The sequence below is a fragment of the Populus trichocarpa genome, chromosome 18, assembly GCF_000002775.5.
Source record: "Populus trichocarpa isolate Nisqually-1 chromosome 18, P.trichocarpa_v4.1, whole genome shotgun sequence".
NCBI lineage: Eukaryota > Viridiplantae > Streptophyta > Magnoliopsida > Malpighiales > Salicaceae > Populus > Populus trichocarpa.
In genome coordinates this window covers 9,204,228-9,276,316 of record NC_037302.2, presented here as the reverse complement: position 1 = coordinate 9,276,316, position 72,089 = coordinate 9,204,228, and the positions used below count along the sequence as shown (strand labels likewise).

General features: G+C 33.6%; 4 protein-coding genes across 7 annotated transcripts; all 4 read left to right on the top strand.

The window, feature by feature from the left end:
• The first annotated feature begins 5,970 nt into the window (after positions 1–5,970).
• On the top strand, positions 5,971–8,030 carry LOC7476261 (protein SODIUM POTASSIUM ROOT DEFECTIVE 2). Its single transcript, XM_002324936.4, has 3 exons — positions 5,971–6,938; positions 7,095–7,170; positions 7,654–8,030. The coding sequence occupies exons 1-3, from the start codon at positions 6,729–6,731 to the stop codon at positions 7,782–7,784; spliced, it is 417 nt and encodes a 138-aa protein (XP_002324972.3). The 5' UTR covers positions 5,971–6,728; the 3' UTR covers positions 7,785–8,030.
• Positions 8,031–39,805: 31,775 nt separating this feature from the next.
• Positions 39,806–44,938, top strand: LOC7476260 (VIN3-like protein 1). Of its 2 annotated transcripts, XM_024590293.2 has the most exons (5): positions 39,806–40,024; positions 40,561–40,628; positions 41,880–42,519; positions 42,925–43,235; positions 43,336–44,938. In XM_024590293.2, the coding sequence occupies exons 2-5, from the start codon at positions 40,598–40,600 to the stop codon at positions 44,526–44,528; spliced, it is 2,175 nt and encodes a 724-aa protein (XP_024446061.1). In that variant the 5' UTR covers positions 39,806–40,024; positions 40,561–40,597; the 3' UTR covers positions 44,529–44,938. The 2 variants fall into 2 exon arrangements, with proteins under 2 accessions (XP_024446061.1, XP_052304954.1); XM_052448994.1 differs by lacking the exon at positions 40,561–40,628 and having other exon boundaries at positions 39,807–40,024.
• A 1,533-nt stretch (positions 44,939–46,471) lies between these two features.
• LOC7476259 (fe-S cluster assembly factor HCF101, chloroplastic) lies at positions 46,472–53,183 on the top strand. Its single transcript, XM_006371853.3, has 16 exons — positions 46,472–46,651; positions 46,765–46,884; positions 47,120–47,262; positions 47,349–47,399; positions 47,680–47,835; positions 48,252–48,395; positions 48,472–48,614; positions 48,837–48,906; positions 49,167–49,262; positions 49,458–49,547; positions 49,671–49,724; positions 50,179–50,302; positions 50,452–50,576; positions 51,915–52,037; positions 52,557–52,625; positions 52,718–53,183. Exons 1-16 carry the CDS (start codon positions 46,582–46,584, stop codon positions 52,721–52,723), a joined length of 1,584 nt encoding a protein of 527 aa, XP_006371915.2. The 5' UTR covers positions 46,472–46,581; the 3' UTR covers positions 52,724–53,183.
• Positions 53,184–53,851: 668 nt separating this feature from the next.
• LOC7476258 (uncharacterized) lies at positions 53,852–67,256 on the top strand. 3 transcript variants are annotated; one of them, XM_052448990.1, is made up of 16 exons: positions 53,855–54,231; positions 54,314–54,391; positions 54,635–54,684; positions 54,811–54,864; positions 55,246–55,298; positions 55,455–55,527; positions 55,822–55,883; positions 56,636–56,704; positions 57,328–57,433; positions 58,232–58,302; positions 58,589–58,689; positions 59,451–59,546; positions 60,612–60,679; positions 61,077–61,122; positions 62,682–63,024; positions 63,720–67,256. In XM_052448990.1, the coding sequence occupies exons 1-15, from the start codon at positions 54,007–54,009 to the stop codon at positions 62,760–62,762; spliced, it is 1,233 nt and encodes a 410-aa protein (XP_052304950.1). In that variant the 5' UTR covers positions 53,855–54,006; the 3' UTR covers positions 62,763–63,024; positions 63,720–67,256. The 3 variants fall into 3 exon arrangements, with proteins under 3 accessions (XP_052304951.1, XP_052304950.1, XP_002324969.3); XM_002324933.4 differs by having other exon boundaries at positions 63,551–67,256; XM_052448991.1 differs by lacking the exon at positions 56,636–56,704 and having other exon boundaries at positions 53,852–54,231; positions 63,551–67,256.
• Positions 67,257–72,089: the final 4,833 nt, after the last annotated feature.

Here is a 72,089-nt window from a genome sequence, read left to right as displayed (position 1 = left end):
GGGTTTTTCAAATAGGTCCTTATTCGAAATCAAAGTCATGAGTCTATGGCCAAAATTGGATTCTATTCCATATCCATTTCACCATATCTTTCCTTTCTTTAGCTATATTCACAAGTATTGACTCTAACATAAATATGAATACAAGGTCTATTATCAATTGAGAAGAGTATAGGCATGTAACACCTACCTACCATCGATGTTTGATTTGCGCTCCTTTGTTGTTGTTGTACTCCCCCACGGTTCCTCCTGAATTCACAAGTATACCACATTAGTTCATGTCCAGTTTTCATTTCGTAAATAACAAAGCATCAACAACAATTATTTACTCTTTATGTTTCATTGTTTTAAATCATTACACACATCATCAACTTCATTTTTAAATGTGGTTTATCCCCTACCGGTGTCAAGATTCAATGTTTCAAAAATATTGGTGGGAAGGAAACCGATTTTTTGCCCATTTTGCGGCTAAATCCCTTGTTTTAATAATTCTTGTCAAATTTGCCATAAGGGCGACAATTTGACCTTTCCTCATATATTCGCCTATATCTGGAGCTCTGAAGCTCCAAATCGAGGGAGGTTGGATTCATTAAAAAACTAACATCTCAGGCTATAATTTCTACACTGAGGTGTTTCCCAAAGTTTATCGTTCTGAGGCCCGAATATCCTCTAGAACATGCGTGATGAATCTACCCAGAATTCATCGGCGATTCCTAAGTGAGTTTTCTGCCAACATCACTTCTCTTTTCTTCTACACTATTTATTTTCTACATATTCCTACATCTTATGATTCTTCCCATGCAGAAATTATGAGCTATACTCATGGTCAATAATTCTGTTTTTTTGCATTATACAACACGCATCACAATCATGAAGTTCCTTATTATCAATTTTTCCCACACTTTTATTGTTAGTGAGCTTCCTACTATAATTGATTCATACATAAAAATACATAACACACCAGAATTTTTCTTCTTTCCCTTTATTTGGCTCTTGGCCAAGCTTAATCCAAGGGGGATTAAGGATCCCCTCTATTTTTTTCTAGCTGATTTTTCTTACCACATTCACTCATTGTCCATATTCTACACATATCATAAGTGTCCATCAACCCCAAATTTCATAATTCCCCCCCCCCCGCAATTCCATCCTCACATGGCCGACCACATTAAGTTTTTGAGTCAATGATTGTTCTTTAATAATTTTATGTGTTTTTCATGTTCAGAACATCCTATGTTAGCTTAACTAACCTCATTCTTATAATTTTTGCATTTCCCCCAAATTTCCTTCAAGAACTCTAATTTATACAATCTAAAATTGATGCATAACTCCTACTTAATTGTTAATTTGTTTTACACAATTAAGTCTAGTGTTCATACCTCCTGAAATTTCAGAATTTCTACTCAAGTTAGTTGAAGTTTTTAGCCCCTCCTCTCAAGCTTGCAGCCGACCCTTCTCACTCTTTTTCTTCAATTTCTGCACTTTTTTCCCTTATTAGAACCCTTGTTATTGGTTGTCCTCTTTACTTAGAGGTCCTAGGTTTGTATAGTTCTAGGTGTTTTGGTGTTTTTCCCTCTCTTTTGAAGAAGAAAATCTGCACTCTCCCCCCCCCCCTTTTCTTCAAGCCTCTAGTCAGCTATGAAAGAGGAATGAATGGAGTATTTATAGCCCCCATTCTTCCTAATTATACATTGGCCCCTAATCTTTCATTTTCTTAACAAATTGAGTCATATTCCTTATGTCCCTCATAGTTTCTTATTAAATTTATTAATTATTACTTTTATTTATTATTTTTCTCCTTCTTTTTTTTTTATTTTACAGTCGGTATAAATAAAGCCATAATTAAACGTGTAAGGCACGCAATTCAGATTAATAAAACTTCGTTGCTACATCTTATTGTGTGAGTTAGTGAGATATTATTCCTTTCTTGGTTCTCTAAAGAACTGAAAATGACTTATTGAAGAACAACTGACTTCGTGACATCATCCTTATACTTCTTATTAACGAATGAATATTCGTTGGGTGGAGGTTTTTCATTTCCAATAGTGTTGGTGCCTAGATACAAGTTATATTTGTGTCATACTCCTATTAAACCTAATTTACTTGGCTTTTCCAAGAATTTATATCTTTACGTGTGGGTTGCTTGACCGCGTGTTCAAGAGGTTCGCATCACTTTCAAACCACCACCTCCTTCTAGCCTGTAAGTTATCTTTCTTTCAAATATTGTTTGGCTTTCTTTTGTGCATCATACTAAAAATCACGCAACCTATAGGGTACAAATGAATTATCTGTTAGTAAATGAATGATAAAATTGAAAAAAAAAATTAAATATTTTTATCTTAATTTTAATCTTACCTGGATGAAGCATGATTCTCTCAAAATCTCCTTGCAAAATCATTGATAATCTATCCCATTCAAATTTTTCCTTACAGTTAAAATCTTTACATGAAAATTTTCATTAATATTAATAAACTAATCGGATTAACATAATTAAAAAATATATTTAAATTAATATTAACCTTAAATCTTCCAAATCATGCATCAATCATAGGTTTTCATACAATATGTTTGGAAACCTAACTTAATTGAAATAATAAAATTTCTATCGACGATTTCATCGCCGATGTTAAAATTTTAGCAGCCTCAATATTTGTAAACCTGAAATTGACGATGTTGCTTTAAATTAGTTTTTCAAAAATTATTAACATGTCGATGTGAAGGGAAAACAAACTTACATGGAAAGGTTGTTCTTCCACTAAGCCTGGTACTTCCAAGTAAATAGATCTTTTTGTGAAGGGACTCCCTCTTGATGCAGCGGCATCGCACTCAACAAGCCTGCATCGAGCGTGGCTGTCAATATCTTAGGTGTTTGTTCTTGGTTGACACCTAATGACTCATGGTCTTCAGAAGTGTTGTTAGAAGAACTAGCAGTGATCTTGTCTGTACGATGTGCTATTGACTTTTTCCTAGGAATCTAAACAAATTAAAGGATTAAGGTGTCGTAAATCATTCCTTTTTAAAAGCAATTGGGCAACACCTTCCTATACGGGAGATACCTAAAATTTTAAAACCTACAAATACACAACAATTTAAATTGAACTGTAACAAATCAATTGATTTTATTTCAATCTATGTAAATCGAATAATTTCAATCATGTTAATTTAATTAGATTTTCATTTAACTTTGCTACGGCCATTTGCGAAATGATCATAGGAGGTTAATATAAACACATTAAAGGAACTATAGTATCAATATTTCAAATTAAAACTATTCATTTATCCTAACTATTATCTTAGCTATTTTTTATTTTTTATTTTTTCAAATATAAACACATTATGCTTATTTTTTATTATTTTTAAATAATTTTTATTTTTCATGAAATTAGAAATCGTTTGTTAACACCAAAAAATCAATTAGCTAACCAAATTAACAACAAAAAATTAAAAAAATCCCAACAATCTATATACAATCATTAAAAAACATAAAAATTTAAAAACAATTTAAAAATCCAACAACATTTATATAATCATTAAATTTAATGAAAAGTTAAAGAAAAAAATCCATCAATCTATATACTATCATTAAATAACAAAAAATTAAAAAACAAATTAAAACAATTCCGACAATCTATATACAATCTATATACAATCATTAACAAATAGAAAAACAAAAAACAAATTCCATCAACATTTATGCAATTATTTATAACATAAAAATTAAAAGATTGACATCAATATTTATACAATTATATATAAAAGAAAAAAATAAAAAATTTCCATTAAAATTTATGCAATTATTTATAGCATAAAAAATAAAAAAACTTCCATTAACATTTATACAATTATTAGTATAAAAAATATTAAAAATATTAAAAAAAATGCAAAAAAGAAAACATAAAAGAATAGAAGGAAAAAGAATAATCTTACCTGAATGTTGAGTTTTCTCGAGCTTGAGAAGAGAAAAAAATCCAAACATTAAATAAATAGATAAGAGGAGAAGAAGATGGGAGGAGAAGACATATCTACGCATGGAGGAGAAGAGAAGATAAGATAATGGGTTGAGGAGAGAAGGAGAAGAGAAAGAAAGATGAAGATTTGAGGGGAGGGGAGGAGAGAAGAAGGTGCAGAGGAAGAGAGAAAAGATGTGCTTGTCTGTTTTGATTTTAGGGATTCTAGTCTTTTAATTTGGAGTTTTTTTACTGACGGTTTAATCGACATTCAATTAAATATATTGATATTTTTAATTTTTTTCATCGATGTTTCTATTTGCAAAGTCTTAAAAATTTTTATTTGATTATTTTTTTCAGAAACATGCCAAGTAGTACCAACGTCTTTACCAGTCAGAATATTTTAATTGGTCTGTTGGCATTTTTGTCTGTCAATGCTATTTTAAATTTTCAATTTAATCTAATTTTTTTTAGAAACCCACCAAGCATCACCGATGTCATTACTGATGATAAATTAAAAATTAATATTTTAACTTTTTCATCAGTGTTTCTGTCTATCAAGTCTAATTGAAATTTTCAATTTAATCTAAAATTTTCAAGAACCCGCCAACTATCACCAAATATTTTTCTGTCCATTGGTGACTCCGTCTATAAAGAATAGTAATAAAAATCTCTTCTACAACTTCATGCACGTTGCTAGAATTAGAAGTTGACCCAACCATATTCCTTTCTATCATGATCTCGTGAGAAACATATTGTTCTTCGTGTGCAAACTAACACATGTATCTTTCCATGAACCATTTTTGTAAAAGATGCACTGTTACAACATCTGGATTGAGAAAAATTTTTATTCTTACACCTCATACATGGATATCTAATATTGCCTCCACTAATATTTCTTGAATTAGATAGTGCGTAATTAATAAAATCTTGAACCTCATTACAATAATCTATCTCTCGCAACCTTTCGGGTGAATCTCGATACAATATCAATGAACGATCATTCATTACTTATGTCAAACATATATAGAATATTGATGACAAAATGCATTAATGAATTCTAATGAGGTACTTGATCCCATTATAATGATTTAGAAATATCAACAATTGAATGTTGAGTATTAGCCTTTATAATTAGTATAGTTTCATTTTTAGGAGTCTTCTTTAGTGAATGACCTTTTGCATTAGATAGCATAGCTCATAGAGATAAATTCATTAGATAATTGTGACTGAAAGTAGAGGCTGTTGTCTTTATCTTCTAGAATAACAACTAAGTGAGTTCCCCTGTCAAGACAAGATGACTAAAGACGATAGTGCTCATCATCATGCTAAAATATACAGAAAGAGGGAATCTAATGCTATCTGCACTACTACACTGTGATGTGGCCACTACAGTTAGACGCCAAGGACAACATTGAGGGGCCCTGATCCAGCCACACTAGGGACACGCCTTCTCAATTTTCGCTGGGATTTTCATGCTTTTCTCGAAAGCTCCCACATGAAACTCTTGGTTAAGCCATCCTTTTCCTTGATTGCAAAGGTCATGTGATCAACACGTGCCCAGCATGAATTCAGTCGAATCTCTTTCAAAATTAGCCTCCTTTATTAAAATCAGCCAACAATATCACATGGACGAACCTGTAGAGCGTATCCCAATGATCTAGCCAGCAGAAAAAATTTTCAATCGTCCAATAATTCCACACCATTCTGAGCTCATGGGCACCAATAATTCACAGCCGACTGTCGGGAGGCCATGACAAGGTGTCAACAGCTTCGACCCTTATTCGTGTCTTGGAAATAATACTCTATTCGCACCATTAGGAAGAGAAATATTGACTGCTCGGCCCCTCGAGCTAAAGCCTATCGGCCGAATTAAAGAGCTATATGGTCAAACATTAAGCATGTAGGGATTTTCTTCATCAATCTCAATATAAATTATTTATAATAAGTGTTTGGGAACATTGACCAAAATAAATGCACAATTACTCATAGTATATAAAGTCTAATCGCGTAATTCATGCAATCAGAGTTATTCATGAAAATTCGAGTGGTACATGTATTGTTGGGTTTCTAATTAAACTCTCGAGTCTTGATCTCTTGTTTATTTTATCTTTAAAATAATGTGTATTTAACTTATGACCATGCATGACAAAGAAAGTTTGATGTTGATATACATATCTACTTCCAGTCTTGGTGCCTGTGGCCATTGTTTCCTACTTTCTACATCTTTTGGTCATATGAACGAGGCCTCTTCACTTCCTTTTTGTATGTTGGGTTTCTTTCTTCTCTGGAACTGTGCAAAAGACCTATCTACTCTCTTGTGCTCCTTCGCTAATCTCACATGAAATTCGCTCCTCTCAAACCCCTTTTAGAATCTAGGGTTGTCCTGTCTTATGGTGCATCACATGATCGTAAAATCTAGCTGGCTGAGTAATTATAACTACGAGAGTGCCTTTCTTGGATTATATATTGAATCCATTCCTGGATTTTGCTTTGCTTACCATTGATCTCTACGAAAAATAGGTTCTTGTCATCTTCAACACTTTTATATTCAGCTTTTGGCCTCTCCAACAAAAACTTACCTCTATCTCCTCCTCTCTTTATTTCCATTTTTTTCTTTTCTTTATCTTTTTATTTTAATGTCAAGTGCACATTAGCTAGCTAGTTTGCCACAGATTGGCTTTCACGGTCTCAGTGGATGGTCATGTGGGTATGCCGTGGACTACGTGAATAGGGTGGGTCAGATTACGTACTTTTATTTTTTGTAGAGGAGAAGCTTTGGCAGACATGGGCAAGCTCAGTCTTGGCAAGGTGTTGGACTGCCTTTGTTTTACTACTCCAGGCTCAAGTTGCTCTTGTTTCTGCATCAATTCATTGGATAGTCAAGACGATGACTTTGAGAAAAAACCGTTGATACCTAGTGACAAGGGCAGGTTGGTGAGGTTGAAAGATGTTGTTGCTGATAACCAAACATTGGCCTTTCAACTGAAGCCCAAGGTAATTAACTAAGTTCCTATCTCGTTGATCTCTACTGTGTTCACGTTTCCTTTTTTATACATCAAAAGAAGGAAAAAAAACTTCACACTGGCTTCAAGAACAGTAGATATATAGCTTGGTGACATGTTAACTAGCTTTGTCCCATGGATGATGCAGATGGTAGTGCTAAGGGTGTCCATGCACTGCAATGGCTGTGCAAGGAAAGTTAAGAAACATGTTTCAAAGATGGAAGGTACGTCAAATAATTATTTCAGGACCAGCTCTTCTGCAAGGATATGATTTCTAATCACCGAGTTGCAGATTAAGCTGTCTAACAACAAGAATGACTCAAATCCTAAAAAATAACAATTAATTTCTTATAAATACATTAATAGCAACTTGAATGACCTGCTTGAAAGTAAGATCCAGTCAAGATTGGGGTTTAGATAGTCTTTTAATACACAAAAGTTGGTTTAATAAGATATACTCACACCATTAAATTTTTTCCATATTTTCTGCTTCGTTATTTCTTTTTGGATTGTCTTCATGATCCCTATTTTAATTGCTCAAAAATTATTTTATAACAAATTAAATAATATGTGTGGGAACTCGAAAAATACCTATACCAGAACCCTTAAATGCAACAGGTGAGTTGAATTTTCCCTATGCCATGACAGACACAGCAGAACTGGAGTAAATCTTGAGTTTATTTCATTGCCTCTCTCTTGTTGTACAGGAGTGAGCTCATACAAAGTAGACCTGGAAAGCAAGATGGTAGTCGTTATTGGAGACATAATTCCCTTTGAAGTGCTGGAGAGTGTCTCAAGGGTAAAAAATGCTGAGCTCTGGAATTCTCCATCCTCATGATCGATGCATAACGTTTTGGTCCCTTTTCTACCATCCTCACAGAGGCCTGAAAAATACAAAGGAACACAACTCTTTTTCAGTAATATATAGTTTTTAATTAAGATCTCGTTTTATGTACTATAAGTTCATACGCATGTCAAGCTTCCATCTATTGTCTTGTTCTCTTCAGTTGAGAGAGGAAACTGTAATATATATTTGAACTCTGAAACTGTTATCTTTTTTATGTACTACTAGATAGTTTCCCCATCGGATTTTGATACTCAAGTTATAAGAATTAGAATCAACTCCGAATAATTTGTTTAATTTGTGATATAAAATATAAAATTAGAATAATTTTATAAAAAAATATAAAATTTTTAATTTAAAAAAAAATTAAATCAATCCAAATTAACTCGACTAACTCATTACATGTGAAATGAAATTGGGTTAAAAAAATTAAGATAAAATATAGACATAAAAAAAAAGATCGAGGTTAAATATAAAACACTGAAAAAAAAAATTGAATTTACCAAGGTTAACTTCATTAATCTGAGCCCGGAATCACCCCAAAGAAAAGAAAGCGGAAAAATCACAAAACTTTAGGGTCAATAATTTAATGTCAAATGATAAAAAATAATTCAAGAAACAATATTAAGAAAAAAAAACCCAAGTAGTTAAACCCAAGTTAAATTGAATAACCCACTACTCGCGGTATGAGATTAGGATAACCTCATAGAAAAACAAAATAAAACCCCAATGTAAAATGATAAAATAGTAAAAAAAAAACCTAAAAAATGACCGAACTTAAATCGAACTAATATTCGAAATCAATGACTTGAATCATGAGATCATAATAAACTCGTAGAAGACAAACACAAAAAAATAACAAAGCAAAATCCCTACTCATAAAAAACAAAAAAAAAACAAATAAGGTTAGTTTAGGTTACCAAATCTCCTCTAATTGAAATTGATAATAACATAAAAAATAGGTTTAGAAGGTTTGCCTAGGTTTTTTTATTTTTTAAAGTTGTTGTTATTGTTATATCCTTTTTTTTTTTAGTTTTGCTTTGCTATTTTAACGGTTTTTCTTCTATAAGGTTAGTCTCAAATTCATGTCCAGAGTCACCAGTTTTAAAGGTTAATGTGGGTTGATTTTTTATTTTTTGGGTTCTTTTTCAAAATTAATTTATTTAAATTTCATCATTCAACATTTGGTGTGATGAAATTTGTTTTTTTGTCTTTTTTCCTTTTCTTTCAATTCCCGATCATATACCTATGATTGTGGAGTTAGCGGGTTAACCCGGGTTGACTTAGATTTTTTTTCATAGATTTTTTTAATTAAATTTATTTTTTGGTTTTCTTCCTTTAAAATTGGATTGTTCGATAATTGAGCTTTATGATTTTATTCAGTTTGTTTTCAAACATAGTTACCCTGGTATCACGAGTAGGTTAGAGAATTTGCATCTTGATTTGGGTAGGCACATATTGACATTTTTCAACCTTTTTTTGAATTATATTTTTTTTTCATCTTTCCATCAAAATTTTATTTGCTAGGCAATGAGCTTCAATTTTTTTTTCTTTTCATTTTTCTTTCTATAGAGTTATCACATTCCCGTTTGATTTATTAGGAATTGGTCTTTGAACTTTTTTTCCTACTTTTATTTCACAGGTTGCAAGATTTAGAGATTAGACCAAGTTTAGAAAGTTTGTCTAGGTTTGCTTAGTTTATTTTTCTTTTTAAGCTGATGTTTTGTTTTTATTTTTTATCCTTTCTCTAGAGTTTTTCTTTGTTATTTGTTACGGTATGCCTCCTATAGGGTTATTCTCGGGTTTATGGCCAGATCCACTGGTTTTAAAAGTTAATAGGGGTTGACTTTTGTTAATTTTTTTTCTTTTTTTTAAATTGATTTATTTTAATTTTAGACTTCAACATTTGATGTAAACTACCAGCCAAAAAACAAATGGGTTAAATTAAGATTTAGAAAAATTAAAATTTTATATCAAAATGTGAGACTAGAAAAGACATATAAGGGAAAATTTATATTATACTCAAGGAGGGGCGAAAGGATAATTAATTACCCTAGAAAAGAGTATAAAAAGAGGGAGATTTTCTTCTCTTCAAGCCAGCAACTGCAAACAAAAGGAGAAGAGAGGAAATTTTCAATTTTCTCACCAAAAGTCTTAAAGAAACAAAGAGAACATCAAGGGATTTATGGAGGAATTGAGGGAAACACATACGCACACCTCTAAATAATCAAGGAGAGGGGTTGCACAGTCACAACAATTAGAAACAAAAAAAAGATTCAAATTTTTTTTACTATTTAAGATTCGAAGACTTGAATAACATCTGGTAAGGGGTTCTAAACCTATTCTAGCAATTTCACCCAATTCAAATAATATTTAAAGTAGAAATAATGAATTTTAGGTTAAGGTTTATAAAATAATTTTAGCGGAAATGCAAATTGACTATGAATTAATCAAACTTAATTAGATTAGATTGTATTGGATGTTAAATTTAGTGAAATTGATGAAGAAAAATATACTTTAAAACCCAAGTGGCCGGCCAAAGAGGACTTAGGATCATAATGTATATTTGTATATAATTAAGTAAAATTGTTGTGAACTAATGTATTTTATATGGGGAAATGATTCCAAAAGAATTAAATTATAATTTGACTTTTTGATTGAAATGTTGTAGCATAGTCAGAGATATCGTTAACATGAATATTGCGTAAATTGACTTTAGATCTTGAATAAAATGTAAATGAGCAGAAAGGGTTATAGAATTAAAATTAATGATATCGCAATACATGTATAAAAAAAGGTTGTCGTAAAAGATAAACGCGTGTAGGATATTTTATTTATTATAAAATTCAAGGATGAAACACGTGACAATTTCATCCCTTGATTTCTAGGGAAATTTTAGGCATGAAAATGATGAAATTTGAAATTTGTCTCTTCATAGAAGTTATAGCTAGAGATGTTAACTTTCCAATTATAGCTAGAGATGTTAACTTTCTAATGAAACTGATCTTATATAAATTGGAGTTATTAAACTCCAGATATGGAATAAAAATAGAAGATAGGTCTAAACCGACAATAGGACAAATTTCACATGTTATTGTAATTAATGATTTTAGACCTCTAGATGGTAGAACTGGGTTTTGTGTATTTTTTTTAACTTATAAAAAAACTGTTTAGCTTTCCAAATAAATAAACTATGCAAAATCGAGTTCTAGAACTCTAATTATGATTAAAATACTAAATAGTGTTCAGAGTTGATTATGACGAACCATCTGAAATCAGTTAGTTTTCAACCCATATTTGAAATTACTCTTAATTTAAAATTCCTAAAATTTTTGATGTAATGGGAGTGAAAAAATAGTGTAAGAAATGGTTGCATGTGCGAGATTATATGGGATTTCCTTTGTTAATGGAATCGGGAAAATGTGGAAATGGATGAAAGTTTTAATTTGAAATGAACTAAACAAAATATGATAGTTTTGATTGAATAAGCCAAGCTGGTTGAGAGTTGTTAGTTTAAATTATTAGATTAATATTTGGAAATGAGAATTTATTTGGTAATGAAATTAAGAAGGAAATTTTATATGCCTATTGATATAGGAGAGGCTTCAAGAGTTGTGTTATAATAAGGAGGCAATCCGAAATCTTTGACCACAGGAAGGTGTTCAACACCTTAACATTTTTTTTTGTAAGATTATCGTTATAATGGATATGTTATGTTATTTTATATTTAATTTTTAAAACATATATTGGAAGAAAGTGATTTCTCGTTGAAAGGATTAATACCTGGTAAGGGGCAATGAAATTAATTTTAGTGATGGGATTAATGCTTGATAAGGGACAAAAGAAATTAGTTCTGATGATGAGAATAAAATCCGGTAACGGACATAAGGAATTAATCTTTTCTAGTATTGGGATTAATGTTCAGTAGGAAGGAATGGAAATTGGATTTTCAAATGTAGGAGTTTTACTCGGTAATGTGTAGAGAATTTAGATTGTTTGTAAATGGAAATAACACATAAACTTAGGCGAACAAAGAATTACCCAGTGTTGGATATTAGTTGAAAAGAGTTTAATATGGATATTACAGTTTAGAAAACAAGATGTGTATTAGAAATAATGATTAATGAGAAATATTGACATATAAAATAAATCATGTAAATTAAAGATGGAATGTGTAAATGGTATTAGAATAAGACCTTATGATAAATTATGTTCAAACATGCCATTGTATTTATTTTAATTGTTTAAGTAAATTATTATTACATACTTAATTGTTACAGGTACCTCTCAGCTTTGAGCAACATAATAGATATTTAAAGATCTTTGTTAATTATATAAAGGATTATAATAATTATCCTTTTGTAACTAAATTTTGATTTCCTTTAAATTATGTAATTATAAATTCAACTTTATTATACTAGTGTATGATATTGTACTTATACTTCTTGTTGTAACTTATACTAATACTATAAAATAATTTATGGTTATAGATCTTGATTTGAGTCTTGAATATTATAATTAAATGCATGATGTGACATTAAAATGAATTACAATGATTGTGATGGGTTGTATTGCGAAATGATGAGTTCATGATGGTTAGACAATAATTGGGCTTTGTGTGATGGATATATTGAAGTGTTACAGGTATTTGTTGATAACTTGGGATCTCCCAGTATAAGAGAAACTCTGCTGAAATTTCAGTAAATTCCTATAAAGCTAAGTTTTTATATAAAAACAAATCACCCCAAAAATAATTATTATTTATAGGAAATAAAGTTCAAAATGTTGTTACATTTGATGCACCGAGAATTGGTCTTTGTGCTCTTTCCTTTTTTTTCTTTCATTTCTAATAGGTTATCATGATCTTATACTCATGGTCGCGAAGTTAATGGGTTAACTACAGTTGATTTAGATTTTTTTACTGCCTTTTAAATTAAAATTTATTTCTTTGTTTTCACCTTTTAATATTGAATTATTTGATAATTGAGTTTTATAATTTTATTTAGTTTTCTTTCAAACACGGTTACTCTGGCATGACAACTAGGTTAGAAATTTTGTTTCTTGACCTAGGTGTGCTTGGATCAAGTTTTTTAAACATTTTATTTATAATTATATTATTTTTATTAATTTTCATCCTTTAACATTTTATTTGCTATAAATTGTGTTTTTACTTTTTTTATTTTCATTTTGCTTTTTATAGAGTTATCACATTCTCATTTGAATTATTAGGAATTGCCCTTCAGACTTTTTCTTTAGCCATCTTTTATATGGGATTATCTCAATCTTATACTCATAGTTGCAGAGTTTGCTAGTTAACTAAATTTAATTGTGGTCTCTTGTTTTTTGCTTTTTTTAAATTAATTTTTGTTGTAGTTTTGTCCTTCAATACTGTATTGTTTAGTAATATCGATAAGCTCAGATAAGGTTCTTTTTACCTTTTTTTGTTAATTTTTTTTGTTCGTTTATTTATTATCATCCTATTTTTTTATTCATATTATTTAAATTACCAATTAAACCAATAACTTAAGTCTCCCCTTTTTTTATTTAGCATTTTTTATGTCAAAAAAAGATTTTATATATTGCAGCGTATCCCATGCTACAAATCTAATTACAAAAATAAAATAAAAAACTAAAAGCCCTCACTCTTTTACTGTTCACCAAGATACAAATTATTGTGGATTGGAATAGTATAAAGATGGATTTGCCCTCGCTAAAGAAACTAACTAAGCATGCAATTAGGGGTAGAATTATCTTTTCTATGAGATACATTTGTCATTGAAACAATAATTAGGGTACAAAATGGTTCATTTATTTTGTGTTTTTTTGTTTTTTTGCTATAGTATAACTATTAATTTGCCTTTCAAGGTATGGAATTTATATCTTTGAGTGGGGGCTTCTTTTGACTTTAAAAAAAAACAGTCAAGTTACGAACATGCCCTTAAGATGGAAAAAAAATATACATGTATTGAAGAGCTTCTCGATCTTTTTCTTTTTTTGAACAATAAAAATACAAAATTACCTTGAGTTTCGAAAAAAAACTAAGGCTTCATACAAGGGTGTTTTTGTCTTTTTCATATGGTTTTGTTGTAAATCTCAATTGGGGTTAGGGGTAATTGAGTGTGTGGGTATGTGTGTGTTATATTAAAAAATAGTTGGTGCATGCCTGGCATGTACTAGCAAGTAGGTGTTGCCCGCACCCTTCAGATGGAGTGTGCGGCGCTTAAACAGCACCAAACTCCGCCTTTCAGGGTAGCATTTGATGCGCCTCACCACCCCCATAACGGTGGTTTGGTGTATTGACACGACCAAAAGATTGATGTCTTCTCCCAAGTGCAGGAGTGTCGAAGTAATAAATAACCCGGCAAGACCGGGGTCGAACCACAGGGAGGTTAATTGTATAAATTATAGATAACAATAATACAACAACAACAATAATAATAATAGTGAAGAAGAAGAGGAAGAAGTTGATGAGGACTTTGAGATGGAAGATTAACGTAAGGATTAAACAATGATAACAACAAATGTCAAGGTTAGAGGATCCACTAATGGTATTTCAAACAAGTATAGTATAAACTCTTATTGTTCAATTGGAAACCACACACAAAGGAGGTTCCAATCAGATTATAAATTGTTAACATGATTACATTAGTTATCTTATTCGAATAATGCTAATACTTGTAAATGTTGTCAGGCATTCATGATTATAACTTATGTTAACAACAAATCAAGTTCCTTTCATAGCTCAGGTGTCGGTTATACCATACAGTATGGGCTATGAAAGTGCCAAGTATTTGTTGTACCAAGTGTTATACAACATAAATCTAGATTAACCATTTCACAAGCAAAGTATTAAAAGTGAACAAGATAACAAATATAAAGCATGTTAGTATCCAACATTAAGGTCCATGTTAAGTTTATATTATACTTATTCTTACACCATTAGTGTACCCTTTTCACCTTGACATAATTAACTTAGCAACACATAATGAAAGAAAGAAACATAAATAAACAAGGAAAGGAAATGAAAAGCATAAGCAAGAAATTAATATAAGCAAAACTTAAGCATTACAAAATATAAAGAGAGAGCAAGAGCATGATCTTGATCTGAACACCAAGATGCCTAAATACATGGCAAATGCCTCCTTTTATAGGCCAAAATTCGGAACTATTGATTTGTTGACTAATTGATGAGTGGGTGGCCACATCTTGACTTGGTGACAATTCTTATCTTCTTGTCTGCCAAAAACGTCATTGATGACGTCATAATTTGAACAAACTTAAATCATGAAAGTTCTAGGGAATTGTCTCATCTTTCCAGGATAAAAATTTGAGATCATTTGGACTTCTAGAACTCGAGATATGGGCTGAACACTGAACAGTGTCTGGGTTGCAGGACAGATTCGGGCTTCTTCATTGTTGCTACAATTTGGACTCGAAAACGGCCTTATTAAATCTTGGGCTCCGCATGAAAGTTGTAGGCCTATGTCTTACCTTTCCATCCATATAAAGTAGACCTAAATCCGAGATCTACAGCTCCAGATATAGCCCGATTACCGAACAATGTTCCAGTTTGGACTGCACCAACATCTCTTTTCTAAGTTTGGCCATCTCTTTGTCCTTTCAATTTCAGTACTTCAACTCATCAATCAATTCTTTCATTTATGTGATAGGCCTGCATTTAAGATGAACATTTACCATAAATTAAAGGTATCTTATATTATTAGATACGTTATTATAAAACATGCTTTAGTTAAGGAGTTATTGATACTTCAAGTGCAAAATAATGATATAAAACCTTGATAAAAATGCACTTTTAAGTACTAATCACACCCCCCAACCAGCTTATTACTAGTCCCTAGTAATCAAAGCGTTAAAATAGAAAAACTATTTGCAAATTTCACAAAGCAAGGCATTCATCATTCAACTTCCATTAATCTATCCAGATAAACAAACTCTCATTAAATTTTATATATCTGCTCAATACCTCTTAAACAAAATATTATTAAACCTTCCTTTTTATGTGCTCAATGTATGAAAACATAGATGATGGGGCTTTTATTGGAAGAAAACAATATTTTGTTCTAATGTTTAAGGTTAACTTCCTTGGGTTGGGATTATTATCTTCTTTTTTTTTTTTTCTCTTTTTTTTTTTTTTTGGTATTTTTTTTTTTCAATATATATATACATATACTTAAAACACAATGCATCTTTAACCCATGTAACGAGCTTTCGGCTAATGACTCCCAGACCAGTTGGTCTTAGGGCATTAGGTGTTGAGACACCCCTACGAGCTTAGTAACTCGGGTTGCAGATACTGATACGTAGATAGTGCAATGTTTGATTCCCTTAAGCTTTTCTCCTTAACCCATGTAACAAGCTTTGGGCCAATAGCTCCCAAGTCAGTTGACTTTAGGGTATTAGGTGTTAAAACACCCCTTCGGGCTTAATTGCTTAGGTTAGGGAGGCTACGAAACCAAACTTATCTACGCTTTTATTATCATCAATTTTTGTTGTTGTTTTTTTTTATTTATTATTATAGACTATCCCTATCCCTTAGTTGTTACCTTTAACAAAAGAACATAAATAATGTAATAATCCAATGTGCAACCCACAATCATATGTTAAAATGTGTGTGTGAAAATGAAGGTTTAAGAATACTTGTTAAATGAGTATATGAGCAGAATCAAGTGATAATAATGCGAGAGTTTGTAAACCTGAATATTTCAAGAAGTATTCTAATAGGCCTTGTTATGAATATTGCAAATAACCATTGGAAAATGTTTACTAAGATGCGTCTCAAGAGTCAATAAAATTCCCCCTTACTCTGCCATCCTAGTAAGAACAGTTTAGCCAAATGGTTTTTTTTTTTTTTTTTTTTTTTTTTTTAAATACTACTACCCTCTCCCCCCAACCAAAACGAGACATTGTCCTCAATGTCCTAAGGTAGAAAGATAGAGTATAGAAGACATCACCTGAAACAACGAACACTGACAAACCTGAAACACACTTAAACAAATATAAGAAATAACAAAACAAAATAATATGCTATTAATAAAACCAAAAGACACAAGGATTCACAAACGAATGCTCAAATCCAATCTAAGCTTTTTACGGCTTTCCTTAGTTGACCAATTTATGCGACTCATGGAAGGATCAATTACAGGGGTGAAATATTGTAGTTGGTCGATCAATTGTTCAGCAGTAGCAGCAAAGATTATGATTTGTCGTGCCGAAGATGTTAGAAATTCCTGTTCCACAGCTTGATCAAGAAAAGACAACAAATTATCATAAAAACCATTAACATTGAGCAAACCTATAGGTTTATGGTGAATGTGAAGTTGGGCCCAAGAGGAAATATGAAAGATCTCTTCCAATGTGCCCAAACCACCTGGTAAGGCAATGAAGGCATCAGCATGGTTAAACATTGCATTCAATCGATCAGACATTGTGGAGACCTGTAGTTCCTCTCCAATTGTTCTTCCAATGATGTCCCCTTTTCTTAAAGCTTCGGGGACGACCCCCAAAACTTGACTACCTCCTAAAAATGCAGTTATTGCCACACACCCCATTAACCCAAGGCTGCCTCCCCCATACACTAAATGAATCTTTTTCTCAGCTAGTACCTGACCAAGATGATTTGCTGCTTCCAAAAAAGTTATTTCCTTCCCAGGACTGGATCCACCGAAAACACAAATATTTTTTATGTGATAACTTGAGGGACCTGCCATTTCTACACACTTCTATATCTGTCTAATGTAAGGGTTGAGTAGAAATGAGGGGAAGGAAGAGAAGATTTTATAGATGAGGATTTGAAAATGCAATCATATCACCTAGATATAGGCCAGCTGGAGTCTCACACTCTCTCTCTCTCTCTTTATGTATTTATTTATTTATTTATTTTGAAAAGCATGTGTATGTACAGGTAGTTGTGATTGTGGCTCACATCTTCCCTTGGTTTTACGTCCAAGAACGGCTTAAACGCCCTCTATGGGTCGGGGATAGGCTTCCCATCCAGTTTTCTTAAAAACTAGCAAACAGGGTCTTTTTTAGTCAGATTCCCAAGACTAAGTCGATCATGTTCTTTATGGAATTGTGGCCATAAATCATGAATAGCACGATGCACATCTCCACTAGGATGCGTCTCAAGGGTTAATAGAAGATTATCTAAAGACCCCTTACTCAGGCCATCCTTAATGAATTGTATTTTATCTTCACGATTTATAGATACCATTCCTAAAGAACGACATGTTGCATTACAAGTCCATCTGGCACATCGGTGACAGACTTTCAGTCGTTTTGCACGACGTTTCTTTGCAAAAGTGCTTTTACCTGTTCCAGGCATGTGTGAAATGAAAGAATTAGAGGACTCACCTGATAATCGGACCTTTGCTTCAATCAGCCAACGAATATCTTCAGGAATTCCATGATTCATTAACAACCTTAATCTTGCACACCTAGCAAGGTAAATTTTTGTAATCGCATTCTGAGGCAGAGCGGGAAAGTACTTTTTCAATTTTTCAAGAGTGGTGTCCATTTTCAATGAGAATTGGAGAAGAGAGTCAAAGAAGAGAGAAAGAGCCAAGAATTGCACAATATATACAAATATCAGTTATTATGGGAAACTGAAAGAACCGACTGAAGTCACGGAGTACCGTTATCCGCCATTTGACCGGGGTGAGAGAGACTAACAAAACAAAATTCACACCAAAAAGAAACACAAAACAATGTGAGAAAAACAAAATAATCAACCTTTATCTATAGGATCATTCAAACCAATGGATTCATTTTCACTAGGAAAATTATCAAAGTAAGGTTTCAAACGATGTCCATTTCCCTTAGAAACATTGTCATTCTTTGGATTCTCAATATCAAAGGCCCCATAAGGATACACATGTTTCTCAATAAATGGACCGCTCCATCTTGATCTTAGCTTTCCAGGACATAAATGGAGTTGAGAATTATAAAGCAAAACTTTTTGACCAGAATCAACTTTTTGACAATTTTCACAAGTTTTGCAGAATGCATGTGTGTCCTTGAACATGGTGGGCCAATAAAATCCATTTTGTAAAATTTTCTCAGCTGTCTTTTTTGACGAGAAATGACTCCCACATGCTTCAGAATGACAAAGTTTAATGACATTACTTACCTCATTATCAGGAATGCATCTTCGAAATATTTGATCAGGACAATATTCGAATAAGTAAGGGTCATCCCAATAAAATTTCTTCACTTCGTTCAAAAACTTACCTTTGTCTTCGGTACTCCAATGAGTTGGCAAATCTCCTGTAGCAAGAAAATTGATATTTTTAGCAAACCAAGACATTGAACTAAGAGAAGGTAAGGATTCATCAGGAAAGTAATCATCGATTGGTGTGATGTCGGATGTCGAATCTGTTGTCACTTTTGACAAAAGATCCGCATCAACATTTTCGGTGTCTTTTTCATCCGTGATTTCTTCCTGAGAATAAATCACTTGCAAATCTTCAGATTCATCCAATTCAATTTTACTCAAAGTAGATTCAAGTTGATCATAAACTAATTCTTCAATAGAATCTACTTCTTGTAAATCATTATCATCTCCAGGTTGCTTGCAAATGTTGAAAATATTCATCTCCAATGTCATGTTTCCAAAAGATAGCTTCATCAGTCCATTCCTACAATTAATCAATGCATTAGAAGTTGCAAGAAACGGACGTCCTAAAATAACAGGAAATGAATTACATGCTTCAACAGGTTGTGTGTCCAAGACAATAAAATCCACAGGGTAAATGAATTTATCGACTTGTACTAACACATCCTCAACTATTCCTCTAGGCACTTTTACAGATCTATCAGCAAGTAAAAGAGTTACAGAAGTTGGTTTTAACTCACCTAGATTGAGACTTTGAAAAACTGAATATGGAAGTAAATTCACACTAGCTCCAAGATCAAGTAAGGCTCTTTCAATTTTATGTTCTCCAATAAAGCATGAAATTGTAGGACAACCAGGGTCTTTATATTTCAAAGCATTATTGTTTTGAAGAATAGCACTTACTTGTTCGGCTAAAAAGGCTTTCTTTTTCACATTCAGTTTTCTCTTCACAGTGCACAGATCTTTTAAAAATTTAGCATAAGAAGGAACCTGTTTAATAGCATCCAACAAAGGTATATTGATCCTTACCTGTTTGAAAGTTTCAAAGATTTCAGAGTTGTGATTAACTTTCCTTTGTTTGGTCATGGCATGAGGAAATGGAAGTGCTGGCGGAGAATCAGTCTTTTCTTTGCAATGATCAGATTCAACCCCTTCCTTACCTTCAGAGATTGACTCATCATCATTCTCACAAGGTTCAAGACTGGGTTTTTCAATAATCTTACCACTGCAAAGAGTGATGACTGATTTGGCTTGATCCATGTGTTGGCTTCCAGAACTACTTGCATTTGCATGGTACTGCCCCTTGGGATTTTGTTGTGGTTGAGATGGAAACTTACCTTTCTCTTGGAAACTGAGAGCAGATGTGAACTTTGCAAGAGTATCTTTAAAATCTGTCATGCTTTGAGCAAGTTGAGTGTTAATTGCCTCTTGCTTTTCCATAAATGCATGCAATGTTTCCTCAAGATTTCTTCTAGGAGGTGGAGCATAAGGAGGTGCATATCCATGAGAATTTTGAAAATTATGGTGTGCTTGAAACGGTGGCTGTGAAGTTTGTGCATTATTGTTATCACTCTTCCAATTGAAATTTGGGTGATTTCTCCAACCAGGGTTGTATGTTTGCGAGTATGGGTTGGGCCTTTGGAAACTGTTTAATGCGTGGGCTTGTTCATGGAGACATTCTTTAAAAGAAGGCAAGGTTGGACAGTCATTGGTTGAATGTTCGTTGGTTTCACAGATTTGACACGCAATCTCTTGAACAGATTTTAATTGACCACTCTTTTTCAATTCTAGTGCCTCGACTTTTCTAGCTAAGGATGCAAACTTGGCTTGGAGGTCATGATCTTCCCTAAGGTTGTACATACCCCCACTAGATGTATGAGGTTGGGTTTTACTTGGTGCCTCATAAGTACCTGTGGTGTCCCAATTTTGTGCATTTTCAGCTAGCAAATCTAAGTACTCCATTGCTTCATTAGGGTCTTTATCTTCAAAAGTTCCATTGCACATCAATTCAACCATTTGCCTATCTCTAGGAGTTAACCCTTCATAAAAATGTGAAACTAATCTCCATGTTTCAAAACCATGATGAGGGCAAGTATTAAGCAAGTCTCGATACCTGTCCCAACATTGGTAAAATGTTTCTCCTGGTGTTTGAGTGAAAGTGATTATTTGTCTTTTGAAAGAGTTTGTTCTGTGAGATGGAAAAAACTTCTTTAAAAATTGTTGTTGCATTTCATCCCAAGCACGAATGGATCCAGGTCTCAAATTTTGTAGCCATGTTTTAGCTTTATCTTTTAGTGAAAAAGGAAAAAGCTTTAACCTAATGGTGTTCATGCTACAATTTGAGTCATTATAGGTGTTACAGACCTCCTCAAATTCCCTTAAATGCAAGTATGGATTTTCTAAATCTAAGCCATGAAAAGAAGGTAAAAGTTGAATAATGCCTGTCTTAAAATTAAAATGAGATGCATCAGGAGGAAAAACTATGCATGAGGGTGCACTTGTTCTTGTGGGATTCATGTGGTCTCTAAGAGTTCTAACCCGAATATTCTCATTATTCTCATTATGAAGCGATTGGTTATCTTCTTCGGCCATATTTTCTGAAAATGATGAGGATACCCTACAAAGTCTACCACTTAATGTACATGACCACACTCTCATGCACGTGCAGGAAGAGAATAAAAGAAAGAAAAGAAAAACAATAGAAAAGGAAACAAAACAAAAGAAACAAAGTTAGATACAAGAAAAGAGAAAAGAGAAAAGAGAAAATAAAATAAATACTATAATTTGTACAAGAATTTACCTCCCCGGCAACGGCGCCAAAAACTTGACACGACCAAAAGATTGATGTCTTCTCCCAAGTGCAGGAGTGTCGAAGTAATAAATAACCCGGCAAGACCGGGGTCGAACCACAGGGAGGTTAATTGTATAAATTATAGATAACAATAATACAACAACAACAATAATAATAATAGTGAAGAAGAAGAGGAAGAAGTTGATGAGGACTTTGAGATGGAAGATTAACGTAAGGATTAAACAATGATAACAACAAATGTCAAGGTTAGAGGATCCACTAATGGTATTTCAAACAAGTATAGTATAAACTCTTATTGTTCAATTGGAAACCACACACAAAGGAGGTTCCAATCAGATTATAAATTGTTAACATGATTACATTAGTTATCTTATTCGAATAATGCTAATACTTGTAAATGTTGTCAGGCATTCATGATTATAACTTATGTTAACAACAAATCAAGTTCCTTTCATAGCTCAGGTGTCGGTTATACCATACAGTATGGGCTATGAAAGTGCCAAGTATTTGTTGTACCAAGTGTTATACAACATAAATCTAGATTAACCATTTCACAAGCAAAGTATTAAAAGTGAACAAGATAATAAATATAAAGCATGTTAGTATCCAACATTAAGGTCCATGTTAAGTTTATATTATACTTATTCTTACACCATTAGTGTACCCTTTTCACCTTGACATAATTAACTTAGCAACACATAATGAAAGAAAGAAACATAAATAAACAAGGAAAGGAAATGAAAAGCATAAGCAAGAAATTAATATAAACAAAACTTAAGCATTACAAAATATAAAGAGAGAGCAAGAGCATGATCTTGATCTGAACACCAAGATGCCTAAATACATGGCAAATGCCTCCTTTTATAGGCCAAAATTCGGAACTATTGATTTGTTGACTAATTGATGAGTGGGTGGCCACATCTTGACTTGGTGACAATTCTTATCTTCTTGTCTGCCAAAAACGTCATTGATGACGTCATAATTTGAACAAACTTAAATCATGAAAGTTCTAGGGAATTGTCTCATATTTCCAGGATAAAAATTTGAGATCATTTGGACTTCTAGAACTCGAGATATGGGCTGAACACTGAACAGTGTCTGGGTTGCAGGACAGATTCGGGCTTCTTCATTGTTGCTACAATTTGGACTCGAAAACGGCCTTATTAAATCTTGGGCTCCGCATGAAAGTTGTAGGCCTATGTCTTACCTTTCCATCCATATAAAGTAGACCTAAATCTGAGATCTACAGCTCTAGATATAGCCCGATTACCGAACAATGTTCCAGTTTGGACTGCACCAACATCTCTTTTCTAAGTTTGGCCATCTCTTTGTCCTTTCAATTTCAGTACTTCAACTCATCAATCAATTCTTTCATTTATGTGATAGGCCTGCATTTAAGATGAACATTTACCATAAATTAAAGGTATCTTATATTATTAGATACGTTATTATAAAACATGCTTTAGTTAAGGAGTTATTGATACTTCAAGTGCAAAATAATGATATAAAACCTTGATAAAAATGCACTTTTAAGTACTAATCATGTATGTGCCGAGAAGGCACGCAATGGAGCTCTGGCCTAGGGTTTTCCCTTCCCCCCTCTTTCTCCTCTCCTCCTAGAAAACTGTACTGACCATTACAGAAAAAAAACAAGGCAGTCTATCTGTTTGTTTGTGAAGTCAAATTAGGTTCTCATTCTTTGATTGTTATTTATTGATTTAAATTTGTTTTTTCAATTTCATCCATTCATACTTGATTTTTATATCAAATTTTGTCCTCATTTTTTTAATTGCAATATATTTGGTCTTAAATCATTTATCAAGTTATTTTTGTTTTTCAAATTCATCCATTTACACTTGATTTTTATATTAGATTTAGTATTCATTCTTTTAATTGTGATGTATTTGGTCTTCAATCCTTTATTGAATTAATTTGTCTTTGAATTTCATCCTTTGACATTTTATTTTTATATCAAATATGATATTCATTCTTTTGATTGATATTTGTAGTTGTTCTTATCCTTTTCTTGATTGAAATTGTTTTTTAACTTCATCCTTTATGATTTGGATTTGTTTTGTTTTTGTATCAAATTTGATTCTCTTTCTTTTTAAATCTATATTTTTTAAATCACTTTTTTTTTTCAAGTTTATCTATAATTATTTTGTTTGGTTAGGAATTTTACATTGTTATTTTTTTGGGTTTGACTTTCATGTTGTGATCTAACCTCATGATATGTGTCACAAGTTTTGAAGGTTAGGTCAAGTTAGTTTCAATCATTTTTAATTATTTTTAAAAAATTTCATTCATCATCATTGAATTCATTGTAAATTGTTATTCTTTGATTTTTTTTTATTTGTTTTGGATTCATTTGTTAATTTGATTTTTCTTCAATTTTTCCCTTTAATTCAAAATTTTTGTTTGTCCTCTCAATTTTTTTTTTCAAATGAGGTCCATATTTTTTTAATTGTTATTTTTTTATCCTTTAATTTTTTTTATTTCATCATTCAACATTTTATTTATTGAGATTTGGTCTCTTTGGTTTTTCCCATTGTTTATAGGCCCTACTCAGAAGTCAATCTGGGACAATTGTCGGGTCACGGGTTGAGTGGGTTGACTTGAGTTAACCTAAGTTAACTAAACCCTTTTGTTTTATAAAAAAAATCAAAATGATACAATTTTGAAAGAAAAAAAATAGTCAATGGATTATTACCCTGTTTTGACTTGATTTTCCCTGGGTTAACCGAAACATAGGTCAGCCCGGGTTTTTAATCGTCTTATACTTGATCAATTCTCCCCTAATTTCTTTTGAAACCTGGTCTGGTCTTAGTTGAGGGTCACGGGCTAATCCGTCAGGTCGAGCCAAGTTATAAAATAGTTGTTATCCAGGTACGATGCTTTCAATTTAATCAGTACCTAAGGTCATGGGTTTGAAAAGTTTACACGGATTGATGTCATTTTCTTTCTCGATTATATCCTTTGAAGTTGTTAGTTTTAAAAAAAGAGCTTTGTTATTTTCTTTATTTTTCTTTTCAATAAGGTTATCTCTATCTCATGATCTAAGTAAGAGGTTTATTTGGGTGGTCTAGGTTTTTTTTTAAGTTGTTTTTTATCCTTTTTTATTTTGTCTCTGAAAATTCAATTCTTTTTAAAATTAAACTTTTTTTTTACCTTTTATTGGATCATCTTGTCCACATGATTCTACTCGTGGGTTTTGACAATCTCACTTGGTTTTGCTGGTTCTTTGATTTTTAGTACTTTTTTTCATTTATTATTTTTTCTCTATTTCATCCTTTTGCATTTTTATTCCTGAGAATTAATAATCATTATTTTTTTAGTTTTTTTCTATGATATCAAATCATAAAAAAAATTTAAAAATACAATAATAACACTTGAACTTCTTTTTTTACATTAAAAAAATTGATGCGACCAATCTACTTTGCGATTAAAGACGGTCACAAATGATATTTTTATTGATATCAATAGCCTCGTTTTTTAACACGCATTGAAAGCAGTGCGATGGTTGATTTGCAGCCATTTGTTTAGCAAAATATACGCTTTTGTTTTCTTTTTTTCTCTCTTTCCTGGCATTTATTCCATAACAATTCCCATGCTGCTATTTATAAATATTCCTTGTAGCAAATGCAAGGCGAGAATAAAAAATAAAAAAAATAGCAGTTTCATTAAACATAAAATATTACATAATATATAGCTATTTTCAAAATCTAGTGGCTATGTATAAAAGATTATTTTTGACTATTTAATCTCCTCATGCTATTTATATAGTTAAAATTAGCTTGATAAGTTGTTCTTATTAGCAAGAGATATCTTCTCTTTTTACAACAAAAATTTGAATCTCATACCTAATTCTAAAAAGTAAAAGTAAATTTCAAGGGGCCTTATACTTTATACACCATCCCTGTTATTCAAGAAATCATATGAACAAAGAACTCTTGTTGTGAATTTTGCAACAACAGCGCTTCTATATTGTCGGTTCTCAATATATGATTATATTATGCTCTAGACATAGGGCTTATGTTATGTATAAATATAAGTATTATGACCTAACCTACTATTTTGTTAGCCCACTTTATTAGTTTGTCCTTAGAACACCCCCACAAGTAGAAGTAGAGTAGGGAAAGAAGACATATTCAATTTCGACCGATAATACAAGAAGCAAGCGGGCATTAATGGCTTAGTAGGAATATCAGAACATATAAACTGAGCATGCAGTTCTTTGTGAGTAACCATGTCGCGAATAAAATGACAAACAACTTTAACATGTTTCATTTACACATGGAAAACTGGATTGTTTGTCAAGTATACAACATGTATGTTATCGCACTGTAATATAAAAGAAATAGGGACTAAAACTCTTATATTAGTAAGAAGGGATCACATCCATTTTAACTCAGCAGTGAAGGATTATAACCAAGATATATTGCATATAGATAAGAGTGCTACGATGTCCATTCAAAAAGTATTGTGCATAAAAGTCTAATGCTCAACATTACCCAAATAGTGTTTGGTTTAACAATTGCACTAAAAGTCTCCTTAAAATTAACACCCTTTTATTGGCGATACCCCTTTAGCTATAAGATAAGCTTTATAATGCTCAATAGAACTATTTGCCTAATGTTCAATGTGATAGATCCATTTACAACCCATAATATTCATGCAAGGAGAAGTAGGAACCATGCACGTGTGTTATGACGAGTAAATGCTGAAATATCAACAACCGGATAATCATCATATTTGTTTACCTCAATAAAAGAAGTTGGTTTAAGGATGGACTCAGGATTAATGGTGGTGACAAAAGCTAGATGAAACTTAGATGGATGAGAAGTGGGGTGAGGATGTCAAGTCATGGGATAATTAAACGGGATCGAACATTATGTAGGAGAATATGGTGAAGAGGAAAGAGAGGATGAACTAGGATCGACTACTAAGTTAAGAACAGGGGAGGAGGAAGAGGATAAAGATGAGAAAGGAGTACGAGAGAGTATATGAGAATTAAGTTGATGAGGATTTAGAGGAAGATTAGGGGAAGGAGAAGCCAATAGTGGTGAGGATAAGGAATTGATCGACCAAGTAGGGAGGTTAAGAAGAGTTTGCGTAAGGGTAGAGACACCCAAAAGTCTAATAAGGAGTTGGAGGTCACAATATAGGAAACAAAAGTGCTCAATAAAACTAACAGAGAGGACTTAAAAAGAAAGGTTGACTCATGACAAGTGTAATATAAATATGAAGGAAATGTAAATCCATACAATAATTGTTAAAAGAGAAGGATAGGGTGTGGTAGCTAATTTATAAGAACAAAGCTAAAGAACAAGAACAAGAACAAGAATGAGAGAAATGATATTTTTATTAAGAGTTTTCTCAAAAGATACACCTTTATAACTCTTCTCTATATCTCTCTATACTTGTGTATTATGCTTCTGATTACAAGTCTATTTATAGGCCTCATGTCCTAGATAATTAAGAAATTAAACTACTCGAAGGAAATCCTAATCTTATAAGGAATCTAACATTCTAATTAAATAAGGATTCTAATAAACTAGTATATTACAAATCCTTCTTCATCAAGGATTCCTACATTAATCAAGATTCATCCTTTAGCTAATATTAAAACTCTAACAAACTCTAAATCCTAGTTGATATTGAACTTCAACACTCCCTCTTAATATCAACTGTGATTATTCTTTCATCTTTTCTTTCTCTTCATGATGTCCTACCTTAATAGCATCGATGATGTTCATATTCCATCATTATAAAAAAATAACGGAGGTAGTTTCACCATTGTACTTAACATTAATTTTATTTTTCCAAACCATGTTTGTGTTTCTAAACCTTTAACCGAATTCGTGACTTTTTCAAATAAGATAAACTTTCAGGCTTGCATGTCTTTAATTTCTTGTAGCTTACCTTTAATGGTATTAAGTAAAGCAAAAACTTCATTGTAATTAATTCCTTGCTTTTGACTATAGCTTTTTTCCTCCAATCCCGCCTTGTACCTCTTTTTTTCCCTTTTGGCATTCTTCTTTTCTTTGTAAATCCACTTAACACCTATTAACTTCTTTTCTTTTGATATAGGAACCAATTTCCATGTGTTATTTTTCTTAATTGATGCAATCTTCTCATCTATAGGAATTCTCCACTTTTCATCCTTTATTTCTTCTTCAAACACTATAGGATCACATGTAGCAAGGTGAAAATATAGTGTTACTTGGTTATGTGTTAATTGAGAAAGAAATTATGGTGTTGAAGAGCGAGTGTATGAGAAGACGAGTTAGTAGTGAAAGGTATGATAATGGAGAGATTATGTGAAGACAGGAAAACAAAGTTGGTTTGTTGCTTCCATTACGATGGTGAGCCACTGATTATGTTGTTTTCATCGTTGGATGAAAACCAATGTTTGTTGCTTTCATTATTGAATGAAAGCCACTGTTTTTTGTTTTCATTTCGAATGGAAACCATTGTTATGTTGTTTTATGCCAATGTTTGTTGTTTTCATGGTTGATGGAAATCATTGTATGTTGCTTCCTTTATTGAATGGAAGTTAATGATGTATAATGAAGTATTATATGGAAACTCCTATCAGGATCTAGGAGTATGTAAGGAATTAAGACATGGAAAAGGTTGTGAAGGTGGAGATAACTAGATGGTGGGTTGATAAATTCAATATAGAAAATGGATTATCAAGAAAGTGGTTTATAGAAAGATAAGATAATTATTTGTACTTATTAAATCATTTATGTTCTTCAGAATGATTCGAGGATGACCTTTAGTAATAGTAAATTATTTATTCATGTAATTTTTATTTTGTTTTGTTGTGTATAGGTGCTGGACCATCACATGCAATAGGACATAGCTAATTGGTTATTAGGATAATTAGTAGTGTTAGGTATCTTTTATACTGGTATATTCCTAGGTGTGTATTAATTAGAATTCCTTAGTTATCTTGTAAATAATCATTTTGTAACTTTTAGTAATTCTTGTGTGGTAGGTCAACCATCCACTCTCGAGATTCATATTGATGATCTCCGCGTCCGGCCAGTTCGCTAAGTAGACTCACTCTACCAAGGGGCAATAAAGGTTTGAACTATTCCTGCCAAAAACAAGGGACTTCCCTCTCATCCTAGGAGTTAGCAGGTAGAGTCCCCTCTCTGTTTGTCTCTCTGAGTTTCTACTACTAAGTAGCACTTCTGCTATTCAATCATAGAATCGATTCCGATCAAGCTGAAAAAGCCCTATATTATTAGTAAGCTAGTGCCCTGCAATCTTTCGTTAGCACTAACGCCTTATCTATAGTGACGGGGCCCTTTCTTGCTCTTTCACTACTATGTTCCATCGGTTTATCCTTAAAAGCAATCGGCTCCTAGTGAGAACTGAAATCCTGATGCAAACTGAGATCTTGGAGCTAAGGCTAAAGCCCTTCCAAAAGCCAATGGGGACGTAGTTTCTTGTTCAAATCAAAAGTCTTAAGTCTCCACTAGGGCTAAGGCTGTAGTTCAAAATTAAGAATCTTATTAAGCTTAAAAAAGGGGCATCTGCCCTGGTAAGCGGATATTCCGATGGCTGTATGGAAGAAGGCTAGCGGTATAGCGCACATCATTTCTCAAAGAGAGTGAGGCTCATCAGGTGGCCAACCGTTGCGTCCTCGTCGCTGCGTTAGGAGACATTGGATGGTTTGGTGTTTTGATGATTCCTACTTTATTGACCGCAACTTCTGTATTTATTATCGCTTTCATTGATACCCCTCCAATAGACATTGATGGTATTCGTGAACCTTTTTCTGGATTAAATTTATGGAAACAATATCATTTCTGGTGCCATTATTCCTACTTCTGCGGCTATAGGGTGAGTTCAATCAAAGAGCGAGAGGGACATGTATAATCTAAGGTAGAAGACGATAAGAGAAGACGATTTATCGTCTTGTAGTTCTTCTTTGAAGGTGGACTTCCTATGAATACCCTTTTTCTTTCTTCTCGACTTTAATTGATGATATATGTACTACTTTTATATTGTTCTTGTTCATAAGGTCTATATGATGGGTGGATGAATTGTGTGATGTGTTGAGTAATAATGATAGAAGTAAGTTCAGGATGGTTGGACTATGTAATGATGGTGGTTTGGGTAATTATGAATTAGTCGATAACTTGGTACGTTATAAATATAAAGGAAACTCTGCCGAAATTTTGGTAGACTCCTTCCACATGAAAATGCAAATATGATAACGTGTCAAGGTGAATCTTTTCTATAAATAAAAAAAATTCCTAAATGAGTCATATTACTATGATTAATGGACTTAATGTGTCATGGAAGGTAGGGTGTTATAGTTACATCATTATTAATAGGATTAGTTACCTCATATAAGTCATCAAGGCTCCTCATCTTTCTTGATGGACTTAGTGGAGTGCCACTACTTGAGCTTTCACTAGAAAAAAAAAAAAAGTTGAGCTCATTGGTGTTTGTAAATGTGTGACTATTGGTTCTTGATGATCTTCATATATTTCCTCATCTTCATTAAGAATCAGTAAGAAGTCATATTTCTCAACATCATTTACCTTCCAATCTCATGCTCCTTCTTCATTGAACTCAACATCTTTATTAATCACCATCTTTCCTTCATTAGGGTTGAAAAGCTTGTATCCTTTAGACTTTTGGTCATAGCCCACAAAGATCATCCTTTTGCTTTTGCCATCTACCTTGGTCCTTACTTGATCATTTACATGCACATAACCAATGCTCCTAAAACCTTTCAAGTGAGAGACATTTGGTTTTCTTCTACTCCATGCTTCTTGTGGAGTCATGTCATTCAAACTTTTAGTAGGACATCTATTTGACAAGTAGATAGCACAATCTACAACTTCAACCAAAAAGTCTTTAGGCATCTTCTCGCCATGTTGAGGATGCTTCTGTTCTTTCTCTCCACCACTTCATTTTGTTGTGGGGATCTAGGCACCATTAGGAGTCTTTTTATACCATGATCTTCATAAAACTCATTAAAATCATTAGAACAAAATTCATTGTCCATATCCATCCTAAGTGATTTTATAGAATAATCACTTTTTTTTTTGAACTAATGCCTTAAACTTCTTAAAACAACTAAACACATTAGACTTTTCTTTTAAGAAGTATACCCAAGTCTTTCTGTTATAATCATTAATAAAAAAATAGAAAATACAATTTTTTACCAAACAAACATGGTTTGATAGTTTCACAAACATCGACATGTATTTCTTGTAGGGGTTGATTTGCTCTTGATGTAGACTTCTTCGGAAAATTCTTGTGAAATTGCTTACCCACTAAACATCCTTCACACAACTGATTTGAATGTATAATGGATGGTAGACCCTTTAACATCTCATTTTGTGCCATCATCTTCAAGCTATCAAAGTTTACATGCCCAAGTCTCACATGCCAAAACCAAGTTTCATCTTTCACACATGCATTTAGGCATATCTGTCTCTATGCTTATTATAATCTTTCATCTTAATCTCATACCCCTTCTTCAAAAATTATCTTAAACTCAATATTTTGCTTTTCACTATTGGTATATAATAGACATCACCAATTAATTGATAACTTTCATCTTTTAATTTAATCAAAATCATACCTTTTCCTTTGATGGAAACCTTGGAATGATCTGCGAAGGTGACATACCTCTAATTGTTTCATCAAGCTCTATGAACTTGTTTTTATCTCCACACATATGATTACTGGCTTCATTGTCTAGGTACCACATGTTCTCTTTGTCTTGCATTCTCTTATTATGCACTAGTAGAGTGATTTACTTTTCTTCTTCTATCATAAGATTTGCATTCTCCTCAACCCTTTTGGTTGGACTCCAGCAATCCCTAGCATGATGACCTGTCTTTTGATAATTACAGCATTTAACTTTTGATTTGTCATCGGCCTCCTTTTCCAAATCTTCCTTTTCCTCCTCCTCCTTTTCCTCCTCCTCCTTTAGAATATCCAGAACCATCTTGCTTTGAAAGAAGTGTTTGTGCACCCACATCCTCTTGAATCTCATTGACTCTTTTCTCATGGGCTTGTTTCCATGAGACCTTGTATTGAAAGAAAATCTATATTTTGCTACTCCTCTATAGTGACTACCACATAATGGAACTTCATCTTCTCTACCACACGTGTCTTTGTCATCTTGTCCCCGTATCTCTTTATTTTATTGTATATGGCTAATATTCTTGCAAAGTATTCTGAAATATTCTCTAATTCAAGCATATGTAACTTTTCAAAGTCACCATGTTTTTATAGACATATCTTTCTCACATTGTCAGCTCATTGGTTTGATTCTTGCAAAACTTCTCATACTTGTTTGGCGATGGTTACGTTGGCCACTATCTCAAAAGTGGTGTCATCCAGACATTGGTGGGTGATTGTTAGTGTTAGTTGATCCTTCCTTCGTGCCTTTTACACGGCCTCCCTTTAGGCTGAAGTCAACATTGCTCCATCTATAGGCTCCTCAAAGCCTTTTTCAACCGTCTCCCATATATCATGGGAACTTAGCCAAACTTTTACTTGAATACACCAAGTTTGATAGTTGTCCTTTGTCAACCAAGGACATTGAAGTGGAAAGTTTGAATTGACCATGTTAAATAATCAAACCTAAGCTCTGATACCACTTGTTATAAGAGAAGGATAGAGTGTGGTAGTTAATTTATAAGAACAAAGCTAAAGAACAAGAAGAAAAATTAGGGGAATGATATTTTTATTAAGAGTTTTCTCAAAAGATACATCTTTATGGCTCTTCTCTATATCCCTCTATACTTGTGTTTTATGCTTCTAATTACAAGCCTATTTATAGGCCTCAAGTCCTAGATAATCAAGGAATTAAATTACTCAAAGGAAATCATAATCTTATAAAGAATCTAACATTCTAATTAAACAAGAATTTTAATAAACTAGTCTATTACAAAAAAATTTCATCGAGAATTCCTATATTAACTAGGATTAATCCTTTAGCTAATATTAAAACTCTTATAAACTCTAAATCCTAGTTGATATTAAATTTCAACAATAATAACTAACATGCAAATAATTATAGATGATGAATTGAATATGACACCAAGACTATAGAAAAAGCAAACACGTCTAAACTAGTAAAGACCATCTTTAACCGTGTAGAAAAGAAGAATAGACTTGGAAAATCGAATGGTTAACATTAAAGAAATGACCATGAAATTAAAAAAAGACGTTATTTTCAAGAGAAAAATGACACAAAGAAAGTAAAGCCTTTGTAATATCAAGAACATGTAAGATAAAGGACATATGTAAGATTTAGGGGTGATCATTTTCGATTTGGTAAGGTTTTTATCAAAAAAAGTAACCGAACCGAAAAAAAAAATTTTAAAAAAAAAAACCGGGTCAAACCGACCGGTTTCGGTTCGGTTCGGTTCGATTTTTTTAGGGCAAAAACCGGTTCAAACCGGTTTGGCTCGGTTTTTCCGGTTTGGCTCGGTTTTCTCGGTTTGGCTCGGTTTTTCCGGTTTGGCTCGGTTTTTTTTCCGGTTTTTTGCTTATAAAACCAAAACCGAACCGAACCGGCTAATTTTTTTAAAATTTTAATCGGTTTTTTTTTTTTCGGTTCGATTTTCTCGGTTATTTTTTTTCCGGTTTTCTCGGTTTAATCGATTTTTTGATTTTTTTACTTACCCCTAGTAAGATTTGAGCGGTGTTTAAATAAAAGAATTACCAAGATGGGAGATAGAGAGTTCCTTACCATCATCAATCTCGAGATGATCCTGACCATTATAAGGTTCGATATAGGATAGACTTGTTATATCTGGTGTAACATGATGAATGGCACCCGTGTCTGGATGCCAAGCATAATTTCCATGGGATATGGATCCATTTTCAGTGCCACTACTATTATCTATTATAATTTTTTAATCGACTGACCTCGTAACACGTGATAATGAACTCATTCTACAGACAAGCCAAGGATAAGACGGAGCAAGATGGTTCCAGCTTTTACAGAGCTGACATCATGTACAAGAAAAGGGCACATAAATATATACTGGATTTTCCAAAAGCCATTAGAGTGGGAAGAATTTCTATGAAACCCATGAAAATATTGATTTCAGCCACACCATGAAGAAGAGAAACCCGAGCAGCATACCCATGAGAAAATCGGTCTCGAATAGGAGTAGTAGTTATGCCCAATGGGCTAGCTGAAATGATCTAGAGGCTGTAATGATGCATTCGTTCTGCCAGCACTTACGAACAATGTTTTAAATTAATCTTTGTGTATGAATTTGTGGCTTAATAAGAGACTATACAGCTCACTAAATTAAGGAAACTGGTTCAGATCTTACAGTGAGTGTTGTGATCATAGAATCCTTGAACAAGTATAAGTTGAAATCAGTGAAGTCAAGTGCCTTGCCCACGATTGGAAGTTCATCATAATATTTTTTTCCCCTCGCCACAGATATGTGGTGGCAGACTCATCTGGAGATTGCTTCAATTCTAGCAAGGCCGAATGAAGAGAGATGGTACGAGTAGCGGAAGGTGATGCCAAATTAAGCTGAAGCTAATGTATCCCAAGCAGCTTTTGAAGCAGTGCAGTCAAGCACCAGGGAAAAGGATGTTGTGTTTTTTGGGGAAGATGATTATGCGATTGACTCTAATATTATGTTAAACTAGAAATCAAACAATACAAAGAACTCATGCTATGAATTCTGTAGCAGCAACATTTTGATATCGACATGCAAGTTCTCAGCTTATGATTACGTACACAACTGCATGTAGAGGAAAATTCTTACCCAAGAAATTAATGTTAACCTACTGGGCTTTGAACATTAGACTTCTGTTGTGTATTATGACCAAACCTGCTATTCAGTCAACTCACCTTGTTGGGCTGTCCTTGATAATCCATCGTCTAAGAGTCTGTTGGCTAAGCTTATGTGGCTGTGTTTATTATGTAACAGTGATAATATAATGTTTGATTAAGAAATTAATTGTGATTTTTTATGTGTAAACCCTACTATTATCTGTATTGAAAACGCTATTTTGTTGAAGCAAAAATTACATGCTTCTATCGCGTTCTTGCCTCTCTGCTGCATGCCTTCGCACATCATGCTACTTAATTAACGTGAATAGTCCAGCATGCTGCACTGTTCGCGTGAACAGTGCAGTATGCTGCACTATTCCGACAGAACCGGTTCCGGTCCAAAACTTAAAATGTATTGAAACGGGTTCGATCCAGTAAAATAAAAAATAAAAATTATTTATTATTATTTTAATTGTGTTTTATTTGAAAAACTAGTGTTTAACATTATTCAATGAAACTACATAAATTAGACAAAGATCGCTTGATGACGTAGCATTTGCAGAATTTGATCGCAATCCCAATTTTGTTCCTGATTATATTTTACCTGATGTTGTTGCGCGCTTAAGAAACCAAAAAAACTGTAGTCCTTGTCGGATGTATGAACGTTATGGAATTGTAGATATTTTAATGGAACAATAAAAAATATTTTATATAAAGTATTATTTATTTTATGATGTAATAGCAATAGTTAAATCTACAATATTTAAATTAAAAACCATCAATATTAATATATATTTTTAAAAATTAATTTATAACCTCAATTTCAAAAGCATTCTTAACCAAACATATTAAACTACTTTTTGTTCAACCTCAATTTCAACCACAGTTTTAACTAAACACCTATTTTTTCAAATCAACCTCAACTAAAAGTATTTTTTATAAAAAACTTTTTTCAAACCACAACCACAACAGTTACCGCAATACCAAACACACTCTAAAAACACCACCCAGCTCTGAAGGAGAAAAAACAAATTTAGATTAGTAAAAAATTTGGACTTCCAAATGGTAAAACATAAAGGTTATCTTTTAGCAATATATATATTTTGTTTAAATGTAGATATTCGTGTTAATTTATACATACTTTGATTAATCTCTCAAAATCCTAAAGTTAACGACTATAAAAGTTTCCAGTGGTCCTAAGATTAATAAAAAAATCTAGTAATTTTTTTAGAATAAATTTAAAACCTAACCAGTTGAATTATACCCTTCAGTATCCATAATATGCTTTGTGTTTACACTTGTCATGCAACATGAAGTATTTTATACAAAACACAGCCAAAATGAATTTATATGAACCTAAAATGTTTTATCTTTGAAATTCTTTGGAACATTTCAGTTTCTCGGCTAAAGGTACCCAGAACTAATGTCATATACATGTATAGCTTTAATTTTCTTAACATTATATAATTAAATAAAACCCTTTTTAATTATTATTCAGTGGATTTGGAGAATCAATTTTTAAAATGATATTTACTTCTTTTTTTAATGGATAAATAAGATAGCTATAAAATCTTATTTTCTTGATATTAATATAATATAATTAAAGGTATTTTTTGGTCAAAATTAAATGATATTTACTCCCCCAACAATAATTTTTTTTTTTTTGCATTTATTAAAAGAAAAATTGACCCTCATCCAACCATACAACAACAACAAATAAATAGAGGAAAAGGAAACGCAGAGAAAAAGAGAAAGAAAGTGGGTGTCTCTCTATATTGTAGGGTAGTGAAAGCGGCAAGATCGGCGACTGAAAGCATGGTCAAAATTCAACTCAATTCAATCCTTGTTTTTTTAAAAAAATCTAAGTGAAGTCCCTAATTAAACTTTATAATATATTCAATTTAGTGCTTATAATTCTCTCGTCATAAGGTGAGTTTTATATGTAAGAGTCCGTCAACTTTTTTACTGAAAAGCTAACAAAAACACTTGATTTGAAGTCAAAACCCAAAATTAATATGGAGTTGAGGAGAGTTATAATAGGTTGATAGTACTGCATTATAATTTCTGCCCTTCCTCAGACGAGTCTCTCTGCTCGCTCACTTCTGTCCTCTACCTCTGAAGCACTGTTACCTTACAAGTTACAGCACAGCAGCGTCACCGTCTTGCCCTACAGAATTTACACATGAAATGACAAGCATCCCACCGCCGCTACGTGGCTATGTGCTAAGCAGCAGGAAATAGCTTTAAAAGGTGAGAGAGATGTACGTCCAACGTCTGCCATTGAAAGGCAACTTACTCGCCTGTTTATTTTGGTGAGAGTTGTTCGCATTAAGTCTGTGCTGTCCCATCATCGTAGCTGGTTGGCTTGCTAACTTGCTGCAAGCCGCCATCTCCATCCTGTTATCAAACTAGCTACAAGACAACATTCTCATTAAAATTAAAATAAATAAAAAATCATATCCACAGTGAATTTACTGTCTACCTAGACAAATATTACTATTTACTAGTATAATTATCATTTTACTCCTCTGACAACAACAAAAAAAAATAATAATTAACTTGCTATCGAGGTAAATTGTCTTTTCCTTAGGTATGTTGTTTGTTTTATCCTTTTATCTTTTTTTTATTGTTTTATTTTTTTCATTTTACCCCTATCATTTAGTTTTATTTAATTTTTATATCTAATCTAGTTTTTATTTTTTTTTATTATTGTTTTTTTTATTCCTTTTCTAATTAATTTTATTTTTAATTTTATCCCGCGGCATTTGATTTCAAATTATTTTATGAACCGAATTTAAGAGATGAAAAAATCAAAAGGGGATGAAATTAAAAAAATAATTATAATTTTATAAACCGTTTCAAATAAAAAATAGTAATAAAAAGAAGAATAATGAAATCTGAAAAAAAAATTGAAGGGCTAACTTGAAATTATAAAGTGTCACTTGCAGAAACCAAGGTGGAGAGAAAAATAAAACAAAAAAGAAGAAGAAAGGTCTATCAATACTAAATCAAAGGTCATAATAACATCACACGCATTGTCATGAGAGGGAGGGGGTGTCAAGGTGAATCTAACCGCATCAAGGAAGCCCACTATTGATAGCCGAAAGTGCCACTCAAAGATGATGGAGTGTTTGGAGCGCTGGCCTTGCTATGCACGCGCTAACCGCTTTTTTTATTTATTAATATTTATATTTGTTAAAGGCTAAATTACTCCCAAATCAACATCAATAAAGCAAAAAACCTGGTCTAAAAAGATGAAATAAACACTGGAAAATAGCTCTTTTTTTTTTAATTTTTAAGGTTATTTGTGTTATTTAATTGTTCGAACTAGAAGAAAAAAATTAAAATACCCTTGAACAATCTATTATCTTTTACCTTTTGAGGATAGTTTAGTAATTTTACAATGTTAAAAAAAAAACCGACTTGGCATTAGTCAATTACATAATAACTAATAAGTCATTAAATTAAAAAAAGATCGAAATGCCCCCAATACAAGAGCCGTCAAGCTGTTTTAGAATTAGAAAATGGTAATTACACTACAGCAATTAACAGTAAATTAAGCGAATTTGCTTTCTGATTCATCCTTTTGTTATATTATACATCAACTCTTTTATTGATTGATGATGTTCGACTCTATATTAACCGACTTGTTTCTAGAAATACAAAGAAAAAAGAAAAAAGACCCCTCTTTTATTCATGCATGCTCCATGAATTGGCAGCACAAGTTTCATCTGATCACACCGTGCATGACCAGTGATTTTGTGGAAATCTCGTGAATACTGTGGTTAGCTAGGGGCAATCATTTTGGCCAAAAGGAGGAGGATAAAAAATAAATAAAAAACATTTACTCTTTTTTTTTTTTTTTATGAAGGTCAACAACATAAAAGCAATAATTTCCCAGCGGCTCTAGCTGTCTAATATTTTGTGATTGATTCTTTTAACCTAGTTTAGTCAATTCCGAGGAACCCACCATCGTCCGCCACCAATAGGAATGGAGGAGGCGAAGGTGGCGAGGGATCAGGCACACACCTGGAAGGAAGGACGGTGTGGGCACCGAGTGTAATTGGCCTTCATAAAGGAAAAAAGTGGTGAAAAGGAATCGTGAAAAAGGACCCCATTTCATGTTTTTCTTTCGTTTTTTTTTTTTCTTCTTGCTGAGAGTCATGTTGACTGACTCTTTCCCGATACTTTTCAAACAAGATTAGATTCTACTGACAGTCTGACACGCGTTCCATACACTCATTTCATTTCTTCCTCTTGTGAATCCCACGACTCCTTAATAAATTAAACACGAGGAGGTCTCTTCGTCAATAATAAATAAATAAATAAATAATCCTCGTCATCATCCAAGAATAAAAATTAGATTCATACCTCCGACCCACCAACGTAATACTCATGCTCAATGCAATCGATTAATTCTCCAAGAATTACATCAAACAAGATTCCTTTAGCTGCCGTGTTTCAAATGTGTTTTTTTTAAATTAAATTAATTTATTTGTTTTAAATTTATTTTTTATATTTTTAAATTATTTTAATATGTTTTATTTTTAAAAAATTATTATTTTAATATATTTTTAAATAAAAAACCTTTTAAAAAATAACAACTAGGCCAATGAAATATAAAATGTTAATTTTTTTTATTAATATATGTATTCAGGTCAGTTTGTATTTACCTTGATTAATCTCATGAACCTTAAAATTATCAACCATGTAAGTTTTTAGAGGTGTTGAGATTTATAAAACTAAAACTAATAATTTTTAAAAAATAAATTTAAAATCTAATTAGTTAACTTATATTCTTCTCTCATAAACAGGTAATAAAATATTAATCTTGAAATCGATGGTGTAAGTGTGTGGTTTTTTTTTTTTTTTAGTTTAACGTGGGTGTCCGGGCCAGCCTGCGCGCACCTCGACTAATCCCACGAGCCCTGAAGTTAACGATCATGTAAGCCTTCAATGGTCATCATATGAGCAACTTCAGGGATCGAACCTAAGATTACAGAGAGTAAATCTCTTGGTCCCAAAGGTGTAACTATTTTTAATCGATGGTGTAAGTGCTTTTGTATGAAAAATAAATATTCATATTTTAAAATAAATAAATAAAAAGTTATAACTTCATCTACGTAATATATATATATATACACACACACACACACACACACACACACAAATATAAGAAACGAAGGCCACGCGCTCAAATTGAATCAAGTGGCAGTGGTTGACGAACCTTTTCTGCTGGGCACAGCCAACACTTCTCTGTAACAGACCCAACTGCTTCTACGCGTATTAACCGAGCGTGACTAACTTCTCCTCCTGTCTCTAAAACGTGAACAAATCTCCCTCAAGGCTCTAACTAAGAAACTAACGTAATAAATAAACTCGAAGAAAAGAAATTTCCTCTCTCTCTCTCGTTCGCCTTGGATTTGTGTCTTCTCTCATAAACCAATTCTCTTGATTTGGCTACATTGAAAAACCCTAGATTCCTCGCCCATTATCAACAGGTACTAAGTAACAACGTGCTCTCTCCCAAACCCCCCTTTCCCTTTGCTTTCGAATTTTGGTTTTGATTGTTTGTTGCCTCAGATCCGTTACTGTTCTTTTGTTTTCTCAAAATTACGTGTTGATTTTTCCTGACTGAGAATTATTTAGCTCTTTTTTTCTATTTTTAAAAAATTTAGGACAATGTACGGACATCTAAACACTATTTACTCTTTAATTCAGCCTTTTCGATAAGTTTAATTTATAGTAATTTATTTTTTCTTCGGTTGTTTCTGCTTATGTGTTGAGTATTATTCAATGTGCTGAAAGTTTTTTTCTAATCTTCAAAGATACTATTATTATTGTTGTTGTTGTTGTTGTAGAGAGTGATAGCATTTTTCTTACAAAATTTAGTTTGCAAAGCAGTTGCTATACATTGGAATTTGTGGTGTTTTAGGTTAATGCAATTTATTTCGTTGCTTAAAAAAATTGAGAAGAAAATTAAAAAACAAATTAAGTAAATTTAAAGGCATTTTGGTGTTTGAATTTATGGTGACAGGTAAGGCAGCTAAAATTAGTTTGCCGACCTGTTTAAAATGGACTTAGAGGATACATTCCTTGCTAAAGGTATGCTCTTTTATCCATTTCTATATACCAGTTGAGATCTCTATTTTTCCTTTCTATGCTCAGTTAAGAATCCAGCAGCTAGGAGCAGTGCCATGACTTACCCTTTCCATTACTCATAGCGGTTGTGGCGATTCTTAATAGGTCTTTACTTTGATGATGACATTGTTCACTTGATTTGTCAATCAGATTGTACTCATTATTGGCTGATATTCCCGTTGATTTCTTTTATTGTGTTTTCATTCACCGGTAGCAAACCCTGTTGCCTACCCATTATTTTCAGTTGTTAGTTCATTGGGAAGGAGAAATAAAGTTTAATGTTTCTAAGCTGGATCCCTTTTGCTGATGCTGATGCTGATGCTTCTTGTTTTTCTCAGCTGTAATATGATACTGTTTTCCAATTAGATATGTAGGGTTGTACGTATTGGGTTTGGTTTTTACCAAGAAACATGGATGCCATAACAAATTTGTGTTAATGTGTTTCACACATTTCTTGCAATTCCTGTGGGCTGGGTTGTATATTGTTTCCAACTGCATGAAGAAATGGGTGATTCTGTGCAAGGTGGTTGGTAATCTATCTATTTGGTTTGGGAGAGAGTTTTTGGGGTTTTTTTTGGACTACAATGGATTCAGAAATATTGAGAAAATTTCCAGCTAAACCATTTTTTCCGGGTACAATTATGTTTTATTTCTCTGTTGCATCTTATAATTCAGAGCTTTGACAGCCTTGTTAGGTGTTTCATTGTCTGACGTTCAAAGGCATTTTAGGGCTCTTAATACTTTAGTTCTCATTGTCTTGGTTTCATACTCTTTTATTTGGAGGATTAACTCGCTCTCCATTTTGCAATTCTATTCATGTGCAATGTTAACATAATTTTTCATCTGTAAAACAGTGGAGTGGTTATAAATTAGCTGACAAAGAAGGTGAAGTTTTAAAGATATAGGCTTTTTTTTTTTTTGGTATGAAAGAGCACCAAATGTGGCATTTAGAAAAAATGCCTTGATAAAGGAGAGATTTAACTAAATCGAAGGCACTAACAGGCGAAGAGATATCGAAAAGTTAAGTGGGGTTGAGCTATGAAGAAAGAAAGAACCGTATTACCTGCCTTGTTAGTCAAACTTTATAAATATAGTTAGACAGCTTCTATCATGTTTACATGCATTAATCAGATGAATTACTTACTAGAAAAAATGTGTTCTATTTTCTGCTGAAACTCCTCTTTTTTTTTTGGTTGGTATGCTGTTTGTTTCCAGTTTCTGGTGTTCAAAGCCTTTCTTCCAGTGTGCAAAGCACCCCAGAAAAAAATGGCAATTCAGATGATGCTTCAAGAAGTCCAGAACTCCTTCAAGAGTTCCTAAAATCTGGTCCCAAAAAGGAACTTCTTCGAACTTGCTTGGATAAGGACAAGAAACAGACAGCTTCATCAAAAAGCAAAATGACAGAACTTATGAAGACAGGTAACAAAACTACCAAGAAGCAGGAAACTAAAAAAGCTTCTTCCAGTCCCAACAATCAACCTTCTTTTAAGAAGCAACAAAGAAAAGGGGAAAATCCTATGAGACTTGTACCTGCTTCTGAGCAGTCACCCGATTTTGGATGTTCAAACTCATGGATATGTAAAAATTCAGCTTGTAGAGCTGTTCTATCCATTGACGACACGTTTTGCAAGAGGTGCTCATGCTGTATTTGTCATTTATTTGATGACAATAAAGACCCTAGTCTCTGGTTGGTTTGCACATCTGAAAGTGGTCAGGGGGACTCCTGTGAGCTATCTTGTCATATTGAATGTGCCCTTCAACGTGAAAAGGTGGGGGTTGTTGACCTTGGCCAATTGATGCAGCTAGATGGTAGTTATTGTTGTGCTTCTTGTGGTAAAGTTTCAGGGATTCTCGGGTAAGTAAATTCCAAGCTTGTTATGGTTTCTACATTCTCGAACAGGTTGGTTTCAGTGAGCCATCTGATTCCAACTTTTGGTTGATGTCTTGAACTGCACAGATTTTTCTCCAGTGGTAGCTTTTAACAAATTTCTCCTATTTCATTTAATGAAAAATTTGTGTGTTGTTAAAAAATATTTATTTATATGGAAGAAAGTGTTTCTTAATGTGCCTTTATTGCTGGGAAATGATTAGAATGATATAGACTGAGTTTAGTGATCTAATGGCTTGTCAAGAGGGTAATTTCTCTGGTTCTGTTATAGACTGTACCTGCCCGGAAGTGAAGTTGGAATAGTTTTGTATTTCTGGAATAGTTTCTTATCCTTGGACTGATGTTTTGCTGTGATTTGATTAATACTGACAGAAGTTGGAAGAAGCAGCTACTTATAGCAAAGGATGCTCGTCGACTTGATGTGCTCTGTTATAGGATATACTTGAGCTACAGGCTACTTGATGGGACTTCAAGGTTTAAAGAACTGCATGAAATTGTCAAGGATGCCAAGGCCAAACTTGAAATAGAAGTGGGTCCAGTAGATGGTGTTTCTGCCAAGATGGCACGTGGCATTGTCAGCAGACTCTCTGTCGCTGGTGATGTGCAGAAACTATGCTCTCTTGCAATTGAAAAGGCAGATGAATGGCTCACTACCATCTCTAGTGCAAACCCAAATTGCAGAGGTTAGGGTTCATTATAGCATTCTCTATTGGTATCCTTATTGTTTGAAATTGTGATCTTGAAAACTTAAAATGGATAATCTAATGTTTGTCTTTTCCACAGAGGATTCCCTTCCTGCTGCTTGCAGATTCTTATTTGAAGAAGTGAAGTCCTCATCTGTTGTAATTATTTTAATTGAATTGTCTATTGCATCATCTGCTGACATTAAGGGCTACAAACTCTGGTATTGCAAGAGTAGAGAAGAGACACATGCAAAAGAACCTATTTGCGTGTTTCCAAGATCTCAGAGGAGGATTTTGATCTCTAATCTACAGCCTTGTACAGAGTATACTTTTCGGATTGTTTCTTATACAGAGGCTGGTGACTTGGGGCACTCCGAAGCAAAGTGTTTTACCAAGAGCATAGAGATAATTCACAAAAATCCCAATCCTTCAGTTGCAAGGAATAGTAAGAAAGAGAATACCATCACTGGAGGATGTACTTCTAGCTACAACAGGGATTCTGAAACTGCAACTGGAGTTAATTCTTCTGGATTCAAGGTTCGTGATCTTGGAAAGATCCTCCATCTGGCTGGGGCTCAACAGCAAGGCTGCTTTGAAGGTTTCTGCAGTGCTGATACTGAAAAATGCTGTGGAGCAAGTAAACTGGTCAAGCTTCAAACTTCAGAAGATCCAGTGCCATCTGTTTCACATGGGCTAGACTTAAATGTTGTTTCCATGCCTGACTTGAATGAAGAGCTGACTCCTCCATTTGAGTCCTCCCGTGATGAGGATAATGGGTGCACTTTGGAGCAGGCCATTGAGGCAGATGATGATGCTGCTTCTCATGAGGTGGAGAAAAATGGTTTAGCGACATCTCATGGTAGTGGTGACTCCCAGACCTGGATGCATGGGCCAAGTGGGGAAGTGCCTACTGTTGATTCCCGGTCGGAGTTGTGCAGGAAAAGGGCTGCACACGCAAATGAAGACTTGCATGACTGTGATAGCACGTTGATAAATGGATCACCATTCCATGTGTCCAGTGGCTCAGGTTACCTGGATGAGAACTTTGAGTACTGTGTGAAGACAATCCGATGGTTGGAATGCGAGGGTCACATTAACCAGGAATTTAGATTGAAATTGCTGACATGGTTTAGTTTGAGATCAACAGAACAAGAACGTAGAGTGGTTAACACCTTCATCCAAACTTTGATCGATGATCCCAGTAGCTTGGCAGGACAGTTGGTTGATTCCTTTTCAGATATCATATCCAGCAAGAGGCCACGGAATGGTTTTTGTGGCAAGCTGTGGCATTAAATTAGGGCGGGTGATTCCAAGACACAGGATCGCCATTTGCTTAATGATTATTTTTTTAGTGCGATAAATTTCCTCTGATTGTTTTGCCGTTCTTTGTATAGGCATTTTTTTCTCAATCACTGTCGGGAGTGATTCATTTATATCACGGACAAGTTTGTCCGGCTAAAAGATTGGTTGCTGATTGCGGAGACGGTTGCATTTTTATTGGAGGGCAACGACAATGCATGGGAGGCCTTGTGTGGTGGAAGGCTTCATGCTGGGATTTGCCTGCCATCTTTTAAATTGTTCTAATTACATTCTCGGTACACTGTAGCTATGAAGGACATCTATCTGCTCGGATGCTGTTATTGTTATCTCTCCTTCTTTAAATCAGAGAAGGGTACACTAATTTATGGCGGATTTTATTTATAGTCTTGTAGTCTACGTCGATTTTTTTTGAAAGTAGTTAGTTGATTGGAAGTCAAGACTGGATTACTCTTCCTCCTGACCGAATCTTTATGTAATTTGGCTGATCGATCTCCAAAATGATTGTTACGAAATTAAAATAGACGTGTTTTTAGAAAATTTAATTTTTTTTTAATGAAAATTTAACTTTTTTATATTTTGAATTATTTTAATGGACTGATTTTAAAAAATTAAAAAAATATTATTTTAATATATTTTAGAAAATATCAACAATCACAGATGCGAAACACGTTGAAACAACAGTGTTTTCTGACCGAGGAAGCATACCGCCGGAGCAGCTAGATTTGTACGCACGGATTCGCACAGACAAATTGTGGAATGCTAGACCAGAAAGCTCAGGAGATTTATCGAGCGCAATACAAATAAAGTGTTTTATTTCCACTATGCATATAAACTAGCCATGGCCATCTATCCAATGCATTGACTCATTAAATTATATATTATGACCTGGGCTCTTTTTATTGGACCTTTGGGATTTATTTATTTATTTATTTATTTATTGGGTTTTCTTAGTTATACTATAGGTTTTTATTGATTTTTATTTCTTGGTATCAAGTTGATAAATTGTTTTTGTATTTTTTATTATATAATAAAATAAAAAAATTAATTCAATTCAGTGTAATCTGTAACTCTAATTATGGATTTGACGAATTGATTAAAATGAACTTAGTTATTTTTTTTTCTTTAATTTTTTTTTTAATACCTAATTGATAAAGTCATGTCAAAACAATTTCTACACAATTTAATTTAAAATTTAAACTAAGCAAGAGTTTGGTCAAAAATTTTAAAATTTAAATTGTTATATTAAATTTAATGATAATGAAAAAAAATTCTGAAATCTAATTTTTTTTTACATTCCAACAATTTTTGGTTAAAGCTACAGATGGGAAAAGTTAACCTAGTACATTGCCAAATTAATTACCTAGATAAGCCTCACTACATTCTGTATATATTTTTAATACGTGCAATAGAAAAACAAAAGAAAAGGCATAAAAAAAACACATAAATGTGCTCTTCAAATGAAAAAAGTAAAATCTAAATTAATTTTGTGATTTTTAATTAGTTATTTAATTAAGAATTCTTACTCTAAATAGAATTAAATTTTTTAATTTTTTATAGGTGTTTAAACTCGTATGATCATTTTAATCAACTGTTTCTTTTTATCAATCAAGATTAATTTCACTATACTCGATCGGTTTCAGCTTTTTTCCTTTATTTTATTTATTTTATTGTGATTATTAATTATTTTCCTATGATTGACATGAGAATATTTATTTATTTAGTGTAAATACGTTGTTTTAACGACGAGCTACTATTCAAGATCCAGGGACTCGGAAAAATTCACTAAAAAAGAAATTGTGTGTGGGGCTTGGCGCCTGGCAGGGAGACAAACAAAGAAGAAAGAGAGGCAAGAGGTAAACGTCGTCGTTGCAGGAATGAGTTTAAAATTTTTTATGCTGTTTATATCCATCCATCCTCATCATTAAGCCACGAGAACGAGAGGCTCAAAACGCCCACTCGCTTCTTGCTTTCTGCTTAACGGATCACTTCCTTCTCCCTCCCTCCCTTCCAATCCTCCCCACTCAAAATGCAACTTCTCTATGCTCCAACCTGCCATAACCTCTCCTTGCGAAGCTTACACACGCGACCAAAAGAAGGTAACGGAACACACTAACTTCAATCTTCGCTACTCCATTGAGATAATTTTTCTTTTATAGTGTTTTTGAGGTAGCTTTTGAATTCCAAGTATGGATCGCGGTCTCTGTTGCAGGGTTGTTCTCATCTCTAGAGAAATGGCTTCATTTATCTGTTAACAATCAGCCTTGTAAACTACCACCTCGTAAATGCTTCTACCTGAAGAAAACCAGAGCTCTTAATTCCTCTGTCCAAGGTAATCTTTCTTTCTTTTATTATTATAATGTAGAGACTCCATTCTGTAAGTCATCGATCTAGATTACTGCCCTTGTAGTCCAGTTTGCCTTCTTAATTCAGTACAGCTCTGGAGTTTGAAGTGTACTTCTTTATCTTGCTTAATATTTTTGTAGTCATTTGCGTCGTCCTGTTTTTTTTTCTGGTATTATTTTTGGTTGTATATCTAACACAATATTCCTTTGGGTGTTATGTAGCTGGCGGTTCTGCAGTATCAACAAGGAATGCTGAGAGTGATGTGCTGAAAGCCTTGTCTCAGATTATTGATCCAGACTTTGGAACTGATATTGTCTCTTGTGGTTTCGTGAAAGATCTCAATATTGATGAAGCTCAAGGAGAGGTTGATTCGAACACGAGATCCAAAGTTTCCTTGATATGCATAAAAAGTATAATGTCGTTGCTGAAACGTTTGCTATATTACGTCAGGTCTCATTTCGGTTGGAGCTCACAACACCAGCATGTCCAGTCAAAGACATGGTAAATGACACTATCATCACTCTTTGATAGTGAAAATGTGTGGATGACTTTTTGATGAGTAACAATCAAAATCCCATTTATTTTCTTCTTTGTAAAACCTGTCCCTAGTATTAATTGGTCTCCACGCACATGATTCAGAAACTTTGTGTTTCCAGTGATCTTCTTTTGTTCTTTGATCCTATAGAAATCTTTTCAACTCTGTAGAGTCTTTGATAAGATCGTCAATGTAGATGGTTTGCAATTGTGGTGTAGTAAGTATGACAAGATTTGATTGCAACAGTTTGAGCAGAAGGCAAATGAGGTGGTAGCCTTGCTTCCATGGGTCAAGAACGTCAAAGTGACGATGTCAGCACAGCCTGCCAGACCAGTTTATGCAGGGCAACTTCCCCAAGGGTTGCAGACAATTTCAAATATTATCGCAGTTTCAAGTTGCAAGGTAAGCTTCCTATAAACTTTGGCTGCTTTTCTTGCTTTATATTTGATTATATAAGGATTGGCTCTTTATTACTTCTGACAATTGCTAGAAGTTAATAAAGACTCGACTCTGACACCTCATGTGCTTCAAACATATCGGCATGATATTATATTGGGTACCCTGTTCATTTAAAGTACGTTACATTAACATTGTTTTTAAGTTTCGATTTTTTGTGCACAATCCTGAATACGAAGTGCTTTAGTTACTAAGAGATTGCAACATAAGTTATCATTTCCCCTTGGTTTTTGATGGGAAAAGTAGAAATCATGCTTCATGGATCGTGCCATCTGCTGCGCCATCATGTCTTTGGTTACTGAAACTAAAATTAATGTGTACAATATCGTTTCTATGACTGTTATTTGTGAAAAGTTGTGCAGGGAGGCGTTGGGAAATCAACTGTAGCAGTAAATCTTGCATATACTTTGGCTGGTATGGGTGCTAGAGTAGGCATTTTTGATGCTGATGTCTATGGTCCAAGTTTACCGACAATGGTTTCCCCGGAAAACCGATTGCTGGAGATGGTAGTATTTTAAAATGAACTCTTTTCTACAGCAATTTGATTATGCTGCAATTACAAATGCATAAGAACTTCTACAGAATCCGGAGAAGAGAACTATCATTCCAACTGAATACTTGGGAGTCAAGTTGGTATCTTTTGGATTTGCTGGACAAGGGAGGGCAATAATGCGAGGTCCAATGGTTTCTGGGGTCATCGATCAACTACTGACCACCACTGAATGGTATGTTGTGGTTCTAAATAAAAGTCAGAACTTGTGTAGCAGAAACACTAATTAAAGGAGCTTGATAATATTGCTGTTTCAGATGTTTGTGGGTTTCAGTTCTACAGCAGTTCACATTTCGACGTCTCCCTATAAACTACTATACGATTGATATTACAAATTTAATTTTCAGTTCATCTTATTAATTTCACAGATTCACATCTTAAATATATCTCAATGCAGGGGAGAGCTGGATTACCTTGTTATTGACATGCCTCCAGGAACTGGTGATATACAGCTAACTTTATGCCAGGTTTTGCCACCCCCCCGGTTTCCATTTCTCTTTCTTTTTATTTATTTATTTTTTGAGAAATGGTGTGTGTTTTCACCTTCATGGCTCAACTGATATTACCCGTTGAATGTGCTTTAGCTTTTAATTGTTGTTGATGTGAGTTATAATTATCTGTAGGCATATGTAGAAAGAAAAGGAAAAGACTGTGCTGAAATGTGCTTTTTGCATGGCATCTCCTATGCTTAATCTCCGCAATTCAGCTGAATAAAATATATTTTCAGGTAGTCCCATTAACTGCTGCTGTTATTGTTACCACACCCCAAAAGCTAGCATTCATCGATGTTGCCAAAGGAGTACGCATGTTTTCAAAGCTTAAGGTTTGGTTCGTTTCTTCATTACAATCACCCTGGAATTGTTTTTCAACATGTATACACACACACACTCACATACATGGAGGTAGAAATTATCTGTATGGAGATGAAAATACTCATGAACATGATGCAAGAGAACTAAAAAATATGTATGTTACTTGTTACCTTTACATATTCATGTTGTCTATTTTAAGTGTACAGGTGCCATGCGTTGCTGTAGTAGAGAATATGTGCCACTTCGATGCCGATGGGAAACGCTATTACCCATTTGGTAGAGGTTCAGGTTCTCAGGCATGCTCATTATCCAAAAATCTAATTTTCTATTAATAAGATATCAATGCGGATAATTCATTCATTATCAATAATGTTTAGCAGATGCGGATATTTCACTGTTTTCTTATTACATATTTGCAGGTTGTCCAGCAGTTTGGAATCCCTCATCTGTTTGATCTTCCGATTAGACCAACTGTACGCCCTATATAAGTGTTCTTATCGTCGGTTATACTTGAAATCTACTTGGCTACATACTTTAAACTTCTTTCATGTAATCTGTTTAGATAGATTACTGAATAGGCATTACTTTCATATTGTGAACTTGCTAGATTCCTGCACTCCGGGCTGAAATTCTCATCTTTATCTCGGATAATTTCCCTTTCCCAAAAGTATTCTAAATTAGTTATGTTTGGCACTGTGACCTCTGTGCATCTAATTTTGGTTACAATCATTGAACAATTTCCGTCCTGCATGAGCATGCCATAAGATCTTTACATTCAAATTAGATAGTTTCAATGTCAAAGTGTTCGCGATTTTTAGTGCCGCACTTTAACTTCGTCATAGCCTTTTATTACTCCATTAGAAATTTAAAAACATATGCTGAAAATGATTAAGCAAACTATAATTTTTCACTCCATCATCTTTGCAGCTATCTGCTTCTGGAGATGGTGGAATGCCTGAAGTGGCGGCTGATCCTCAAGGTGAAGTGGCAAAAATATTTCAGAACCTTGGAATTTGTATTGTGCAACAGTGTGCCAAGATTCGCCAACAAGGTACACTGAAAAATATTCTGTACCGGTACAAGAAAGCAAAAAACTTTTGTACCAAAATTGAAATCTTAAGTATTTGGGAACTTTAATTGCGATACTTTCAATACTTTCTTGCTGGAAATAAAACTCCTTTTATGTTATGTTCATTCTAGTGTCAACAGCTGTCACCTATGATAAATCAATCAAGGCAATTAAGGTGAAGGTGCCGGATTCAGAGGAAGAGTTCCTTTTGCATCCTGCAACAGTGAGACGGAATGATCGCTCTGCTCAAAGTGTGGTATGTTACTATGCAACTAATTCATCTTTCCAAGTTACGTAATACCATCTACGCCCACATTTACAATGATAACAGAGCCATTAAGAATAGAACAAGCCATTATATTTTGAAACAAAGCTACCACTGGCATTTATTGAAAAAGACATCAATGGAGCCAACGACTGCTTAGTTCAATGGTAAAGACATTAATTTTACTTGAGAAGATGGTAGATTTCATAATAAATTGCTTTGCTTTTGGTTAAAAGTAGTAGGTTTTTGCATTATTTTAAAAGAAAATCACCTTCTTTTTAAAGTAGCATGTGTTTTTGTTTCGAAGCAAAACAGATCTTAACCAAGCACTGGTTTTACACCACAAGAAGGTAAAAGCTACTGTAAAAGTACAGCAACACCAAACAGGCACAAAGAGAACTGTCAAAAACAAGATAGCTTCATGCATCTGAGGGATGACTTTATTTTATTGCAAACATAATCTCTTCATGCTCCAGAAAAAGCTGAAATTCTAACTGTCAAATCAAAATCAAGAAGGTAACTCGTTCAATCCAAGAGTGTCTCGTTCATTGGAGTTAGCTAAGACCAACAAAACTTTTTTTTTTTTTTTTTAAAGAGTGGAACTTCGGTGACATGATGTAGTTGGAGAAGTACTAGAGTCCAAATCGTTGTTCCTTTTATTTCTTTTCCTTCACCCCTAGGTTTTTTTATACTGTGTTAAGCCTGTAGCACATGTTCATTTGATAACATGATGTGATAGTGGAAGTAGTACTGTCCAAAATAGGAGCAAAACTCAACGACTGGAAAAGAGTAGAAAGCTATCTATTTTGATCCCCAAAATACAATGAAATTGGGAAAAGGCAGAGGAAAGGGGTGAGAGAAAACCAGACAAAGAAATCAACAAGAACCAATGTCGATGAAGGAAAAAAGTAGTACTTCAACGTTCCAATTCAGATTGTCTAGGAAGCACTGCATACAGTGATGATTTGATTATTTCTTATCTTGTAACTTGTCGCATAACACTCGCCAAGAAATCTGCAGACAGAAGTAAACAGGTTTCTGCTAAACCAAGTAGATAAAGTCAAAAGCTTGCGACTGGTGACTTGAAAGACAAAGTAGTAGATTGAACGGAAAGTAGAAGGATCCTAATTCTATATCAGACAATTTGACTAGTGATTAGAGTGCCAAAAAGAAATCTGTAGTAAGAAGACCAGCCTTGAGAAAGTCTTATTATGGTCGAATTCAATTGTTATTAACATAAACTCACACATCATCTCAATATGTTGTTCCTCTGCTGTTTGCTGGCTGCCTCCCTTGGCCCTGGTTTTATTCCCTCCCTCTCTGAAATAGGATGAATGGACCGGGGAGCAAAAACTGCAATATGCTGATGTTCCAGAAGATATTGAACCTGAAGAAATTCGGCCTATGGGAAACTACGCTGTGCAAATAACATGGCCGGATGGATTTAGCCAGGTGACTTGATGTCCTCCATATCTTACTCGCTAAATAAATATTTCTATGGTAAACTATTATGATTGTTGCTGAATTATATGTTTCTGACAAGTGCTGTTACCACACAAGGCAAGTTCTCTCCTATTGATTGGTGTATGATTTTTTGGATTCTTTTACGGGTTAGAATATTATCAAATTGCTACCTAAATATACATGGCCACGTTCAAATCTATGATTATAAACAGTTCATGAATATGGCATCCTATATTCTTAACACAAACCATATTTTGTAGTTGTCACCTCTCATCAGAACGAAGTTATGACTGCGTAGTGGGTGGTTCAATTGCCATGCTACAACAGTTTCATGTGTGCCACCCGTAATAACCATAACTTCCAGGAGAAAAAAGAAATCAAATGAACAGTTTTTTTCTATTCTGATAAGAGATAGGTCTATTTCAGTAAACACTTTAGAAAGGGCCCTTCTGTGTTCCAGTCTCTGTGCTCAAATTTTCATCATTTAGTACTCTTGATGTCATGCAGATTGCTCCGTATGATCAGTTACAAACAATGGAACGATTGGTTGATGTTCCTGAACCGGCTCCAATTGGGGTATGTTAACACATATCTGTACATGCCAATTATTTTCTACATAGCACCTTGTCGAAAAAATTATGAGGTTTGCATCCTCCGGGCTTCTGCAGGCATGATTTGGTTGGTGAAGTTGAATAGAGACTGCATGAACCAGAAAAGATAGAAAGAAGAAGAAGAAGACAGCACCACAAATCTTCCCAAACTCAGTTACCCTCTGGTGAAATATTGTACAGGAGCTGGTAGAAGCTCTCGAAGTGCATTGTCTCTGGCCTGTTTGCCTCACCCTCTCGAGTGATTCTCAGGGACAGTTGTACAGCCCAAATGTTGTAGTAGAAAACCTATCAAAAGCATCCGATTCCAGTTAGATTTCCCTTTTATATCGTCAGTTTTGACTATATGATTTGGTCTGGACGTGTTTCGTTTGCTTATCCGCTCTCCTTGGAACCATCTGTTCGTATATCAAAGAAATCAAGTCTCTGTTGAATGGTAAAACAACCATCTGCATTACAATACAACCATCAGGCGTCTTTATTAACAGAGCCTAATGAGAGTGGCGTGCATATGCTATGTTTTTTACGACTTTTTTTTTTCATAGCAAACAAACACTTCACTATGGTCTACGGATTTTCTTTATATTTAATTTTTTTTAAATATAGTATAATGACTATTATTCTTAAAATTAAAATTCTTAAAACTTGACTATAGAGGTATATTTGTTATTTTTTAATGGTTTTTAATGATAATAATTATTTGGTTCAAGAGATAATATAATTCTTTAATAAATAATAAAAAATAAAAAATGTTGTTAAGCCCATTAGTGGCTTTCAGGTAGCCCATGCAACATTATTTTATTGTCATTGTTATATCATGTTATTTGATTTTTCTTGATGTTTTTTTTTTTAAATGATCTAAAATAATCTTTTTTATTTTTCTTTCTTTTCTCACTCCTGAAAATTTATGCTTTACCCTTCAAACTTGTAGATAATCCTTTCAAGTTTTTTTTTGGATTTAGTCTTTTTTTATTTTATTAATTTCTAAAATTAGATTTTTTTTTAATTTTATTTTCTTTTAATTTTTTTAATCAGACATATTTGATTTCTATTTTTTTATTCCTATTCTCATTTTTTTATTGCAATTCTGTCGGTTATTGATTTGGTAATTTTAGTATACAAGGTAATATAATGCATGATATATAATAATTACTAGATTGAATATACGACTAATAATAGGAGTATTATTTTGTTTGAAATTCCAAAATGAAGCAATTAAAAGGGCTCCCGAGTTAAGGCGGGCTGGTGAACGCCTGAACGAGTTTGACAAGTGAAAAGACGAGAGCATTTTTCTTTTGAGTAGCGTAAGAGTCAGGAAGATTCTGCCTTCTGTTTTTGATATCGCTTTGATGCTTGATTTTACACCATTACCAGGGCATGCGACATTGACAACGACGACTTCAAGGTCCCTCCTCTCCTCTGCATTAAATAAATCATTAGTATTTCGCCATCACGCGGCTTCTGCCTCTAATCGGACTCTTCCCGGCCGGATTACCTGCGAAACGATGTCGAGCTCAACTGGAACCGCTTTCCCCACTTTAAGAAGTGTCACCATACCCTATACTGACCTCAAGGTGCGTGAGCAGTCTTTGTTTTAATCAAAGTTGATGTATGTGGTGGAATTACATGTATTTATGTTTGAATTTTTGTTGGTAGAACAAGGATGCAGACTTGTCGGCCAAGATAGAGGAAGGTTTTGGACCCAACGGCCTTGGGATTCTTTCAATTTCTGATGTAATATTCTGAAAATTCTTTCTTTATTTTCCCTTTTTTCTATTTTCACTATAATCACTTTGCGTTTCGGAATTAGAATTTATTTGTATATGATAGCGCGGAATGGTGCACAAGGATTCCTATAGCGACTAGTTTGGTTGTTGTTTGTTTTTACTTATTTGGTAAATCTTTAATTCCTTTAAAGACAAGTATTGAATGCTTGACTTGTTGTTTGATTCTGTTTCTTACCCTTTATCATTACAGGTCCCTGGATTTTCTTCGTTGCGTCAAAATCTTCTACATCTTTCACCCAGGTATAAGTTCAGAAATAGATTTCCTATATCCATTACGAGTGCCATTGGATATAAAACATTCAGAAACAGAACCAAATGGATTTTTATGCACTAGCTTATGATGCATATATCCTTCAATCTTATCAGACTTGCCAACCTTCCTCAAAAGGTAAAGGATGAGCTTGAAGATCCACACAGTAGGTAATTAATGATTCTGCCTCTTATTTTTTTCTTTAACTCTGTTACCTCTATATGTCTTTCGCATCCCCATTTTATGTACATGAAGAGTCAGATGCTGTTCTTGACCCACATTCTGTGTATAATAGCTAAGTATGGTATATGCTCAGAGACATACTGTATTGCAAAATGTTTGTTAAACAAAGCTGTGTATACAGTATGCTGTTCTTTTTTTCTCTTTCTTCTGTAGAATGTACTTTGGAAGCTCAGGAACAAGTGAATCCTCTTGCCTTTTAGTTGGAATACTATTCCTTTATTCTTAACCCAATGGTAGTTGGCATTATGGTGGCTGTAGTCAGTAGTGGTTTAACTTCCTGCTTCATTTTACCCACCATCTGTATGTAGGTATAACTTTGGATGGAGTCATGGGAAGGAGAAGCTTGAATCTGGGAAGCCTGGTAAACTTTCTATTATATTCAAATTTAATAATCAATCTATCCAGTTCAATAAATTGCAATAATCACACTGTAATTACATTTATCCAAGTTAATGTTTTATATATCTATCATTTTTTTTTCTCTTACCTTTTTCTTCCTATTGTGTCTTCTGTGCAGATCTACTGAAAGGCTCTTTTTATGCAAATCCAATATTAGATGTTCCTACCACTGACATGTGTCTAAAACAGCGGTAAAAGCTTAGAAAACAAAACTCATGTTGAAATGTTTCTTGTTTTTATTTATTGATGAAAGCTTTGCTGTAGATTTATAAGGCTGGACCTAACACCATTGATTTTTGGACAAAGCAGATTAAAAAAATAGGGATGTTTATGGTTCACATGGTTTGTTTTTCATGTCACTGTATTTGCTTAGCTGAGGAATTTTTTTCCTCTTGTGCTGTAAAAGACTAGTTATTTACAAATAGTTAAAGACATTACATTACTCATCTGCATAACTTGTCATCCATGCTCGCTCTGTCTTTTAGGTATCCATCTTATTGTTCTTCAAACATATGGCCTGGCAGTGCTTTGCCAGAATTGGAAACTGGTAAGTTCGAGATCAACACTTTGATTTTGAGGCTGCAGATTCTATCAATCAAATATTTTTTAATACAGTGCTTGCCTTTTTAGATGTTTCTTTATGGCTTCAAGAATTAGTATATTGCAAAATATCTCTCAAAGTCTTTGAAATGTAATAATTTTTAAGCTGTTGATTTGCAATTTGCAATCCAATAAAACCCTTTTAAATACAGAATTCTCACCTTGATGTCCAGTATGATGCCAAAATCATTGGAATCATCTTGGCTTTACACTCTGTTTATCCAAGAATTATAGCACGTTCTTCTCTGCATCCTCTTGCTGATCAAAGTAATTATAAAATCAGTTGCCAACCACCCCTTAATTCTGCTGTTGTTTATCTTTCAATGAGCTGTCGCCAAACCCTTTTTCTTTTTCTTTTTTGCTTTCTGGTGCAATTATTTGTGTTTATGATCTACACATTTATTTACAGCAGCATATATTCTTTATACTGCTTTTTTGTAAATTGAGTTTTAGCTTCCAATTACCATTGATTCCAGCTTTTATTGGATGTCACTACCTTATTTTTCACAACAGAGAAGGTAGTCTTTATACCAGTACTTTGGTATACATTCATGCTGATCTTTTTCTTTTTTTCTTGTACGAGACAACTTTGAGATAATGTGACAGAATGCCTGTATTATATAAGGGCCCTTTTCTTTTCTGTTTTTTCCCGCATTTCCTATATTTTGAAATTACTGAACATCAGCTGTTAACGTGCAGCTTTCAAAGCACTTGGAAAGCTGATGCATGATGTTGGATTGATGGTAGCTTATCACTGTGATCAATATGGTAAAACTTTATGTGTCCCCATGTTGGTATTTAAATTAAGCTAATAAGATATTGAAGAACTCTGAATTCAAATCCTCTACATGTACACATATGTTGCTGAGTATTTAGGTAATTCCTTAGCTCTGAAGAATAGAATCCATCATTTAGTTGCCCAGGAAATTGAATTAGCCATAACTATAACATTGGGAAACTATTGAATATAGGAGTTTGAGTCTGTGAATCACCTTAAATGTCCTTATTGGTGGAGCCAACTTCTTTAAATAGAGGGTTGTGGATTCCCATTGGATTTGAAACAAAAATTGTGATTAATAGTTTTCCATTTGAGATGAGAGTTCCCAGGCTTTACATATCAGCATTGAATTGCACTTGAATAGATATTATCTTCATATGGTTGGCAACCTGCAATTGCGGCTAGAAAAGTCCAGCCTGGCCATGTATATGATTTTGAAATGAGGTCATTCTTACCTGAGTCACAAACCACCTTGTATGAGTAGCGCTGGATTGAGCACTTGCTGAGTGGATTGCCTGCCTTATCCTTCTTTCTTTCTCCATTTGTCTTTATTTTTATTTTTTTACTTTTGACTACCCTTGGTAATTTGTTCGATTTTGATGAGCTCGTGTAGTATCCAAAGGAATGGAAGTGGATCAAAATGAAAGCCTCGAACAGATACTTATTCGTTCTCGGTGTCATAAAGGCCGGTTGCTTTATTATTTTCCTGCACTAAGGAGGTAATGCTTTTCCTATCTCCCACTTTACTCTTCACAGGTTTCTGGTATAGCTGATGAATCTTCATGTGAAAGAACCAATTCTATTTTCAGTCGTCATGATCTGTTGTTGATAATTCCATCTGTTGTGTAGCTATATTGAAATATAAAACTTTGCGATTTACATGACTAACTTGATTAAGCTGGTCTCCTCACCCTTGATGCCCTGATTCATGTCAGCATGGCACTAAATTTCAGAAAAGTTGAGAGTAAAATCTGCGGAAGAAAGCGTAGTCGAGATACAAAATGACTATGAAATAGAAAATCTTACTACCATACAAGATAATTATATGCACATATTCATAAGAATGAGACTGAATGCTGCTTCTTGATAGAAAAAGTTTTCCAGAGGCAGCAAAGAATATTAAATGTGCACTTATTAGGGCATATCACTATCACCAATTAGGGCATGTCATTACCAAATTTTCCTCGTAGTAATTACTTTTTATTTCTTTATTATATGAGCTGCTTTAAGTTGTTAGGGCTCTTCGGATGATTTTTTGAAATACTAATGGTGGTTTACAGTTAATGTCTACTTGAATGCAGAGATATCATGCGAAGACTGAATTTAGTGTTCTGTCTTTTGGGTCCTTGACTCCTTTCTGGAACACTAATCTGTATTCCAGATGGTAGCTCTTCATATTTGTTGTTTATATCTCATGATGAATTGCATGAAATGGTGGAGTCTGTCAAAATAATGTGCTTCCAATGATATAATAAGTGGCTTCTGGAGGGAATACTTACAAGTAGAATCACATGCAGTGATTGTGTCCCAGATGGTGACTCAACATCATCTTGGTGTGGGTGGCATACAGATCATGGCTCGCTGACAGGTGATCAACTTTTTAATTCATGAGATACTATTTTTGTTCTCTCTCTGGGGCATATAGGCTTGTTGATGATGTGCATGCTTAAGCATTTTTCTCAGCAACATACATTCCTTTTTCTGATTCTGTATTTAAATTCCAAATAAAATTTATCCTAGGATTTACAAATTTTTTTCCTGCCACTTGTTATTGACAGGATAAGTTTGTAGAGAGATCAGAATATTTCTTTTTCTTGGAATTTCTAAATTGGGGTTGACTTTGTGTCTGTTTTTTGTTTCAATTTGATATGTAGGTTTGACTTGTGCCATGTTTAAGAGAGATGGTGTAGAAATACCTTGCCCTGATAGCATTGCTGGCCTTTATATTAAAACACGAACTGATCAAATTGTCAAAGTAAACTTTCTTGTCTTTGACATTTTACTTATGCAAAATGCTATCTATGATAATGAGCTTCATTTAATTGTTCACTTTAACATATTCTTCATTCTTTTGGAAGCACCAGCCTTTGTTTTAGACTCCATATTAGCTGTTAGAAATGTAGGATCACTTACTCCAATCTTGTTTTCCAATCTTGTTTTCCAATCTTCTGGCTTGAAACCAAGCAGATTAACTTTAGAAGTCTGATTCATATTTGCCTCTCACGAAATAAAACAGAGATAGAGCAGATGTCAAGTGATTGTAACATAAGAAACCAATAAAATTCCTCATTACAGACCATAGAAGCAAATTTAAAATGAAGTTGATTTTGTTTCAACCTTGAAAGCTGCGAATTAATAGAACAGCAAAATCTTAAACCTTGAAAGTTATGAATGATAAGAACAGGGACAGGTTTTATGTTTGATGGGTTCCCACATGGTTGTATTTATGGAGAGAAATGGTGATCAGATACTCTGAGAAAGCATCCATTTATTTTTCTTTTTCAACTTGAATTTAGTACAACACCAACCGTGTTCCCTTCAAGCAGCCTCACCCCTAATAAAAAGAATGAATCTGGGGAAGACCTCAAAAAAGAAATGACACCGAGTGCTTTATATAAGTGGAAGTGCTTGCTTCATACTGAACCTTTTTAGCATATGTGGTTCGTTATGACATTTTTAAGTACATTCTGAATAATACTAAGTTTGGCATTGACTTGTATGTTTCTTATGTTTTAGGTTGTGTTTGGAGAAGGTGAGGTAGCGTACCAAATTGGTGAAACAGCTGAAATACTGTCAAGAGGTTATCTTTGTGCAACACCGCACTCTGTTCAGGTACTTTTCATATTTGATCTTTATAATGGAAATAATTTGGGACTAACACTTAGGATTGCATGTTGTGTATTGCACTAGTTCTTTTATTGAACCAACAATTAGTATTTGTTGTTGGCTGCATGGTTTGGTGATCCTTCAAGGTGAAAAATAGCAGCGTCATTGTATGAAACAAAAATTCTAGGTGAAAGGGACTTAGCTATGTTGAAATTTATCAAAGCAAAAACGTGAGGTGACATGCTTTCAAGTGATTGTTTTTCCTGTTCTGAAGGGCTGTTGTGATTTTTCTATATGATTGAGTAAGAATGGTTTAAGCTCGGTTTGAACTTTTATTTCTGTACATTTGAAATTGGAAATGATTTCATTTACAGATATTCTTTTCCTTAAAGATCTATGATTTGTCTCCCTTGACATCTCTTGATTTTTAAATGCCTAAACAATTGATGCATGACAGCACATGCATGTCTCTTTGTTTTATAAATTTGAAACTTTTCTTCAAGTGCCACAGGGGCTTGTCTAAGATAAATAGTCAGTTATTTCAATATGCAGAGTGACAGTAAGCTGAGTGAGCATGAAAGATACGATGGGCATTTTATTTTCCTACTTATTTACTTCCTAGGGGCTTTACTTTCTTGTAAGAAAAATGCTTTCATTTGTTCCATAAAGCATTCATTTCTGATATATGTGATACTTGTATGGAGCGGGCTGCCCTCTTTCATTGTCTAGGGACCATTTGCAGCAGTCCCGCACACAAGTGGCAGCCCTACTTTTTTTCAGAAGGTGTTACGTAAAATTCCAGCCATACTTTTTTTCATGACAAACTGCTTGTCATGCCATTATGTAACCCTGATCTAGCATATTGCGACTGATGATGAGCAAACTGAAGTAGAGCTGAAATTCAGTGTTTGAAGTTGGAGCATCTAAGTTACATGTGACACCTATCATTAAGATTATAATGCATTATATCTAAGCTGTGAACAATGAACTTGGTGGTTTTTTCCTTTCTGTACAATCTCTTTGGAATATAATGAAGTAATAACCTGTCCTGGTTTAATGTTTTTTCTGTAGGCACCCAAAGGGGAGGAGGCTTCTGGTGTTGACAGATCAACATTTGCATTATTCATGCAACCCGATTGGTATTCTATTTAACAAAGATGAATTATAGAATCTATTAACATGACTTGTCCTTTCACGTTTCCTTATAGCTATGTGAATGAACTATTCTGAACACCGGTAGTTTCAATGTAATCTTGAGACTGCATATGGATCTACAGACCAAAAATGTTGGCAGCAGTCATGCGATTGATACATCCATTTTCTTCCTTAACACACACACTTGGATGAATTAGTTATTAATTTTATTTTATTCTTTTTAATCAACTCTAAGTATGGACTAAAGATCCTTGCATTTTATGATGTCTTTACCGTTGTGCTATGATGACATCAAGCATCATTAACCAGTATATTTTTTATCGGAGAAACTTGTAACTTTTAAACAGAGCAAGATATATTGACGTGTTTCTTGTCTTGTAGGGATGAGAGACTTAACTTTCCCAAGGAGATGCATATTCACAAAGATGTAAGTAGTCCATGCTTTAAATTCTGTAACTTACAAAGCACGCTGCATATTTGATTGAAAATCTGGTAGAATTAGAAAGTCATTGGCTTCATCATGATAAATTTCATTTTGAGTTACTTGAGGCACAAGTGGACGTAGGAAGAAAATGATAAGAACACATGAACCAGGATCAAGAAAACACCACCATGGTGAAGACAAGTGTTGTGGGCTTTTGCAAACTATATTACTGTTAAGGGATCATCCAAAAAAAAAGAAATAAAAGAGCTATAGTTGAAGGAAAACTAACCATTTCATGAAAAATGGGCAAACGCCAGCAAAAATAACTGTTTACTGCTCACTCTTCAAAAAAATGAATTGCTTGTAACTCGCACGAGTAGAGAAATTCCCACCATATGTTGGTGCATATTATTAACATTAAAAAAAAAACCTAAAATAGGCCAGTCTTTCACTGTAATGCTGTTAATATTCATCCTCACACAAATCACTATTCATAGCAATGTTTACTTTGCAAAATTTCATCACAGGTCCTCAAGTTTTTCTCTTGCTCCATTGTGGTTCAAAGACTTTATTTTCTTTCAATTAGGTCCTCAAGAGTTCCTTCTTGGTTGCTCTGGTTTTTTTTCATTCTCTTTGAATTTCATGTAATCTCTTTCCCTGGTTATTGTAGATTATTTTGGCATTGCATGGCATGTCGATTTTACACGGGAAGTTTTGAAATTATTGTAAAAAAACAAAATTCAAAGAATAGGGATCAAAATTGACATTGGCATAAGCTGAAAGCCTTTTTCATTCTTATTGTTAAAAAATGCATGTAAATCTACACTTTGATCGTTCTATTTTACTTTAGTCTCCTAGGATTTTGGATTTTTCATTTAGATCCCAAATTTTATTTGTTTTGCATTATAGACCTTGAGTCTTGAGAGAGGAGAGAAAAAATAGTCCGAAGAATTTGAGGAGATAGAGCTTACTTGGTGTCTATAGATTAAGAGAGGAACTTGTCTTTAATAGAGAAACTTAATGAAAATAGAAGAAAAAAAAAGGTAGGAGAACATTTTCACTCAAAAACATGACACATGGGCAGGAGGAAGTTTCCGCTACCCGTGTTGGAGGAAATTATTGTCCTCGTTAAAGGTGATTGCCTGCTACTTTTTGTAACACTTTGGCGTTTGTATGTTGATTGAAAAAAAAAATACCAGTGCTGCTAGCAACCGCCAAAGATGTCGATGCCTATGGCTCTTGAGAAAATAGGAACTCCTATCACATGACTCTTATAGTTTGAGCTTTTTTCCTTCACTGGTGTGATTCATGGCTAAAAAATGGTGAATCCTGTCTAGCTAATGGTTTCTTGTTCGGCTGGGGCATTTTATAAAACAGCCAGCAAAGAGCATGAAAAGTTTTACCAGCTACACTGAACTGTAGCTGGTGCTGGCAGAGTCTCATGCCTGCATCATTTATCGAAATTAGAAGGCCAATAACTGCAGCAAGGAAGTGCTTCTTGCCTGAGTGTTTAGCAGGTATCAACTTGACTTTTGATCTCCCGTTTACTGTGTTGTTTTCAGCTGGTGCTAGCCAATAGCTGTCTCACGTTTGGAGAATATTCTGAGATGCTGCTGGATAAGTATTACCACTTGAAAACATAAAGGGCCGTTATGTTCCTCCTCCCCCGCTTTCAATAGCAACTGTTCTGTATCACGTCATGATCGTATAATAAATTCCTCCCTGTCTGCTTGGAAGACCCAAAGACAATTTTGATATGAACTCCTGCCTTTTCATTTTGCTTTCATTTTCTTATTCATATTCGCATGTCGTCAGCATCAAGGGATTTATTCGTTTTCTATTTATTGTCACAGTGATGAATCTCTTCTTGCTATGGGCCCTGATAAAAATGAAGAAAAAAGCACGGTAGGCGTTCATACCCTCCGAATCCCATTCCCCTTAGTCCCAACTGGTTTTTCTTTTTAAATTATCTCTGATTAAAAAAATAGCAATTTCAAAAAGTTTTTACAAAATAACACTGTTGATGAAATCAATGGTATAAAATTCTCAATTGGATTGTCACAAATAACAAGGAGAATGGGAAGAGAAATAAGAAAGAGAGGGAAAAAAAACTCAAAAAGATTTTGATAAGATAATTTAATAATATCAAAAAAAATTATTAATAATAATTAAAACAGGTTACACGTGCGATTCAAAGGTGACGAGTAACTTAAATTTATGATATTCAAATGTGACAAGTAGTTTATTTATTTATTTATTTTTAGATGATGCATGCAATCCATTCTAATTATTATTGATATTTTTTTTTGATATTATTAAATTTATTTTGTCCATAATTTTCTGAAAATATAGGTGAAGTTGTTGAAATTTTGGTTTGTTTTCTATATATATTTTTTATTATTATAATTACTCACTTGTTTTTAAATAACAGGCGGTGGTAAACATTGACTACTAGCGATGATGTTTCTTAATGTGATGAGATTTATTTTATTGAGATTTTGTGCCTCTGCATTGTAATCAGTGTGCCTCAAAAGGTTTTTTCCTTTATTTTTTTCCTCCTTTATCATCATTGAAATATATAAACCTTTTCAAGCGAACAGCTCTAGCTGTGAGAATTGTCAAAGCCATTCAGGATAAGGTGGGTCCCGAGCTGATACTGTCTGCTGTGGTGTAAGCGTGTGAAAATGGTTTTATTTATCGGTGGCGGATAAGAATAAGAGGAAGGAAATGATAATTTATTCCAAACGGAGGTATGTTTTATATGTCAATAATATGTCTGAGGTCGGCCGGTAAATCCCAATCTGTCACGATTCGAGGTATCTATGCCATGATGTCATGCTCGCCGGCCTGCCGCTTTGTGCTCTCTCTCTCTCTCTCTCGGTACCAAAGGTCAGTTTTGGCCTTTAAAATTGCTTGTGCTTTCGCCTCTGTGGCTGCTTTAGCTATAAAAAACTTTTATTTAAAAAATAGATATAAATATACGAAAACTTGTTTGTTTCCGTCGTCGTTTTCGACAAAATAAAACTGACACGTTCTCGAAACTCTTCAGAATAAAAAATAGAGTTATTAAAATTAGTTTTATATATTATTATGCTATAATTTAAGAATTAGGTTAGGCACTGACAAGTGCAGAATTTGGAATACTCTTTAGACCAAACTAATAATTGAGTTAGGGATATATTATTTATACTTAAATTAGTTTTATATATTATTATCGTATCCTTCATCTTTTTGACATTATATATATATATAAAATCAAAGTAGAATTTTAATAATTTAAGTATTAAATTAACACTGAGTGTGTTTTTTAAAGATAAAAACGAGATAAAAAATATCCAGTCAAATAGGTTTTTATTTTAAAAATTAAAAACAAAAATAAAAAATAAAACAGAAAATGAAGGGTTTTAACTCCACCTTTCAATGAAAAAATTTAAAATTTTTTATTTGAAATTATTGTTTTTGGGTTTTTAGTTAATATTTGATATTAAAAATAAATTTTAAAAAGAAAAAAAATATTTTATAACACATCATTATATATAAACCGGTTACAAGTTTGCCTTGAAACATTTATAGCAGAAAGTCTGGATTTTAAAAGGAAAACGTGGGCTAAATAAGGACAAAAAAGCCGCGGGGGGGGCTGTATACAGCCCCCTACACGGCTTCTCTGAGCTCAGGTCCTTTACAGTGTTTGAATTAGCATCCACTCTCATTTGACCAGCGTGTGAATTTCTATTCTGTAATTACCAGAAAACCCCTGCTAGGAAAAGTAACTGTGTTGAAAATACAAGTTCATGATTTGAGTGCTGTCTTTTCTTCCTCGTTCTTTACTGCAATTTGTGGTCGTCAGCTTCAATCAATTGCAACTTTTAGAGAAGGTTTGTTTTTATATTTTAAAAATATTTCTAAAAGAATTTGAATTTTTTTTTAATTTAATAGTTTTTTAATATTTTTAGATTATTTTGATGCGTGGATATAAAAATAATTTTTAAAAAATAAAAAAATATTATTTTAATATATTTCTGAGTGAAAAATACTTTGAAAAACAACAGCATTCACAATCACACTTCCAAACAAGCTCTAGTGAAAATATAACTTTTTTATATATTTTCTAGTATAACTATCAGTAGTATTTGGTATTAATTTTTTTAAATACTTTTTAATTTTTGTAAAAAATACAGTTACACCGCCTAAATATCTTTTCAATTTTTTTTAGCTTAAAATAATTACAAGAAAAGTGAAATTAAATTTATTTTTATCAACAGGGAGATTACAAAAGACTTAACGTATTAATTCCAATACTTCTGGTGAAACTTTTGTCCAAAGATTTTCAAATTAAATAAAAGCAAATTTCTTAAATTTTATTTTAAATTGATCAATCAATCCATCCATCCATTCTTCAAATTTATTCAATTAATCAAATGGCAAATTCCTAACTAGTCTCCTTGTAAATTTTCCATGCAACGGTGACATTATTAAATATTTTTTATTTATGAGATTTTTTTTAATTAACGTGGGTATCCGGGTCAGCTTATGCGTACCTCGACTAATTCTATAGACCCTAAAATTAACGACTATATAAGCCTCCAGTGACCATCATATTAGCAACTATAGAGCTCGAATCTAAGACCACAGAGGAAGCAAACCCCTTAATTCCAAGCTATTACTACTGGATCATCTCCTAGATGGTTATATGAGATATTTTTTTATTTACATAGAACATTTACCATCAAATAAATCATCTAAATATATATTAAAAATAGATAGATTATACTATTTGTGTCTCACACAAGTTGCTTGATAAAAATTAAAAAGCAAACTAAATAAACTTATAGTCTAAAAATGAAAAGGAGGTTAAAATAGGAATGGTTCGATCTTTCTAATTTAAATTGGCATAAATCAATATGGAAACACAACTAAACCAGTAAAAAAATGTTTTAATTATGGTGTTTTTATTTCTTTGAGTTTTTATTAAAAAAAATATTTATAATATATCTTCTAAGATAATTTACTTCGTGACAAAAATTCTACATGAATATAGAAATTTATATTCAACGTCATTAAACCATTTCTATAAATTTATACATGAATATAATAGAAATTTACTTCAGTAAAACATTTTATAATTAAAAAAAAAAACTAGGATTCTTACAGGGGTAGTAGTGTCAATTTAAGATAGGAATACCGACGCTTTCCTTCCATGAAAGAACAGAGTGGGGCAGCGTCCAATCCACCACAGTTGTGTCTGTCTCTCTTCTTCTATATAACCACCAACCATAGCGTTCCTTTTCTCTCAATTCCTTGTCATCTCCAAATACACATAGCTAAGTTATCTCCATATACAACAGTTTCTCGGTTTTCCATCAATCACTGTGACCATGTCCTTCTCTAACTACCTTCCCCTACCATCCCGATCCAACAGAAGAAAGGGTCACGGAAAGAATGGTTTTCGAAGAAGGTGCTTGTCCATGGCAAAGCAGCAAAAGACCCGTTTTTACATCCTTGGACGGTGCATCTCCATGCTTCTGTGCTGGCATGACCATGCTATACGTGATTGATTCCTCTTATGCTACCCAACAATCAAAGTCATTATATGCTTGGCTCGCTGTCAAAGCAGGATGAATACGAAGGCATGGCCGCCACAAAGCAAAGCAGCAGCAAGTCGATCGCTTTTGGGACTTTCAGCTCAAAGACGACAGAAACACAGCACTTGGGTGAAACAAACTGAAGGCCCAGCCAGCCCTGGATCTCTTATTCAAGCGGCTTGATTTTCAATCTCCTTAAGATGGATGATGCCTCAGAAAAATCAACGCAACAGTTCTGCAGGGATTAATTAATGTCAACAGTTCTGCAGGAGACGTCTCTCACTCTCTGAAATTGTTTCCTCCTGTAGTCTTTTTGTTCGTCAGTGCTTGAAGGGATAGGAAGAATCAATTTTCTCTTTCTTTTATTAAATTTTGTAGTGCACAGCAACCCTCGTCTTGCTTTTCTTCACACACGCACGTCTGTAAAATTAGTGCATCGTGATTGGTATCGCAGCATCGAGTTAGGTATTAATGTTGAGTACTTTTTCTAAACTCCCTGTACATAGAAATTACAATAGATATTGTAATAAAATACTGTGGCATTCTTCTACTGTAGTTCAACGCGGAATTCGAAGCGGTTTACAACTTTCCCTCACCGGAATTAAGGGTCATTGGGTATTCTTAAATACAAATGCTATTTTCGGGAACTTGATTTGAACGTATAAATATCATTAAAAACCCAAAAAAATAAAAATTCTCAGCCTGTTTGTTTTGAGATTTCTCTGTCGAAAACAATTATATGAAATATTTGTTATTTCTATTATTTAGATATACTAAAATAAATTAATTTTTGTTGATGGTTTTGAATGATGGTAATACGTGGAAAAAGTTGTGATATTGATGATGAAAATGGTGACGGGGGGTAGTTTAATGACTTTTTCTTTATTTTACTCGGAACATCTTGATTTGTAGGGGTAGGTATTCGGGTTTTTTTAGTTTCCAACATTATAGTTTAAATCTTGTTCAACCGAACCCACTAAAAGCATAATCGATTCTGAACAAAATTTATGTTTGGTATTTCGATTTTGGTTTTTGCCAATTTTTTTCAATTTCTTGGGAATTTCTGGTGAGCTGCTTCATGCTGGCTTTGGGAAAGAGATGGCTGCTCTGTGACCATTGGTTCTGGCTTTAGTTTGGCAGTGCAAATTGTGAGCGCTGCAAATCCTAACTTTATATGCCTTGGGGATGTTGATGGTTGTGATCATGTTTGATTGTTGAGCCTATGCTTTTTCCAGTGACATCCTGCGTGTATAACTGGTACATCGATTGTTTCTCTCGCGTCATGTATTTTGATTCATGCTTTTTTATGGTTTGATTCTGACTCTTGCTTGGCTCTACAGTGTTGGCGCTGAAGCTGCCCCTTCGTCATCTTGGGTTGGCTCTGCAATGCTGGTCCAATGGAATTGCCCATGATTTAGGTTGAGGGGGGATGATCTGCTTTGAGTCCTGTCAGTCAAGGTCCGCGTGCTGAGGATTTTATACGACCTATTCTGTGCATTTTTTAGCCTACTCAGTGTCATTTTCATGCCAAATGGGAGCGCCAATTAGACATCTACATTTAATGCGTTTCTCATCCTGAGGTCTCCACCCGTTTTCTTCTGTTTTGGAAGGGTCATCTTTCTGCTGGGACCTGATTGCTAGTCTGATTAGAGCAGGAATTTGTTGTGTACAAGGGGTTCTGTGGTTGCGTATTATACAGTTTATGTTGGATTGAAACCAGGTTTGTAACTCAAAATCATTTTCCTTAAATTATCTCTTCTGTAGTCATTCTTGCATGTCAACTCTCTCCTTGAAGATCATGTTCCCCTTCCATATTTTTGGGTTTGTGTGCTGCATACATCCCCTTTTTTCTGACCTTGATTCATCCTGTCTCCATAAAGGCTCTAAGATGCTTACATGTTTTTCACTTTGTTTAGTTCTTTATCTTGCAACCATTGTTGGTATGAAATCTTTTCTTTTCTTTGTTGTTTATTTGGGATTTAGACTTTGCTTTTTAGAATGAGATGGTGTTCTTTTAATCGGCTCTGTGCCTCATTCTTCGATTTTGATGATTCTTTAATAAACAGTGTTTTCTTTTTCCCTTTGGCTTCTGTTCTATTGTCGTGGCTGTTGGTCTGCAGAGACTTTCTGACAGTTTTTTTCTTTAGTTTGTTCATAGATATTGCTCTTGCTCTTGTTAGAAGAGTCTACTGTCTTTTGTGTTGTTGTCGGTAGGTTTTTGTTTTATCAGGGTTCTTACTTTCTTTTGTCTTGCATGTTATTTTCTTCTACCTATTTTAATGCGTACATTATGCAGTCCATATTGGAAGTGTGATTGGAGAATGGTTTTGTTAAGAAATTATGGATTGCTGTCTTTTTTTAGAGAGAGTGGTCTGCGAACTTAACTTTTTTTCCTCTATTTATATTCTATTGCCATAGGTTTTTGTGGCCTTTTTGTTTTTCTAACAGTTCTTTCTAACTGGGTTGCTTCATAGGGATTGTTGTTGGTTCTACTGTTAAAGCTTGTTTCTTTGTGTTTGTTGTTGCAAGTCTGTGTTGCTTTATTTGACCATTAGCTTTCAATTGAAGATCCTTGTACTCTCTTTATTTATTGTATATTATGTATAGTTTATGGATTCCATTGTGAATTGTTTGCCTTTTATATCATTCTTTGTTATGCAGGTGTGTTTTTTTGTTTTTTATTTTATTAAACACATTGTTTCGGCCAACTTTTCTTTCGTGTAGAGAGAAGGTTGTGCAGTTCATTTTTGTCGTGTAGAGAGAAACTTAAATTAGGCTCTCAGACTTAATTTCACCTATTAAATCTCTAATAAAATTAATTTGACTCGTTTAAAGTATAATTAAGTCCTTAGACTTAATTAATCCTTTAATCTGATCCAAATGAATTCTTAAACATAATTAAACTTTAATTTGATCCATGATTAAATCATATTAGCTTATTAAAAATCTAATTATATCCATTGACTTAATTTTTATACAGTTCCATCCAAAAATTATTTAATTTAACCTTGAAATTGCATGATCTCTCTAGTCTTAGGTACAATAGGGTATGATTAAGCTCTACATTTTGTCCAAAACTCCAGCTTAATTCTTCTGTATATATCTGGAACTTTTCTTAGCTAACTTTTGCCAAATTGCTAGTTTTTTTGTTATTGTTGCTTTTGTTTTTTTTACAAGAAAAAAAAGAGTAAATTTTAGGAGAATAATTCAGAAATGAGTTTCGAAAATACCAATGCTTCTTTTATACCATATAAGCATAAAAATGTTGAGTTGATCTCTCATTTCTTTCTCCTTCATTGAATCATTGAGTAAAGCACTTTTCATTTCCTGCATTTTAGTCCTCTTAGGCATGATACCACTCTTTCAATCAACATGTGTACTGAGGTTAAACTTAGTTATGGAAAGGTTGCACTGGATATGGAGGAAGGCGATTCTTCTGCTACGAAGAAAAGACGTCTTTCATCAACTTTCCAAAAAGACGTTAGTGATTCTCCCATGGCTGAGATGTCTTCCATGTTGCGCTCACACTACTATTGTATATTGTGGTTGAAAAGACGTACAACAAACATGTATGGTGTGGAAGATCATATTACCGATTGGCCATAAAAATTTAAAATTTAGTAAGTGATCTTTAAATTGGGAAGGTTCATATATTATTGTCAAAATTCTTAGAATTTATTTTTTATTAATTAATGGTCGATAGCTAAAGGTTTATATTTTAAGCCTAACACCTTGGATATTCATGTTATAAGACTTAAGTTTTATATTATTAATTCTCAATAATAGTTTTGAGTTATTTGTTAAGCATAGATAATTAAATAGTTAAATGGAAAATGGTTTTTTAAACACACGTAATGTATAATATTAGATAAAAAAAATAAAAATAAAATCAATATGGTACATAATTTTTTTTATTAATGTGAATGTTCAGGTATGTTTACGCGTATTTCGACTAATTCATATTGTATGTGATTGCATAAAAATAAAATATAAATTGTTTATAATAACAAAATAAAATCGAGAAAATCGACCAAACAAAAATGAGAAATCCAAGGTAAAATCTCCTCTTTCCAAGCTCTAAGCCTCTCACAAGTACAACTAATTGTTTGGAGATCCTTGAACGTTTGCTTCCTTGCTGACCTATACTATCTAATTATAGCGAAAGCCGCGTTTATTAATTCTTGAAGAGTGAGGCCTTTCTATGCATGACTTCAAGCCTTGGCCTCTTCAAGGACTACGTACATCAGCCTTTAGTTGCAGGAAGCTTCTCTTTAGCTCTTGCTAGCTTTTTCCCCAGACAAGCTACATTGGTTTTGGAGATCTGTTGTGAGATCCTTAAAGGTGTTATTTCCCTATCGAGTAGAAGCATACTCAGTTTCCCAAAATTGCTTCTAGGATTGTAGGGATTCTTAGATATAGCCTCGCAAGTCCTCATCATCTTCACCATGAATTCTCTTGCGATTATGAAAGGACTGATAAAGCTACTGTAAAGACTCTCATACATTTTAAGCGTTCAACTTTAGGACCCTGGGGAGATTATGCACTCCAAAAACTATTGTAGGCAGTCGACCTTGGCTTGATTGCTCAATCGTTACCTCACTGTGCTAGAATGGATAAAACCATCTTAGCAATGGCAAGAAAGGCTTCTTTGAGTTGATTATCTCCATTTGATTCCATTCTAGGGCTCGAAGCCTCCAATGTATATTGACGGGGGAGATAGTGAGGCAAAACGTTCATCCAAAGTTCTTTGCTAAATCAAAGAAAAACAACTTCTGAGTGATTGTTGCTAGGAACCAGAAAGAGAAGCAAATTAATAAATTTGCTTCCCTCGAAGGAAGAGTACTATCTTTGTGTCCATGCTGGCATAAGTGTATCATGTTGTGACACCAATTCTCTCATATTACTATTATAAAATACTATGTTCTTAATTTATCAACAACTCATTCAAGCTTTGACAGTACTAGCTATTTCATCAACAAACAGATAAGCTTCTGTATTTTTATCCTTTTATGAACAATAAAATGATCGATTTCTTATCTTCATCTGTGTTTTTCCTCCTTTTTTTTGAAAGATTGGCCTGTGCATGTTACTTCTGATAAAGACATGGTCTCTCTCTTGCGTTTGAAGTTAGGATATGTGCTTACAGGATTTGTGCTTTTTGTTTGTTATTACACATTAAAGCGCAAGAGCTATATTGAGTTGTTTTTAAAGCAATGGTTCTACGGCCATCAAGGTTCATGATTTTAGCTTGTTGCCATTGATTCATTAATCAATTATGTTTCAACCTTGGGCAGCCCTTTCACTCCTTCTACTTGTCCAACGTTGAAAAGAGGAAAAAAAAAAAAAACTATGCCTTGACTTGGGTAGTGATTTCAGGATGTACTTTCT

Coding starts and splice junctions, on each gene's coding strand:
- LOC7476261 (XM_002324936.4), top strand. CDS start 6,729: ATGGGCAAGCTCAGTCTTGGCAAGGTGTTGGACTGCCTTTGTTTTACT. Junction 6,939..7,094: donor CCTTTCAACTGAAGCCCAAG/GTAATTAACTAA, acceptor TGGATGATGCAG/ATGGTAGTGCTAAGGGTGTC. Junction 7,171..7,653: donor ACATGTTTCAAAGATGGAAG/GTACGTCAAATA, acceptor CTTGTTGTACAG/GAGTGAGCTCATACAAAGTA.
- LOC7476258 (XM_052448990.1), top strand. CDS start 54,007: ATGCTTGATTTTACACCATTACCAGGGCATGCGACATTGACAACGACG. Junction 55,299..55,454: donor GCTTGAATCTGGGAAGCCTG/GTAAACTTTCTA, acceptor TCTTCTGTGCAG/ATCTACTGAAAGGCTCTTTT. Junction 55,528..55,821: donor GACATGTGTCTAAAACAGCG/GTAAAAGCTTAG, acceptor TCTGTCTTTTAG/GTATCCATCTTATTGTTCTT.
- LOC7476260 (XM_024590293.2), top strand. CDS start 40,598: ATGGACTTAGAGGATACATTCCTTGCTAAAG. Junction 42,520..42,924: donor AAAGTTTCAGGGATTCTCGG/GTAAGTAAATTC, acceptor TAATACTGACAG/AAGTTGGAAGAAGCAGCTAC. Junction 43,236..43,335: donor TGCAAACCCAAATTGCAGAG/GTTAGGGTTCAT, acceptor TCTTTTCCACAG/AGGATTCCCTTCCTGCTGCT.
- LOC7476259 (XM_006371853.3), top strand. CDS start 46,582: ATGCAACTTCTCTATGCTCCAACCTGCCATAACCTCTCCTTGCGAAGC. Junction 49,263..49,457: donor GCATGTTTTCAAAGCTTAAG/GTTTGGTTCGTT, acceptor TTAAGTGTACAG/GTGCCATGCGTTGCTGTAGT. Junction 49,725..50,178: donor ATCTTCCGATTAGACCAACT/GTACGCCCTATA, acceptor TCATCTTTGCAG/CTATCTGCTTCTGGAGATGG.